This window comes from Bos indicus, chromosome 25 (assembly GCF_029378745.1).
Source record: "Bos indicus isolate NIAB-ARS_2022 breed Sahiwal x Tharparkar chromosome 25, NIAB-ARS_B.indTharparkar_mat_pri_1.0, whole genome shotgun sequence".
Taxonomy (NCBI): domain Eukaryota; kingdom Metazoa; phylum Chordata; class Mammalia; order Artiodactyla; family Bovidae; genus Bos; species Bos indicus.
In genome coordinates this window covers 37,399,464-37,457,399 of record NC_091784.1, presented here as the reverse complement: position 1 = coordinate 37,457,399, position 57,936 = coordinate 37,399,464, and the positions used below count along the sequence as shown (strand labels likewise).

Below are 57,936 nucleotides of genomic sequence, written 5' to 3'. Positions count from 1 at the left end.
AGGAGGCCAGTGCCTGCTCGGTTCCAAGAGAGCGCTTGAGGACCCCTGGTGGGCTGGGAAGGTCACTGTCCCCGGGACTGTGAGGCCGGCTTGGTTTGAAGATGCTTGTGAGCGTTGCCTTATATGTCACACAGACACACATTCATATGCACACATACACAGGACTCCTGGCCAAGCTTCCAGGTTTAGCAAATAAAAGCACATTTGGATTCCAGGTAAACAATATATTTGGAACATACTTATACTGAAAAAACTATTCAGTGTCTGAAATTAGGGTTAGAGTATCTGGGCATCTTATCTGGCAGTCCTACTCCCAGTGTGTGTGAGCAGCAAAGCCTCCACCTCTCTGTCCAACGTACTCCAGATACCAAGAGCATAAGGGAGCAGAGGAGAAAGAGAGAAACAGGACGTCATCAAAGTGCTTTAAAGGACGCTGTCAAGAAAGTGAAAGGACCACCCACAGAATGATAGAACATTTTTGCAAATCATGTATATGTGATAAGTCACTTTTATATTGAATATATTTACATCTGAGTAATGACAACCAATTGAAGACAGGCAAAGGAAAAAGATAAACCTGTGGACAATAAGTTTATGGAAAGGAAAGGTACTCAAGATAGCCATGAGAAAAAGGCAAATCAAAACCACAATGAAACCACATCATACCCACTAGGATGGCTGTAATAAAAAAAGAAAACATCAAGTGTTGAGGATGCAGAGAATTCAAAAGCTCATACTCTGGCAGTGAGAATGTAAAATGTGACAACCACTTTGGAAGCCAGTCTGGCATTTCCTCATTAAATACAGCATTTGACTGAAATTCCTACCCTAGATATGTACCCAAAAGAAATGAAAACATCCACACAAAAACTTGTACACAAATGTTCAAAGCAACATTATTCATAATAGCCAAAAAGAAGAAAAAGCCCAAATGTTTCCATCAGTGGATGAAAGAATAAACAAAATGGGGTCATCCATAGAATAGAATATTATTTAGCCGTGAAAAGGATGATGTATAGATTCCACGCTGCAACATACATAGGTGAAATGACAGCATTATACTAAGTGAAAGAAGCTTAGACAAGAAAAGCCACATATTGTATGACTATGATTCCAGTTAACATGAAACGTCTAGAACAGGCAAATGCATGGAGACAGAAAGTAGACTGGTAAGTTGTCTAGGGCTGGGGGAGTTGGGAGGTGAGGAATGACTGTTAAAGGGTGTGGGGTTTCTTTCTAGGATATGTCAAATTGTGATGACTGGTTAGACACTCTGGATACTAAAGACCACTGGATATGGTGATGAATTAGATCTCAATAAAGTTGTTTTTAAAACAACACACAAGCTCAAGCAAAGGCTTTGCCAAGTGGCCAGCCTTGGTGGAGCAATGGAGGATTCACGCCGTGGAGACCAGTGGATGCCCATGTAGGCTGTTGCTTAGTAGATGTACCGGGCCAGGGACTCAGATGTGAAAAGACAAGATTCACACTAGCAGTTAATCCTTGCATGTAATATCTGGGGAAATTTTCCATCCATTTCAACTGGAATCGAGGATCAAGAATTCTGTGTGAGAAAATCTCCTCCCATCTGAGAGTCGACTTTCAGAGCACAACCTTCCTAGATGGCAGCACCCCTCTCTAGACTGCGAATGTGGCAAACAGCCCTCTGCAAGAGCCCTTTGCAGCTGCTGTCCTTGGGCTTGGAGTGCTTTCCCCCAGTTGTGCACATACTGGGAATTCAGCAACCTGGAAAGAAGGGCAGGACGCTGCAAACGGAACGGTACCAGCAAAGACACTGTAGTGGAAGTAAGTGGCAAGCACATGAGGAAGGGGCTGGGGTCCTGGGGAGGCTGGTGAGCGGAGAGGCCTCTGTGGTGGGTTGTGGAGTCAGTGGTGAAATCTGACAGGACAGAGTGACAGTCCCCAGACAGGTGTGAGACGTAAAGAAAAGGGGGTGGGGTTACACCAGAGGATCATTCAGCTGGTGAAGTTCGGTGTTTCTATGGTGTAATTAGAGCAGATATGAATTACTCAGAACTTCTATGTTTAATTCAGGACACAAGACAGGTGACATAAGTAGCTTTATGAGCAATTTTTTTTGGTCACTTGCTACTCCATGAGTCTAATGATGCATCAGCCTCTTCCTGCAAAAGAGACCATCTGAACTTCCTTTTCATTGGAACTTTTCGTCTGGAGTCCACACTGTGGTAAGGCAGACCGGGAGGGAAGAGGGTTGCAGTGGTATTTCACAGTACTGGACAGTTTTGTCGTGATGATGTCTGCCTGCCCTCAGCCTGAGTGTTGTACCACACAGAACAACACACAGCACAGAAGGTCCTGCACGCGGGCATGATGGTGACGGTGACTGATGTCGACATGGTCTGGGGTGGTATCCAGGGAAACATGATGGAGTCTTGAGGGAAGGAGAAGTCACACCCTCGTAACTAAAAAAGGAACAGTTGCCTGTATTTACTGACCCCTGTTCTCAATTCAGCTTTAATGCTATTTGCTCACTGAAGCTTTTTTGTGCCGGCCACGTGCTCTGTCCACATGGAATACCAGCTGGCTTCCTGTGACTCCCCATTTAATTTGCAGAGTCAACACCGTGGTGTAAGTAAGAACCCAAGCTCCAGAGCCAGACTGCCTGGGTTTGAACCCCTGTTCCACTGCTTACTGTCTCTATCATGTATCGGGTTCTCATCCATAAAAAGAGGGGTGTTAATATGACTAACAGCACATATGATCGTATGAAGATAATGCTGACTTTCCTGTCCATGCTGGCGCATAGATGGTCAGTACAGATACCTTGTCATGATGGTTACCAACCTCTCCTGGGGTCTCACTCTGGCTCCCATTAGGCTGGCGTCCCCTTAGTGCAGGAGCTGTGGGTGGTTCATCTCTGTGTCCCCCACAGCACTCACTGAGCTGCTGGCAAAGAGCTTCAAGGATCAGTGGCAGGAGATCTGGGGAGACTGTGATGAGTGCCTCTGAGTCTCCCTGCACCGTCTATTGTGCCTGGAGAACTCCCCTCCCTCCTCTCCTTCGTTTTTTCTTTCCGGAAGAAAAGGGAATAAAAATGGGGCGATAATAGTACCCACCTCGCAGGCTGGCTACAAAGATTAAATGAGTTATCAGGTAAAGCGCTTAGAACAATGCCTGATACACAGCATGTGCTCCATGGCTGGTACTCCTTACTACCTTTATTTTCCCTTTTCCTTGGTGTATATTTTTTTCTGATTATGAATGCCATACTTATTTGTGGTAGAAATGTGTAAAAATGTAGGAAAAACCCCCACCAGAGTGAAGGAGACAGAGGTATGAACAAATAAGGAGAAGACAGAGGAGGAAGAAGATGAGCACAATCGAGCATGTGTACAAGGTGCAGAGGCAGCTGGAGGAAATGGTGGGCCTGGTGGGGCCGGAAGGTGGCGTCCCCCAGGCCCTGGGAAGGCTCCACAGACTAGGGGAAAGTTCCAAAGGAGGAGGTTTGCAGAGAAGAATAGGAGCTTGTTGGGTGGATGAGGGGGAAGGCCATTAGCATGTGCAAAGGCACAAGGCATTAAATGACATCCGGGCGCTGTCACTACCGTTCTGCATTGCCCCCCCCCCCCCCCCCGTGTGTTGGAGGGGAGGAGGGTCGGGAGAGTGGGTAGGGCCGGGAAGTGAGAAGCCCTGTGTCCACAGGAAGAATCTGGACTCTGACCTGGGGGATGAGAAGGGGCCCTTGGACGGCTTGGAGGTGCCATCATCCAATCAGCATTTAGGGGAGATGACTCCAGCACAGGCAGGACCAATGGGCTGGAGGAGACTTTGGGAGCAAAGAGACCTGCTGTTAAGGCTGGTGCCAAAGTCCGGAACAAGTTAGAGACGGCTTTGGCCGCTGCGGAAGCCCCCGGAATGGGCCGTACAGGATGGGCTGGAGACGTGGAGGGAGAGGATGTGGAGAGGAAAAGTAGCGAAGCCAGAACGACGCCCACGTCTGGAACTTGACGGGGAAGTTGCCGTCATCAGCCAAAGCAAGGGATACACGAGGGAAACCATGTTTGTGAAGGAAGGTGCTGAGAGTCTCTTGTCATTCCCAAGGAACCACGCTGGTGACCATATTTATCTGTGTGTAGATGATAGTCCATGAGAATTTTTATTCATTAAAAAAACCCTTCAGTTCTTCATTATTGATATACTTAATGCACCTGACTGCTTAAGTGGAAAAAAACTTAAACTATAAACCATTTGTTGTTCAGTCACTAAATAATGTCTGACTCTTTGCGACCCCGTGGACTGCAGCACACCAGGCTTCCCTGTCCTTCACTGTCACCCAGAGTGTGCTCAAATTCATGTCCATCCAGTCAGTGATACTATCTAACTATCTCATCCTTTGCTGCCTTCTGTCTCTTCTCTTGCTTTCAGTCTTCCCCAGCATCAGGGTCTTTTCCAATGAGTCAGTTCTTCACATCAGGTGGCCAAAGTATTGGAGCTTCAGCTTTGGCATCAGTCCTTGCAGTGCATATTCAGGATTGATTTCCTTTAGGATGGACTGGTTTGATTTCCTTGAAGAAAAAAAAAAAAATCTTTGGGGAGCTTTTAAAGACAATCTTTTAATCAGAAAGGAACAGTTTGCTAAGATGTTCTTTTCTATCACCACCCTGTGGTTCACACTGCTGGCAACTGCCATGTTCGGGTAAAACCAGGCTTTTCCCCTACTTGGAAACTGAACACAGAATATTCTCAGAGTTATTTCAGTTGGAGCTCAAAGGACAGGTATAACTTAGGGTGGGCAGGAGGCATCAGGGATAAAATTGCTTTGTTATTTTTGTTCTGACTGATAATGTCCCTGTGAATCACTCACAGGTGAGAAGGCAGAGCTAAGAGTGGAAGGCAGGAGCGCAGGAGGGGGCGGCACTCAGCACAACTTAACATCCAGCGATTTTGCCTGGGGCAACGACCAGCCTCCCATCCCTACACACAGCACCACGGAGACTGGAGAGCCATCTGCCAGGGGGTACTGAGCGGAGGTTGAATGCTTTCCAAGGCCCTTCTGGATTCTAATTCTCATTGGCTGGAGGTAGGTAGCTGGAGCACGATGCAGGGGAAGTGAACACAGGGTGTGTTTGGGGCTCATTACCATCCTGCTATTTGATGCGACAGACTTTTTGCTTAAGCAAACCTTAGACTTCCAAACCTTTTCTTAGGCCCCCTCTTCCTTGTAAAATCTAGTTTTAGTGAGTCCCCTGTCCTTCACATCTGAACCCCCTTAATATCTAGTCATCCCGCACCATCACCCCAGGGAGATGTCCAACTACCCTGCCCTTTCTCCAGCAAGAATCCTAAGTCAGTTTAGCCAAACCCCTCTGACCCCTAAAGCTTCCCCTTAGAAAGTTCCCATCCACTGACCCCCTCCCTGCTCCTTTGCTATAAATCCCCATGTGGCCATACAAAAACCACTTGGGAAAGGGTCAGGAAGAGTATGTGCCACGGGTTTGCTTCTATTATGACCTTCACTTGGAAATCCCCTCGCCTCCAAGACCTCAATTCTGAAACCTTGCCCTGTAACAGCAATCCATCTTTCCCGCTCAGGACTTGATGCTGGTCAGATGTAAGAGGATGAGAATAATTAATCTTTTTAAATTTTTATTTATTTTTTTGGCTGCACTGGGTCTCTGTTGCTGCTCTGAGGCTTTCATTGAGGTGAGCATGGGCTGCTCTCTAGCTTCCTGGCGCACAGGCTTCTCAGGGAAGTGGTTTCTCTTGTTGCAGAGCACAGGCTGTAGGGTGAGAGGGCTCAGTAGTTGGAGAGCACAGGCTGTTTCCCTGTGGCATGTGGTATCTTAGTTCCCAGGGATTGAACCCGTGTCCCTTGCATTGGCAGACGGATTCTTAACCACTGGACCACCACCTCAGGCGTTTTGACCTTGAGCAATTTATAGAAATTCTGAGAGGGGCCAGTTTATGGGGGAAAAATGTATCTGGTTTGAAACAATTTGAAACTTTCAAAAGGCCCAAATGTAAATGCCCCACAGTCTGATGAGACCAGAGACTGGAGGTTGGGAGAGATCAGGACCACGTGTGCAGATGTAAAAATTAATTGAAGTTAATAGTTGAGGTCATTGGAGTAAATGGGTTCCCAGGGTAACGGCATAGGCATAGAAAGAGACCACTGATACCGTGACTGAACGTGGAGGAATGCCCAGTTAGACAGAAAAGAGCAATCAGGTGGAAAGGGATGAATCATCTCGACACTCAGGTGAATCAGATGTTATAGCTATTTCAAAGGTTGTTTTTTTAATGTATTTTTCATGCAGTGGCCCTGCTGAATCTCAGGCAGAGAAGGGACTGAGCCCTCCCGTGCAGTGACAGGCCATCACCCAGCAGCTCCACGTGCTCAGGAGTCTTTCCCAGAGCTTCACAACTGCACCTGCACACGAGGAGCAGGCACCTCCTGCTGCACTTCCTCTCCTTCACCACGCAGAACCTAGTGAGGCCTTGCTCAGCGTTTAGCTCCTAGAAACGTTCTCCATTTCATGACCAGTTCTTCTCAGTGTAAATGTTTAGGCTCTACCCTCAGGAAGTATACTTCATGGGTCTGACTAGAACTCAGACACCCGTGTGACTCGCAAGCAGCCTAGTGACCCTGCTGTGATGGTTCATGGTCTGCACTTGGAGAAACAAAGTCAGTCTCAAGTCTGTGGTGGGCGTCAAAGAAGAGCCAAAATTATGAGTTTAAAAAAATTAAAACCATATTAGATGGCCAATCACAGTATATGATCCAGAATTTTTCAGAGGCTAGAGTTCCAGACATTTCCTCATCTTCTCCATCTCAGCTTTCTTCATGACCATAACCCCCCATCCCCTGCCAAGAGCCAAACCAAGAAATCTCAATGTTCCTGTTGTTCTGTTTTGGGCTGTGTGATATGGCTTGCAGGATCTTAGTTCCCCAACCAGGGATTGAACCTTGCACCCAGACAGTGAGAGAACCGAGTCCCAACCACTGGACCTCCAGGAACTTCCTCACTATGTCCACTGTGACCCAGCATCTAAGTAGGCTCCTGTCAAGGATCCCACATTCAGAAGCACCTTTCCAGTCCTGGTTGCTGGTGCGAAGTACTGCACCACACAGAAGGACATGCAGCACGTAAAACCCTAAAGGCAGGCGTGTGTAAGCGGCCATGAGAATGAGACAGCCCGTGTGTGGCATGCAGTGTGCCGTGTGCAGAGGACAGGCTGGGGTCAAGGGAGGGAGGTTCCAGGTTTGAGATTAGAGGAGAAATAAATGGTTGTTTGTAAAAAGTTTTAAAGATTAATTTTTTAAGATTCCATTCATAGTCACTAATGTTTGCTTAAACTGAAATAAATTTGGCCCCTGCACAAAGACACACTCAAGCCATCCTTCTGAAAAACTATTCTGTTTAATAGTGCATTTCATTTATGCTACAGATGAGCAGGATTGGGAAAACAGAATGAAAGGTCATCCCTTCTGCTGGGAAAACTTGGGGAGCTCCATCCTAACCCAGCAAGGAGCCCTCCGCTAGGCTCAGGCCCAAGCTTCCTCCTCAGGGCTTTGCTCTCTGCATTCACACTTGGCTGCTGAAGTCAGAGGTGGGGTCGGGAGAGGTCTAGTGGCTGGGGCCAGAGGTCATAGGTCATAGGTCTCAGAGGGCAGGGCAAGCTGGCTGAGCGAGCTCCTTAAAAGCATCCTTGGTAGCTAGGGGTTTAGCTTAAATCACTTTCCATCACAGGAGTGGCTGGAGGAAGAGAAGAGAAGGAAAACTGAGGCCAGCACTAAAGGCTTTGGATCCTTCCCCTCAGGTTATGCTCACGGAGGACCTGGGCTTTGCCATTAGTCCTGTCATAAAAGGGATGAGCGAGTTCTCCACCAAATGCGTGGAGGTTTGGTCTTGCTGCTCCAAGAGCCCGGGAGGATACATGGTCACTACAGAAAACCTCTCTCAGTGTTCCCCTACACCTGCCCAATGAAATAACAAGTCCCTCAGCACCAGATTTCCATGATTAATGAAGTCAGGAAACAAAATAGCACATTCCTTATCAAAAGAAGAAATCATCAAAATTTAAAGCTGGATTAGAAGCAGTGACTTTGAAATGCAGCCTCCATTTCCCCTTTCTAGCACGAAACACAACCCAGAACATTCTTTCCATTTTCTTCTGTGCTGACTGTGCCAACTCCAACTAGAGGAACCCCTGGAATTTTATTCCTACTGTGCTTCCATCCCCACTGTGGAAAGGCTCTTCTGGTGTGAGAAAAATGGTCTAGTGCAAACTCCCCTCCCAAATGGAAGGAGACTGATCCCAGAGTTTCCTCTGCTCCCAGCGCTCCATCTGTTGCTGGCAGCCTGATTCTTCAAGGCTGGAATCATTCCTGGGAAAAATGACTAGGTTAATAATCACGGGGCCAGGATGATTTGCCCAACAGGCCCCGTTCTCTAAGGTGAAAGGTTGGAGTCGGAAGGGACACGTCCTAAGTTCATACTCAGGTAGTAAGGCAGGAGCTCTGGAGACTCAGGAAGTGAGGAAAACCGGCGTGTGCCTCTCTTTCACGTAGACTCTCTGATATTTACTTCAGCAGTGACTTGGAGGGAACTTTTGCTCACTCCCATTACATTCAAAGGCTTCTCTCCAGTGTGAATTCTCTGGTGGCGAACCAGAGCAGAGCTGTACCTAAAGGCTTTCCCACACTCACTACATTCATAGGGATTCTCCCCAGTGTGGATTCTTTGATGCTGAATAAGGCCTGAGCTATAGGTAAACTTCCCTCCACATTCCATACATTCATAGGGCTTCTCTCCAGTGTGGATCCTCTGGTGCTGATAGAGGTGTGAGCTCTGGCTGAAGGCCTTCCCACACTCGTTACATTCATAGGGCTTCTCTCCAGTGTGGATCCTCTGGTGGTGAATGAGGGTGGAGCTCCTGCTGAAGGCTTTCCCACATTCGTTACAAGCGTATGGTTTCTCTCCAGTGTGGATCCTCTGGTGGTGAGTGAGGGTGGAGCTCCAGCTGAAGGTTTTCCCGCACTCGTTACATTCATAGGGCTTCTCTCCCGTGTGGATCCTCCGGTGGAGAATGAGAGCTGAGCTGCAGCTGAAGGTCTTCCCGCAGTCGTTGCACTCGTAAGGTTTCTCCCCAGTGTGGATCCTCTGATGCTGAATAAGGTGTGAGCTCTGGCTGAAGGCCTTCCCACACTCGCTACATTCATAGGGTTTCTCCCCAGTGTGGATTCTCTGATGCTGAATGAGGTCTGAAGTTCGATTAAAGCTCTTGCTACATTCATCACACTTATGGGGCCTGTCCCCCACAGGGAGTCTCTGATGGGAAATGAGGTTGGCGCTCACCGTGAAGCTGTCCCTCAGATCGCCGCACTTCTCACTTCTACCTCCTGTGGGGGCTCGCTGCTCCTCAGCTGCTACTTGACCAAACTCCTGCATCTTCCTATTCAGTCTCTCTCCAGAGGAGCTCCCCAGCTGCCTCTTCAGACTGACTTCTTGTTCATAGGCTTCTTCAAACTTAAGACCCTGAGAAATATCCTTCTGGAATCTTCCCAACAGCACCCCATGTGATCCTCTATCTTCAGAAATTTCAGAATCAGGCTCAGTTCTGGTCTCACCATCTGGCACAATATAGAACACAAATATCACTTATTCCTTATGGAAAAAAGGCTCAAAACCAGAGACAGGCTAATCACATCATATTCACAGGCTAAAAGCACATGCCACTTATCAATGTGCAAAAAGGCCTGCCCAGGCTGTATGCAGCTGATGCAGAATAAGAGAACTGGGCCAAAGAAACAGGGAAGGAGAAAAGAAGGAAAATCGAGAAATAAGCTGGAAGTGAAGAGAAAACTGGATCAGGCAGAGGCAGGACAAACTGTTTAATGAAGTGACAAAGTCCTAGAGGTCAGAGGCTCAAGATAAACTGGGAGATGGTGACAGCCGGGCCAGTGAGAGGATGAAAGGGAGTAGGTACAAGAAACGCAACACGGACCAGTCTGTCTCCCACAGGAAGACACAGCCGGGTGTGGAGAAGCAGCAGCAGATCAGGAAGCCACAACAAGGGTGCAGCCCTGCAGCCCCAGGGGAACAGGACACTCTGGTTTGCAGTCACGTCACCTTCACCAAGTCCATGGGAACAGGCAAGAGACAAAGGTCAGCCCACCTCCAGCCCTGGGCCTAGAACACTGTGCTAACTGAGCGGATTTGTAAACAGTTTCTGTGTTTGACTTTGCCACTCTCAGCGCTCTGGGGTTTCTAAGGGAACTTCAGGCATAGAGGACAAGTGGAAGGGGTCCAGATGGTTAGCATGTTTAGTCTGTCAGTAACTGAAGGAGTCAAGGCAGGGCAGTGAGCGTTAGGGACAGAAAGAGCTGTTCCTCCCTCACCCGAACAGGTGCCTCTCAGGACCTCTCTGCTCTCAGTTCCCTTCCAATCCAGGCCCCTCGGCAATTCCTCTCAATCCAGCCCAGAGATCACGTCAAAATTCAGAAAAGGGAATCCTGCTCATGGGGAAAGACAGGACAAGGTTTATCCTGTTCATACCAAATGGCCCAGAGCTCAATCCCAGACCCAGGACCTGCAGGGGACAGAGAAGACACAGAGAGGGAGGCCTCCCATGGGAGCGGGGAAGACCCTGGCCTTGCCCAGGAAAACGTCCTGACAGTGGGTGAGGGGGAAGGAAGGAACAGTCCACAGGCTTAAAGGTTAAGAAGCCAACTGCTCCCTGACACAAGGTGAAATTTCTACAAGGGCAGCAGTTACCCGAGGTCCATCCACAAAGCAACAGGTCCCTAGAGGAAGTCCAACAGAGAAGGGGAGGAGCCTGACAGAGTTCCAGAATCTTCATTTGGACACAGAGCAGTGCCTCACATGTTCAGGGATCCCAATGTGTGAATCTTTTGAGAAAATCTCTAGGTTATATGTTAATGTTAAGTCCTGAGAATAACATGAGAAAAAGTAACAGATTGAGAGTTTAAAGGCCAGGGCTCGGGTCTTCCCAGTCACTAGCAATATGACTGTATGCAAAGCATTTAAGACCTCTGAGCTCTCTTTCCTCACCTATAAAATGAGGATAATTCTGGCTGCCTCAACAGCTGCAACATTGTGAGGACTGAAGGAGAGACTATCTGTAAACACTCTTAAGGAACTACAAACTGCAAATGGGAGTCACTATTATTGTTGTCAGAACTTTCTGAGACGAAGTCAGTCCTTAGATAATGATTTTCAGTGACTCAACTGTTACTAGCAAAGGAGGAGGCAAAGGAAGGCCAAAAGGGAGTTTCACTGAGGAAGCATCGTTCCTACCCAGGGAGAACACGTTGCCGTAATTCTCCAGCATCACGTCCCTGTAGAGGTCCCTCTGGGCAGGCTCCAAACGCTTCCACTCCTTCCGGATGAAGTACACAGCCACATCCTCAAAGGTCACCAGTTCCTGAAACGACACGTTCTCGTGTGCAATTTCTGGCTCAGGGATGAGGCTGGTGGAGCCAAAAGCTAATTCGGGGTTGAGTAACACTTCCCAATATTTGGGAAGTGGGAATGGCAGTCAGGGTGGAGGAAGACAGGAGAGGCTGAGACTAAGTGGAGTCCATGATTCCGCGGGGGAGTCCCACGGTCCTGACGGGGGAAGCACAGAACAGGATGTTGTTGCACAAGAGATTTCCGCAAAGTGGGAAGGGAAAGAAGGGTAAAGCACGGCTCACCTGGGCCTTGGCCTTCAGGAGCGCAGCTGCCAGCATCTCATCCCCCAGACCGCCCTTGTCAGAAAACGTGGGGCCTTTTGAGGAAGGAAGAGCTGAGGACGAGAGGGTCCGTGAGAGTCGCTCTGCACTTGAGCCTCTCCACCCGTTACGGAAACTCCTGGGTCCAGGACAACCTAGTACCCCCACTCCTGCATCTCTAAGTTCACTCCCTCTGCCACTGGAAGAGGTGCTCACGGCCAGCGTGGGCCTCGTGGCCTGAGCAGAGACGCCCACAGCCCTGCTGACCCTGGCTCTCTGGTCTGTCCCAGGAGGCACCAGCTATCCTGTTCGTGTCTCTTCCATCGTTCTCCACATTCCAACTCAATCTCTTGGACTTCTTACCCAGAGGAAAGCTAGCTTCACTCCAACTCTGAAGCAAGTCATAATGCCCACGATTCTTCTCTTATTTTCTCGATCCCCAGATCAAATCTACACACTGTAAGTGTTTCCCGTTTCTGTGCTTGATTATGTATCTTTTCCTGTAATTCTTAAGTTAACATATTGGTCCCTGAGAGACTAAATCTCTGCAGATACTAGATTCTGTAGAAGCATGCAGATAAAAATGTTTTAAATGCGTTTTCTTGATAAGCACGGGAATAATACTTCCTTGGACACAAGCTGGCTCCAAAGTCAGTGGCAGTCTGTGAGAGCAAAATACAAATACTTTTCACGCCCTTCCTCTTCCTTCTACCCTTTTTGCCTGTGATCTCCAAAATAACTCCCCAGAGCTCCCCTAAGCACATGCTCCAGAAGAGCACAAACCAGGGCTATTACAAAGCACCTGGAAAATGGGAGTTTGGTGATTGTCACAGTTTTCTAAATGCTGCATGAGGAACCCACAGCCCTTAAAAATGCCTCAGCTATAAACCCTATCAAGCTGGACTTAATGAATGGCTTCAGTCAGCCTTCCCCACTAGGCTAGGAGTTAGTGAAAGGCAAAGACTATGTCCTCGCCAGTCAGGATTCCAGCAGTTAGCCCGGCACCTGGTGAATGAGCGATTTAAATGGGCATCTGCTGAGTAAGTGAATAAAAGGATAAATTCCTTACCGCTCTCAAGCAAGGCCTGAGGTTCCTGAGATACTCGATCAGCCTGAGTTTCCATGGGTCGTACTAGAAGCTCGGATCTCTGGTCTCCTATTTTCAGAGTCAGCAGGAAGCAGGGTTTGTATGAGAAGGTGGAAGCACTACAGAAGCAAAAGTTCAAGGTTCAAAGATAATTTTTAAAAACCCTCCTGCATACAGAAAGAAGGGAACTAGCATTCCAGTTAGTACCAAAACAGCAAGAGGAAATGCAGTAACTGGGACTAGTCTTTTGGGTCAAACGCCCAAGTTCCTGGACAACATCCCACTTTAGGCTCCCCAATTCACACTGGGTGGTAGTTCTAACAACAAAAATGGAGAACACAGGTGCCAAATGATGCTATTAACAAAGTTAAATACTAAGCAATTACTCAAATGAAGAACAGTGAAAAAGAGTGTTACAGCTGGCAAAATGTCTAAGTATCAAGTTTTAAGTATACTTGGAATAATGGACAAACAAACGTATACAGATTTTTTTTTAATCCTCATAAACATTTTTCTTCTACTAAAAAGAAAAAAAAAATTTTTACTGTGGTATGTTTCTAGCTGTTATAGTAAATGTAGATGCTCTCTTTAGAGGAAAAGGGGCCAAGAAACAGCCCCCAAATAACAGATAGTACAGAATACTTCCAGAACCTCCAGAAGTTCTCTGTCTCATTTTAAAAACCCTGTCTCACAGAACTAGGACAGACAGTGCAGATCTATTAAGATAAATTCGGGCATTTCCCGGTGGTCCAGTGGTTAGGATTCAGTGCTTTCACTGACGTGGCCCAGGTTCAATTCCTGGTCGGGGAACAGAGATCCTGTAAACCATGCAGCATGGCCAGAAAAAAAGATAGATTCTTCCTCCCTTTCTCCCTGAGACAGTTTTCTGTTCTCAGTCTCAGTCAACGGTGGGATGTTATTGACAGATTTGGGCCCTTTCTGTGGTCCTTCTATAGTCTCATCACAGGGTGTGGGTGGACATATTCGCCAGATTCTGGGAGAATAGTCCCAGTTGCTGTGTCTCCTCGCCCTAAGAAGAAGCAGCCACCTTGCTTTTTTATCTCCTTTCTCTCATAACAGATTTCCTTGGATCAGAATGTAAGTCCCTGAAGCAAGAACCAATGCTTTTTAAAAAGCCTACTATCATTTATTACTCCATTTTTATCCCTACTAAGGTCCCTGCTCCCTGGTTGCCACGGCAATCAAGAGGTCTGTTCTCTGTTGCTCCAGTGAATAACAGTGAGTGTCAAGTTAGTACCTAGACTAAGATTTGAATCTCAAGTACAAGTCTGTCCTCAAGAATCAACAGGTTGAGAAGAGTGCAGCAGTCCTCAGAGCAGCCTGACACTTAGGCAAGAACCTAGGTGAAAACCCCTGGATTTTGTCCGCCTCCCTCTCTTTATTCATCTGCTCATATAACAAACATCTGTTGAGTGCCAACTACATTGCAGGGTACTCCTGAAAGGAGTAAAACAATCAAGAGTGACCGTTGCATTCACCTAAGATATAAAAGGAGAAGGCCCCCTAGAGTCACTCAGAGTTCAGAGAACTCTAGTCTTTGGGCAGCAAGGGGCTGTAGAAGGCCCATCACAACGCCATTATATAGTGAAAAGCAAGGAGTCAGGCATGAGCCAGGCCCACTGACAATCCAGGTGACACACCCTCTTGCTATCATCACCCTCCTAGCTGGGGCCCTTCAGCTTTTTCTCAGAGTCAGCCATCTTCTTCTTCCTATTGCCCAACTTGACAATCTCCAGGACTGGTCATAAGCAGACACTCCCAATAAATCCGCTCTCAGTCTAAACTCTCCTTAGAAAGGAAAGTCAGAGGCTCAGACTCCAGAGAAAGAAGTAGCACTCCCTCCTCGCAGCTGGGTTAACCAAAGCTGGAGCTCAAAGGCATACTGTTGAGAACAAGTCCCCAGTGTCTGGATCACTGAACAACGTTTCTCACAGAAAGAAAAACCCCCATTGTGCCCGTAGAGCTTCAGGTCCAGGCAGGGCCCTTCCCCTGCTCCACTGCCCATGCGACCCCCTGCAGTGCTCCTAGATGCAGTGTTCCGGGAAGGATGACCGGGCAGTGAGAAGTCGTGGAAGCTTTACCTGCTGGACTCTTTCCTTCCTTCTCTGGAGTTAGTCTCTAGAAGGCCAGAGTAGCAATTATTGTGAACTTGGCAGCCTCTGTTCAAATCCCTGGGAGTTCAGACTTATTTGCTATCAGTGCTGTAGGACTAAGGAAAAGAAAAAGAAAAAGGAATTTCAAATGTTTATGTAAACTTCACTTCTAATCTAGATATTTGGAGTTAAGAGGAAAAGACAAAGAACCTATGCTAATAAATACTGATTAAGACCACAGCTGGTATTTATGTTGCACCTTTAGAACTGGAATGGAAATCACAGTTCTCCAGGTCAACCTCCCACCCAAGACAAGAAACACCTTCTCCAGTTCTTAAGGTTCTGGCAGCTAACTTGCTACTAGACACTCTCGGCTACTTCAGGGAGTCTGTCCCATTGCTGTACAGGTAAGCCATTAGAAAGGGCTTTGGATGCTTAACTGAAAAAAAGTCTACCCCTTGGACTTTCACCTCAGAGTCCTAGTGTCCTGTGTGATAGAACCTTCTCCTTCCGCAGGACTCTCCACCAAACAGGTGAAACCAGATGATGCCCACTCTCCACAACTTCTCTTCTTGGAGATAATAAATAGGTTTAGTTCCTCTAAGTGCCCCACAGATTTCAAGTTCAGGATCCTGCTTCTCTCCATGAGTTTCAGAAAGGAAACACCGGGTCGGTCTGTGTTCAATCCCAGTTGAAAAGCTAATCAAATCAATTAGGGACCTAATACAGCTGAAATGGGACCCAGTTGTACACCTCTCCGAAAAACACTCGATTTACTGGGCGCCAGGGGGATTCTTCTGTCATCTGAATGGTTCTAACTGCGCTTCCTAGAACCCCTCATTCTCTGGTCCGTTCCCAGCTGATTAAACCCTCCCTCCCACCGGGAGCGCGGATAACTGTTAACATCATATGAAAACGTTTCCGGGAAGGACCAAGTTAGGGTCGCTGTCATCGGCCGTTTAAAGAGAGGGATGCCTCTCCAGCCATACTGGAACTTTGAAGGGCTGGAGCCAGGCGCTGTCGCAGAACCAGAACCGCAGCCCCTTTCCTCCCCCGACGCAGGGCCGGCTGTGAGGGGCCGGGTGCTGGGGTGCCGGGGAAAGCAGAGTTGGCACCGGCGCCCCCCCGCCGCCCGGCACCCTGCTCCAGGTGGTCCTGGGGACCCCGCGGGCCGCGGCGGAAGGGACACCACCCCTTCTCCGGCGATCACTGCCTCCGTCCCACCTCGAGCCCTGGGGGCGGCCGGACTCACCCTGGGGGCAGGGACGGTAGATATAGGGAACCGGACACCAAACAGGCCCCGTTGGACACTGTCACGGACCCACACACCGGGGACAGAACAAAGAACGGAAGTCCCCTCCGTTTCGCTTCCGGGTCGGTCTTAGTCACCCCCTCCACCATCCTGGATGTCCCCCTCCACGTCCACTTGTTCCCTCTAGGAAAATGGGAGGTCTTCGCCTCTCGGTGGTTTGCTGACTGGGCGCGGGGCCCCAGCGCCGAAGCGACAAGGAGGGCCTGCCGTCCCCGCCCCTCGCGCCCCCTGCTGGCCAGGCAGGGAGGGCGCCGCCGCGCACCTGGTCTGCGGCGCGCCTACCCGGCTGGGGAGCGGAAGGCGGGGCGCAGCGTGCCCAGCGGGTGCCGGCTGTGTGCCCGTGTGGTCTCCCGTGGGGCTGCCGAGGGCCAAGCCAAACGCCCTGGTTCCAAGCGATCCGAGTCCCCAGCTGACCCGCGGCCAACAGGAGGACGCCTGAAGGATTCGATATAGAAAACTCACCCATATTTGAAGTTTCCAAATCAAGCTTATGCTTCCAAACAGACCAAGTTCATGTAAAAGTGCCTCCTTTAAATGACTAAAATCTGAAGAAAACCTTCTGGCCCATCAGAGTTCACGTGAGGACAAAAACCTGTACAAGTGATGCGGGCAGAAAAGGCTTGAGTAAGTTGCCGATCCAGATCCACTCAGATCCGAAGAAAACTGGTGAAGCCCCATCCATGTGAAGAAAGTGTGAAATAAGTGAAACGCTTGAGGGAATGAGGGGCGACGCTTCGTGGTCCACTCACGTTTATTCCCTTCCAGGAGGAGTCCTGGAAGTGTCGAATCAAATCCTTCAGATTATAAACAAAATGAAATCTTGTGATCTTCTTGATTCCCCTATGGCCCTGCCTCGCATTTGATCTCAATTTTCACTGCCTTCAATATTTGTAGCGCAGCCATTCAGCTCTGCAGTACAACCGAACTTACTCTCTGGCTGCTGCTGCTGCTGCTAAATCGCTTCAGTCGTGTCCGACTCCGTGCGACCCCATAGACGGCAGCCCACCAGGCTCCCCCGTCCCTAGGATTCTCCAGGCAAGAACACTGGAGTGGGTTGCCATTTCTTTCTCCAATGCATGAAAGTGAAAAGTGAAAGTGAAGTCGCTCAGTCGTGTCCGACTCTCAGCGACCCCATGGACTGCAGCCTACCAGGCTCCTCCGTCCATGGGATTTTCCAGGCAAGAGTACTGGAGTGGGTTGTCATTGCCTTCTCTCTGGCAACTTCAGTCTAAGGACAGTAATCTAACCAATTCCAGTAAAATATGGTGGTGGTGCTCAGTAGCTAAGTCACATCTGACTCTTTGCAATTGTAGCTCACCAGGCTCCTCTATCCATGTGATTCTCCATGCAAGAATACTGAAGTAGGTTGGATCTTCCCAGCCCAGGGATTGAACCAGCGTCTCTTATGTCTCCCACATCGACAGGCAGGTTCTTTACCACTAGGGCCCCCTGGGAAGCCCTCACCTACTGACAGTCCTCAGGAAATAGCTCTTAGATTCCCAGTACTGTCAACACTATTACTGTACAACACTATTACAACAATCAACCCTATTACTGTGGAGCCTAGAAGTCAATTTGTAGTTCACTTTTTTGGTGTTTGCCCCAGAATCCAGCCATCTGGTTAACTCCCAGCAAGTTCTCAAAAGACCTACTATTAATTTTTCTTGAGTCTGTGGACTCTGAAATGCCTTGAATCACAGAGAGGATTCCCAAGGCAGTCCATCAAGGTGGAAAAGAAAACATTTAAACTTCCATATAGCTTTTATCTAAAAGAAAATAAAGAAAATAGAGTAAAAAGATGTAAGCCTTGGTAAGCCAGAGGCTCTTTCTTTCTTTCGCCTGCCTTGGCTCTGGCTCTGAGTAGGGGGTTCCTGATCTGGCTGGAGCTCAGGCCCCTCTCCTCTCCCCAGCCCTCCCCTGTCCCCTCCGGGGCCAAGGGAATGACCATTAAGAAGTGGATGCCAGATGCAAACGTGATGAAACAGTCAATTTGTCCTAAAGATGTAGCTGTGGCTTTTCAAACAGATTAGAGCAGAATTGTATCTATTTGGTTCTCTATCTCAGAAGACACTTTGATAAGAATTCATCTTTGAAGTCATCTGAGCCTAGAATTTCTTTATGGAAGGACTTTTAAAATTATTGATTGAATTTTTTAAGGTTGTGAGACTATTCTTTTTTTTTTTTCTTCTTCTTTTTCTTTCTTTCTTTTTTGGCCACAACAGGCGGCATGTAGGATCTTAGTTCCTCAACCAATGATCGAACTGGTGCCCCCTGCCGTAGAAGCTCAGAGTCCTAACCACTGGACTGCCAGGGAAGTCCCTATAAGACTATTTATATTTTTATTTCTTCTTGAATCATATTGGGTTTGTTAAGTTCTTTCTATGAATTTATCTGTTTCACCTAAAATCTCTAATCTTCTTGTGTGATGTTGGTACTATTATCTTATTATTGAAATAGCTGATTTTGAGCGGTTTTCAAACAATATTCTGTGAACCTGTGTGGGTCCCTGAGACCAGGTGGTCTGGGAGGTCAAAACTGTTTTCATAAGACAGATTGTTTTTGTTTTGTTTTTTCCATGGTATTGACATTTGAAATGGTGCTATGAAAGTGTGAAACTGCTAACGCCTTAGCATAAATTCATGTAGTGGCCCAAAACTGAACTGTTATAGTCTTCATTGCTATATAATCATAGCTTTTTAAAAAATCCAGTTTCAAAAAAAATCTGGTTTCATTTTAAAATGTCCTTGATGAAGCAGTAAAAATATTAATTTCATTTAAAAAATAGTAAGCCTTATCAGAGGTCAATAGAAGGAAGGGTACTGGTGGCCTTATGGGGTCTCACGTCAGACAATAGCCGTCTTCAGAGAAGGATGTCAGGACTTGGTTTAGGGTGGAAGGGTGGGGGTGGGCGGTAAAAACAGAAATCTTCCCAAAGAGTGTGTAAAGAGAGCCAGTTCTCTCTCTTTTTTTTTTAATATTTTATTTGTATTTATTTACTTATTTGGCTGTGCCAGGTCTTAGCTGGGGCATATGGGATCTTTAGTTGCGGCATGTGGAATCTAGTTTCTTTACCAGGGGTTGAACCTGGGCCCCCTGTGTTGGGAGTGTTCAGTCTTAGCCACTGGACCACTAGGAAGTCCCCCCTAAGGAACAATTAACAAGGAAGCTGCCCCATCTTTACTGCTCCAGGGCAGCTTGTCTCCCAGAATGCAGAAAAAATTCTCAGCTTATTTGTCTGGGAGCTGCCTTTAGGGAGTGACACTGTGGAAAGAGCTGGCCTGCAAAAGCTGCTGCCCTGAGGGCAAGACCTTTCGCCAGCCCCAAGGCCAGCCCAGGAGTAGGACCACCACTCCACCCTGGCTCTGGGTGACCATCGCCACCAGGCCAGTTTCTTCCCATCACTTGGCCCCTCTTGCCCAACATCTCAGTATAGGACCCCAGAGGACTGAGACAGGCCTCTAAGTACTTGGGCATTCTGGGCAGCGGGAGGAGGCAGGCTTGGAGCTGTGCAGAGGGACAGACAGGACATCTGGATGTCCTTCTATTCCAGCTCTCTGGGTGTGAGCATTCTTAGGGGATCTACCTGAACCCCAGGCTGAATTCGAAGGGCACCCCAGTTAGTTTTTAGCAGTTATTAGAAATTGATGTGTATTTCTGTGGTTCTTTATTCACCTTTCTACCCAATGCCCTAAGATTTTTGCAGGGTGATTGCATTCTCTGCACCCCTGAAATCAGAGAGTCCCCTTACTCCTTGTCTTTTGGTCGATGATACCTCAGTGCTGATCCCTCTGGGTCACCCCTTTACACCACACAGCCCATGGCAGCAGTGGCTCTGGGGCATCCCAGCTGTGAGCACCTCCTGCTCAGTGACTGGAAGTTCCTGGCCTTAGGGAGTTGTTAGTGCTAAGATCCAGTTCATCACACATGTAATAGCCTCTTCAGACTCACTTGCAGGTGGCTCAGTGGGAAAGAATCCACCTGCGATGCAGGAGACACAGAAGATGAGGGTTCGATTGCTGGGTTGGGTAGATCCCCTGGAGGAGGGTATGGCAACCCACTCCGGTATTCTTGCCTTGGGAAATCCCACGGATAGAGGAGCTTGGTAAGTTAGCCATCCTATGGGGTTGCAAAAGAGTCAGACACGACTGAGCACTCATGCTCGCTCAGACTAACTCGTGTGAAGTAGGGGAAGGAGAGTGATGAAGGGCCCCTGACCGTGTGCAGACTCTGAAGGTGGGATCCAGCTCAGAGCTGGGACTGTGAGGGAAGCAGCCACTCCCTGCAACAGCGCCACCTGCTGAAACCCCCATGCTGGGGTGACGCAACTGGAGCCTGAGTTAACCTGACAGGAAGAGCCTAAATGGCCTCACTAGTCAAATAAATGATATATTTAAAAGTGTAGTCAGCCTGGCCCAAGAAGGGTTTTACATGAAAAAGTGGCAGCTACCGCCTTGGGGGAAACCACCTGAAGCAAAGTCATGGATTGATGGGGCCCTCAGGGTCAGAGTGCACCCTAAATGCCTGGCTTTGGTTCACCTCCTGCTGGTCCACACACCTTAGCTTAGTAAGGCAGCCTGGCCACTGACTGTGGCCATAGCCCCTTGGTCAGCCTTCTCTTGGGTAATGATCAGGATGAAAGGGATGGAGAGCTCTCTAGACTTATTTTGAAAAATTAAAGTTTCTGCCCTGACCATTTGTTGGCCTGACGCTTCTTTTCTTTCCCTTAATCACTACCCCAGGCCAGCCTGGCCAGTAGACTCTTTAAGTGCAGCCCAGTCAAAAGGAAGCCTAGGGAATTCCAGCTTCATTCTGGCCCAGCCTTCAGGATCTCTTGTTGGGTTGATGTGGTTCCAGGTCACTTGATTGAGGACGCTGCTCTCTCCAGCTCCCCTCCAGTGGCTCATACATGCTGCGGCAGGCTGAACAGTGGCCCCCAAGATTTCTGGGTCCTTATGCTTAGCACCTGTGAATATGGCAAAAAGGATTTTGCAGATATGATTAAGAATCTTCAGATGGGGAGATTATCCCAGTGGGCCCTGAAGGTCATCCCAAGTGTCCTTATAAGAAGGAGGTAGAGAGAGTACTGTAGACGGCAAAGTGGTAATGAGACAAAGAGAGACGTTTGAAGATACTGCTAACATACTGGATTTGAAGCTGAGGAAGAGCCCATGAAACGAGAAATGCAAGGAATGCAGTTCTAGAACCTGGAAAAGACATCAAAAGGGATTCTCCCCTAGAAGGAATGTAGCCCTACAGACACTTTGGTTTCAGATCAGTGGAAACTATTTCAGACTTCTGACCGCCAGAATAAGTGTGTGATGTTTTAAGTCAAAGTCTGTGGTCATTTATTACAGCAAGAATAGGGAACAAAGACATGTGCCAAGGTGGAGGGAGTTATGGGTCTTTGTAAGTTTTTAAAAATGCCTCGTTGCTCACACCTGACTCTTTTGAACAAAAGGTCTGGAAATAAGGGATAATTGAAGGAAAGGAGTAGTCACAGTTATTGAAGTATGACATCCATCACCATCTGTAGTTACTTTTTCTTGGGATGAGAACTTTTAAGATGTACTCTCTTAGCAGCTTTCATATATGCAATTCAATATTAACTGTGGTCTCCAAGCTGTCCCTCAGAATCTCTTCTTTGCAGGCTCTCTGAGCAGACCCTCTGCTGTCTTTCCAGCCAGCCCAGTCACCTCCAATCTGTGGAAGGAAAAGTTAACAAAACAACTAAGTAATACATTATGTTTAGTTTTGTTGGGAGAAAAAGAACCACGGGATGGTTGCTTTACCCTGAGGTTTTGAGGTGTTTTAATTTTTTTCCTCTAATTCAATGCACTTAAAAAAAAAATTTTTTTTAACAAAGATTTATTTAATTTTTTGGTCGTGGTGGATATTTGTTGCTGCGCTTGGGCTTTCTCTAGTGATTGCAGCCATGAAATTAAAAGACGCTTACTCCTTGGAAGGAAAGTTATGACCAACCTAGTTAGCATATTAAAAATCAGAGACATTACTTTGCCAATAAAGGTCCGTCTAGTCAAGGCTATGGTTTTCCCTGTGGTCACGTATGGATTTGAGAGTTCGACTGTGAAGAAAGCTGAGTGCCAAAGAATTGATGCTTTTGAACTGTGGTGTTGGAGAAGACTCCTGAGAGTCCCTTGGACTGCAAGGAGATCCAACCAGTCCATCCTAAAGGAGATCAGTCTTGGGTGTTCTTTGGAACGACTGATGCTAAAGCTGAAACTCCAGTACTTTGGCCACCTCATGCGAAAAGTTGACTCATTGGAAAAGACTCTGATGCTGGGAGGGATTGGGGGCCGGAGGAGAAGGGGACGACAGAGGATGAGATGGCTGGATGGCGTCACCAACTCAATGGACATGAGTCTGAGTGAACTCCAGGAGTTGGTGATGGACAGGGAGGCCTGGCGTGCTGCGATCCATGGGGTCGCAAAGAGTCGGACACGACTGAGCGACTGAACTGAACTGAGTTGCTGCCAGTAGGGGCTACTCTTCACCGCAGCGCGCAGGCTTCTCACTGCGGTGGGTTCTCTTCCACAGGCTGTAGGTGCACGAGTGGCGGTAGTTGCAGCACCTGACTCAGTGGTTGTGGTGCACGGGCTTAGTTGCTCCGCAGCATGTGAGGTCTTCCTGGATCAGGGACAGAACCAATGTCCCTTGCATTGCAAGGCAGATTCTTAACCACTGGACCATCAGGGAGGCCCTTTTTAGAAAAAAAAAAAACAAGCTTGTGATAAGCCGCTCTCTTGGGGAGGGTGCTTGCCTCTTTTTGTTTATTTTGCTGCTGTGAGTCTTAGTTGTGCATGCGGGATCTAGTTCCCTGACCAGGGATCAAACCCAGGCCCCCTGCATTGGGAGTTCAGAGATACAACCACTGGATCACAAGGGGAGGCCCTACTCCTCACCCTACTTCTTTAGCATACACTTTTCCAAAGCATGTATAAGCAACTGATTCAATTTCAAAGTCATCTTTAAGTTTCACAATAACTACTGTTTTTAGTTTTCTAGTTATCTGAACAATGTTTCAAAAGCATTTGAAACAACAAAAAGACAGGAATTCTGTAAAGATTGAAATAGCAATGCGAACTAGCAACTTTAACATCAGTATAATCTTTTTTTTTTCAGCCTTCAGTCCATCTGAGAAGGCTTATACTCCTGAGTAGCTGCCTACTATTTAAAAGAGATACATATTTCTGACCTCATTTTTCCTAAATGAGGCATGTGTAGAGAAGTGAAGTTCTTCCATAACCCTCTCACTTGACTGGGAGATTTGTCACTTACTGGGGATCAGAATGAGAGAGACTCTTTCTTATCTTCCCTTTGGCCAGAAGACCTCTCTCCCTGTAGGATTTCTCAAGTCCCTTCCTCTGAGGGCTGCTAGCCTTTTAACTTCTCTTCATCCAGGCCCCATTTAGGAGTGATTGCTTAATTCACAGAAGTCACCCTTATCACAAAAAATCTCCTGGGATCTGCTGGTTCTGGGCACCAGTAGGCTCCACAGGGTCAAGATCCAGGTCTCTACCTGTTCTCTGGGCTTTCCTTGTGGCTCAGATGGTAAAAAATCTGCCTGCAATGCGGGAGACCTAGGTTCGACCCCTGGGTTGGGATTATCCCTTGGAGAAAGAAATGTCAATCCACTCCAGTATTCTTGCCTAAAGAATTACATGAACAGAGGAGCCGAGCCTGGCAGGCTACAGTCCATGGGCTCTCAAAGAGTTGGACACGATTGATTGACTCTTAGGAAAAATGAGGTCAGAAATATATACCTCTTTTAAATAGTAGGCAGTTGCTCTGGAGTATAAGGCTTCTTAGCTGGACTGAAGGCTGGGGGGGAAAAACGGTTATTCTGCTGTTAAATTTGCTAGTTTGCATTGCTATTTCAATCTTTACAGAATTCCTGTCTTTTTGTTGTTTCAAATGCTTTCAAAACATTGTTTAGATAACTATAAAACTAAAAACAGTGGTTAGGAGTGCTTTAGGAGGGATTGCTTAATTCACAGAAATCACCCTTATCATCACAAAACATCTCCTGGGATCTGCTGGTTCCGGGCACCCAGAGGTCTCTGCCTGTTCTCTGGGCTTCACTTGTGCTTCAGATGGTAAAGAATCTGCCTGCAATGCAGAAGACCCAGGTTCAATCCCTGGGTCGGGAAGATGGCTCGGAGAAGGAAATGGCAACCCACTCCAGTATTCTTGCCTAGGAAATCCCATGGACAGAGAAGCCTGGTTGGCTATAATCCATGGGGTCACAAAGAGTCGGACACAACTGAAGCGAATTCACACCTGCTCTGTGTGAGGTCACACTTTGGGTGCAGTGCTGACACACACTGAAAGAGCCAGCTAGGTTGTAGGGGCAATGAGATGGGAGATGGGGTAAAGGCAGTGTACCCAACCTGCTTGGGTTCAGGGGTGGGGAGAGGGCTGGAGGTGGCCAGTTTGCCAAAGTTAAATTTGGTAAGACTGATGGAAGGTAGAGGGAAGTTGGGAGAGGTTAGAAAACGCTGGGGGTGTTAACAGAAAGAGGAAAGATAAGCCGTATAGACAGAGTCACTCAAGACCAGGCTCCACTGCAAAGCATTCATTCAAATATCATTTAGGTGCCCCTGTGTCAGGTACGGATTTGGTCACCGGTGTTACAGTGATGAAGGTGACAGAGGGCCCTTAGGTGGGCCTGAGTGAGGCGTGTGAAAGGAACAGACGTGAGGGCATGTGGCTGAAGCACGGGAACCAAGGAGCAGGAAAGTAGAGGCCATGGCCAGCTGGTCGGCAGGGCCCGAATCTTGCAGGGCCCTGCAGGCCGTGATAAGGGATTTGGGTTTTATTCTGAGCGCAGCAAAATGACGTTTCATTCATTCTGCAAAAGCCTTAGGAACTAGGCGGCCTTATCCCAGTTTTACTGACGAGGACGATCAGGGTCGGGTTAGGTAATTTGTTCACGGTCAGTTGCAGGCGAAAAGGGGTTACAAACACCTGCCGGATCTCCCTGCCCCGGGCCCGCCCGAGCCTTCCCCCGTAAGGCCAAGTAGGAGCGGCCCGGCGTGGCCCAGGGTCCAGGCAGGCGCGCGCCTCGGCGACAACGCGCATGCGCCGCTGCCTACGGAAGCCGGGAGGGAGGGGGCGGGGCCGACGCTGGCGGGCGCGGGGGAAATGGCGGCGACGGCGGCAGCGGCGAACGGGACTGGAGGGAGCAGCGGGATGGAGGTGGATGCTGCAGGTAACGGGCCGTGCGGGGGCGGCTTCTGGAGACTTCTTGGCAGGCCTGTCGAGGCCTTCCTAGAGTCCCGGGAGCAGTCGGGATGGCGAGTCGGCAGCGAGCTCCCTGGGTTAACTTGCGGGAGGGATGGATGGCCCGACTCTGCCGTCTCCCGTTCCCGGCTCCCGGGAGGACCGTGGGGCCTGGACTCTCACCCCCTCTTCCCCCTCCTTAGTCGTCCCCAGCGTGATGGCCTCCGGAGTGACTGGCAGCGTTTCAGTCGCTCTTCATCCCCTCGTCATTCTCAACATCTCAGACCATTGGATTCGCATGCGCTCGCAGGAGGGGCGGCCTATGCAGGGTGAGTGTTCGGCGTCGTTCTCCAGCCTCCTCCCCCCAAATAGTGGTCCTTTCTCCTTCCTTTGCTGAAGCCAATTCCTCCTCCGCAAATCATTCTCTAGAACTTGGTTCACGTGACCTCAGACCCTCAGGCTACTATTAGAGAAGTTTGAGGATTCCTTTAGTGTTAGTCGCTCAGTCTTGCCCGACTCTTTGTGACTCCATGGACTGTAGCCCGCCAGGCTCCTCTGTCCTTGGAATTCTCCAGGCAAGAATGCTGGAGTGGGTTGCCATTCCCTTCTCCAGGGGAATCTTCCTTACCCAGGGATTGAACCCAGGTCTCTACCATCTGAGCCACCAGGGAAGTCCTGGAGGATTCCTCACCCTCATCTCTTATGTGTCCTTTTCTACTCCAGTGATTGGGGCTCTGATCGGGAAGCAGGAGGGCCGAAATATTGAGGTGATGAACTCCTTCGAACTGCTGTCCCACACCGTGGAAGAGAAGATTATCATTGACAAGGAATATTATTACACCAAGGAGGAGCAGTGTGAGAGGGGAGGAGACGTGGGGGAGAAGAGTGGGAGTGGGGGGAAAAGAATGGGGAAGATGGAGAGGGTTGGGGAAAAAATAAACAGAGAAATAGGACCAGAGTAGAGGAATAATGAAGAGAGGGTAGCTGAAGAGACCTTAGAAAAAGAACACATATGGGTTATTCCCCGCAGAGAGAGCAAGGAGTGAGAAAAGACACAAGAGATTAGTTGTTCTACGTGGAGCCAGGATGGGAAGGGGAGAAGCTGGTAAAAACACACCAGGAGTTTCAAATTAAAGAAGGATGATTTAAAGATACACTGTCCTGGCCCCTTTCTCTCCAGTTAAACAGGTATTCAAGGAGCTGGAGTTTCTGGGTTGGTATACCACAGGGGGGCCGCCTGACCCCTCCGACATCCACGTCCATAAGCAGGTATACACGTTCACACAGGTACATATTGGGGTGGAGACGAGAGGAATGAGGGGAAGGAAGAGGGGCCCTGACACGCGTGTGCATCCTCCCTTCTTCCAGGTGTGCGAGATAATTGAGAGCCCTCTGTTTCTTAAGTTGAACCCTATGACCAAGCACACAGATGTGAGTACAGTGACCCTGTGCCCACTTTGTCCTGCCTGTCGCTCTGCCCCTGCTTTTACTGTATGACATCTCTGTTGAATCTCCTTCTTGTGGTTTACTATCTGTGAGACTAGTCATTTAACCTTTAAACTGCATTTTCTCCACATGTGAAAATGGGAATGAGTTCCACTTCAGCAGGTCCTGGGAAGATTAGCTGAGGAAACGCAACGTGAAGGGCCAAGTCCAGTTTCGGTGCTTAGTATAGGTTCAGGCCTCTGATGTTTAGTTAAGAGCTGTTCTCTCTTCTTCACAGCTTCCTGTCAGCGTCTTTGAGTCCGTCATAGATATAATCAATGGAGAGGTAGGTAATGCCCTACCCTTCAACCCACACAGCCTGCCCCTGGGGTTTCCTGCTTTTGACTCTCTGTGCCCCATAGGCCACCATGCTGTTTGCTGAGCTGACCTACACTCTGGCCACAGAGGAAGCGGAACGCATTGGGGTGGACCACGTAGCCCGAATGACAGCAACAGGCAGTGGAGAGAACTCCACTGGTAAGGGTGGCTGCAGGGGCTTCCCTGGAAGTGGGGGGAGGTGTGCCCACACACCTCCTCACCCTCGGCCTACCACCCCCCAGTGGCTGAACACCTCATCGCACAGCACAGCGCCATCAAGATGCTGCACAGCCGCGTCAAGCTCATCTTGGAGTACGTCAAGGCCTCTGAGGCAGGTAGGACAGGTATCTCCCTGGTTCCTGAAGCACTTTGCCTCCCTTCTGGGGAAGCGACAGCATCCACATTGATGCCGTTTCTTGTGCCTTCAGGAGAGGTCCCCTTTAACCACGAGATCCTGCGGGAGGCCTACGCTCTGTGTCACTGCCTCCCAGTGCTTAGCACAGACAAGTTCAAGACAGACTTCTACGATGTGAGTGCAAGGCCCAGGACGGGGAGGTGGGGCTCCCGTGTTCTGCATGCAGGACATGACCGGCTTCTGTCCCTTCACAGCAATGCAATGATGTGGGGCTCATGGCCTACCTTGGCACCATCACCAAGACGTGCAACACCATGAACCAGTTCGTGAACAAGTTCAATGTCCTCTATGACCGACAAGGCATCGGCAGGCGGATGCGGGGGCTCTTTTTCTGACAACAGGGTACTTGACGTACAGGGGTCAGACAGCTGTCAAGGGGAGGGGTGCTACACTCCCTTGAGAGAAACCTGTCACTAATAAAAGGGGAGCAGCCCCCCAGCACCCCTTCTAGTGGCTCTGTTCTCTCCTGTGGGCACTGTGGATGGCTGAGGGAGAGGGGTTTGTTACTGCAGCATCCAGCGCTCACGAAGATGAAACACCTGCCTGAAGCTCAGGAGGCAGAAGTACTGGTGTCCATACTTTGAGACTAACTGGAGGGGGGTGGGAGAGGAGACCAGTGCAGTCCGGTATCGGTGCCTTGCAGGCAGAGCAGGAAGTCCCCTCAAATTTAATGAATGGCTGGAATAAGGTAAGCATAAAGGGAAGACAAGAATCCAGAAAACTCAAAACCCTGTTTTAACAGAAGCAGCAAATGGACACACGCTTTATTAGGAAAAAAGAATAAGTAAAACAAGTGCAGCTTGGGCAAATAAGGGGACCTTCCTTTGCCCTCAAAAGCATTGGCAAACCATCAAAGGAAGCGGAGTAGGGCAATATGCAGAGCAGATCCAGTGTCCAAGCAACTGGACTCACACAAAAGTGATCCGTGTCCGGGCAGTGTTGACCTGCCAGACGTTGAGCTCCTCATACTCGTCCAGGGCCGCCTGGAACTGGGCAGGTGTGAAGCCACGGGAGATGCAGCGCTGCTCCGCCTCGGAAAACCGGACACTTTGGCCCTCTGAGACCAACTCACGGACGGTCGCAAATATCACATCTGCTGGTCTCTGGGTCCTGGATGGACGAGCGTGGTGTGTGGTCAGGGTTAGAACTTCGAGGCCAGCACCACAGACCCAGGGGTGCAGAAGCCGCAGGATGAGTTTCCTGCTCAAGACAGTCAAGGTGCCCCCTGCCACCCTCTTCTAAGCCGCTCACCTAGCTGTCTGCCCCTTGTCACCCAGCAGTGAGTCCTTGGACATCTCCATCAGCCGTATGGCTTCATTCACATCTTCCTTCTCCACGGTGTCCACCATTCGTAGACGTGCCTAAGGGGAAGGTAGGGAGAGATGGGCACAGAAGGAGGGGGTGGAACAAAGTCAGGGAGGCCCCCCACCCTGCTCCAGCTTTAAGGCTGGGCACCTGAGTGCTGCTACTCACAAAGGAGTAGCGGCCCCCTCCCCGCCCACCAGGCATCCGCAGTGTGGGGCCGGCACTGTCAGACCGAGACAAGTGCAATGCCCGGGGCAGCGTCCAGCAATTGCCCAAGTCTCCGCCTCTCAACACTGGCCAGTCCCGGTGTGCAGCTGTCCTGTGAGGGAGACCAGACCCTTCTGAATTCCACTGGGCTCCCCACCACGAGATGGAGCTTGGGGCGCTCGGCCGAGAAGGCAACTGGCAGGGGTAGTGTCCCCGGGGCTCGGGAAGTGCTGGCTCAGCAGTAGGTCAGGTGATCACACTACCTGCACGAACAGCACTTTGGAGCCCCCAGGACGATGGTCCACGGCGTGAGGACAGAAATGAAGCTTCCCGACCCCAGAGCGAGGTTACCCCACCGGCCCCTCAGCAAGATCTGAGAAACGGAGAAGCCTCTCTCCTGGGACGCTGGGCGTGCCCTGCCGGAGCAGCAAGTACCCACAGTGCGGTAGCACACAGGACCACTATCTGCACTGTCAGCACTTTAGCCCCGGCAGGGCCAGAGCAGGAGGGAGGCGGCAGCGCACGGGCAGGCTGCCAGCAGAGCCCAAGCGGACCATCCTCCAGCGCACAGACTGGCACTCACCAGAGCAGTGGACAGTCGCAGGATAGCCAGCAGAGTCCGGGCCGAAGTATAGGTGGCGTCCTTACTGGCCCAAGCCTCGCGCCTCATCTCCACGTAGGCTGCTGTGATGTAGTCGGCCAGAGACTCTGGCACCGCAGGCTGCTTCTCCCGGCACATAGCTATGTACCGCCTGTGGGAAAGCAGGAGAGCTGGAGAGCGTATTTGTTCTGCATTAAGAGTTGGAAAACTGGGAGTAAAGAAACCGGAGGGGAGGGCACTCTGAAGTAGGAGACAGCAATTGGTGGATGATTAGGCTTAAATAAGCTACATTTGGAAAATCTATCAACATTTCAAGTTATCCGCAACTTTTTTTTTAAATGAAAATGGCCTTTGCACGATTGAGACAAATCCACCTGTCTTTAAGAGATGGTTCTGTTAATTCATGAGAACAGCTAAAAGGGAAAAACAACATTAGGAATCCCTGGGAGTCCCTGGACTGACTCCTTGGACAGAGCAGTGCTGTCAGGCACCCACGCAGCAAAAGCCAGCTTTGCCAATATCCGTACCTGAGTTAGTAACCCTGAGACTGCGGGTGGAGGTATGTGAAGGCAGGTTCTCCGCCATGGTCTCCTATGGCCAGCCCAGGGGAACCAAGACTCACTGTTCTCAGACCCAGGACGCCAGGAGGGGGAGGGGTGAGCGCTTTTCAAGAGAAGCACACAGAGGCCAAGCCGCCCGGGGGAGTGTCCGCCCTGTCCAGCTCTCCTACCTCATCAGTTTCATGTCCAAAGGCTCAAACTGGGCGGGGGGCTGCCGGCTGTGCTGGTGCACGTAGGTGATGTGCTGGGCCAACCTGGGAGGAGGGGAGGCAACAGGAGCGCTGCATCTTGGTGCCCCCTCAGCGCTCCACCCCACAGCCTGGTCGGTCAAGGACTGGCGGCACTTCAACCCTGACCCCCTCTGAGAACTGTGGAGCAACCCCTGCTGTTTTAAGGGGAAGGCTCTGGTGTTTCCCTAAGACGACAATAACGGGTTTTCCAGTTTCTCCTCCCTGCACATAGATGGCTACAGGGGGTGTCTCCCCGAGCGCAGAGCTGCAGTCACCTCAGGTCATTGTCTCGGTCGGGCCGGTCCTGGATCAGCCAGAGGAGGTCAAATCGGGAAAGCAATGCCGCAGGAAGCTGTATATTTTGTTCCAGGCTGCGGCGAGGGTTGTAGCGTCCATAGGCAGGGTTGGCGGCAGCCAGGATGGAGCAGCGGGCATTGAGCGTTGTGAGAATGCCTGCCTTGGCAATGGAGATGGTTTGCTGCTCCATGACCTCGTGGATGGCCGTGCGGTCGGCCTCCGCCATCTTGTCAAACTCGTCAATGCAGCACACTCCCTGGTCGGCCAGCACCAGGGCCCCGCCCTCCAAGGTCAGCTCGCCACTCACAGAGTCTCTCAGCACAGCTGCCGTGAGGCCCACGCCGGAGGAGCCGCGGCCCGTCGTGTACTGGCCTGCACAGAAGGGTCAGGAAGACAGACACGCACAGGCCTGTTTAGGACGACAGCAGGGCAGAGGGAACGGGGCCATGAGGCGAGGTCTGTGCTGAACTGCTCTACTGACCCAGTTGGGCTGTCCTGAGGCAGCGGCAGGTCTGGGGGCAATGACACCAACACCCATCTCCACCCCCTGGCCCTCCCACAGCGGAAGCCTGCTGGTCCTCCTAAGTTTGCCTCTCCCAGGATCTGATACTCACTGCGGGGGGCCAGGCGGTCAATGTAAGACAGGAGCTGAGACTTAGCCACACCAGGGTCCCCCATCAGGCAGATGTTGATGTTGCCTGGAGGAAGGGAAGGAAGCCCCTGAGTGACTGTTCCCTCGATGCAGGTTGTCTGCACACAGAGAAAAGGACTATTGAGGTCTGCCTGCCCTGTTTCTAATCCCACCCTGTGCCCATGAAATAGAGATGCTGGCTTTTATTCTGTGACCGATGCAACCCTGGTCCGGCATCCTTTCTTCCCCAATGCCTCCACTCACCCCTGATTTTCATGCCTCGAGGAGACTGGTCTACCCCTCCCACCAGCAGGAGCAGCAGCGCCTTCTTCACGTCTTCGTGCCCATATATCTCTGGGGCGATGGAGGCTGCCAGCTTCTCATAGAAATCCTCCTCTGTGGGAAAGCAAAGACTCAAGAGTGTTTTTCCAGGGGAAAGAAGTGCTTGGGATAAATTTGCATTTATCTTCCCGCTGACCCCTCACCTGTGATTTGCCTCAGCTCCTCCCTGGTCAGCTCTCCGGCCCCAGACTCATCCTCCTCACTCTTACTCATCTTCACAATCCGATGAGCTTCCAGATAAGTTTCCGAGAGTAAACCCTTGGGCAGGAAAACGCTAGGGCATGAATGAAGTTCTCTACTTGCCCACGCAACACGATGCCCTCTGGAGTTCCTGACAAACCCTTTAGTTCTGTTCTGCCTGGTGTTCTGCTATTGAAACTTCTTTCTATGGGGCTGGTAAAACGGAGGGAATAAACTTCCCTTCTCACCTGGACCATCTGTCGGAACCCAGTGCGCAGGATTGGCAGGAAGATGCCGGTAACACTGACGTGGTCCCCAGGCTGGGCGATCCTTGTGTTCTCTCCTTCCACCAGCACTGTGATGCTGCGAGGGATGTTTCCCACGGGCACTTGGTCGCTCTGGGGGAGAAGGGCACTTGAGGCCAGACGACTAACCTCCCCTTCTGCGCCCACCACTCGGCTACTCCCTGGCCCCACACAAACCAACCGAGGGAAGCTGAGCTCTCCTTTACCACATCCCAGCTCAGTCAGAAAGTTCCAGAGAAGCCTGCCTCCTACTCTCTGCAACTTCTCTGCCTCAGCTCCTCTCTGTTCTACTTTCTTCCCTCTACTTCACGAGTGACTACCGGAGTTGAGTGAACTCCCAACCTCAAACTTCCCTGGGCCCTGGACCTCATATCCCAAACTCACATGTTCCTGCATCTTCATCTCCTGGAATTTGATGAATTTGGAGCCACGAGTCTGGAGGTACAGTCGGCCTCCTGAGCGGTTGGTCTGGCACTCCTGGCTCGGGCACATAATCAGAGGCATGAAAGTAGGAGATTGGATCTAGAGTGAAAAAGGAAGCACCAAAGGAACTCATGAGGAAAGGAGCACCTCAGTCCCCGGAATCATGTCCCTCCTTCGGCAGAGATGATGAAACTTTTGAGAATGTCTTAAGCCGTGCTACGTACACATTGACAGACACAAAGAGAACAGACTGGATGGAAGGACCACGCCATAGTAGAAAGAAACTGCAAAGTGACCACACAGGCGTGTTTTACAGTAAACAGAAAAAACACCAGGTAAACATCAGTAGACAAAATTCACTCTCGCAGCATTAAGCGTGCTCCGTCCTCTGCTCCATACGTACCGGCTGGTAGGTCTCCGCCCCGCACTGGTCGCAGGTGTAAGTGGCCACCACCATTCTTGGTTTGACCTCAGAGACGCGAGTGACAATTCCACGCACTGTTACTAGCTTCCCCACAGAGTCAGCCCGTACTTCCCGGATCACACGAGGCTTGTTACTGCTGGGGCCTTGAAAATACAGCTCACTAAGGGAGAAAGTGGTCATTCGCAAATGTCTGGGGACCTGAACCCCGCGCCTGTCCCCACCGTGGCCACTCACAATCTGCGCATGAGCTCGGGAGGGTACTGGTTTTGAGGGCTTCGGGCTGCCCCCGGGTCGCGGCTCCGCTGCTCCATCATCAGCCGGTGCTCAATGTAAACGTCCAGGACGTCTTTATTTACTACCTAAACGAAGGGAAAGGAAAACAAGGAAAGTGAGCGGCAGGACGGTGAGAGGAAAGAACGTAAGAGTGCCAGGCAGAACCACTGACCCCTTTGGGTCAGCTCGGACAGCATCAGTACCCAGGAAGATTTCCGACACAAACCTAAGTGTGCCCTGCATTTTTCTCACCTCCCTCTCCTTGTATTGAGGCAGCAGCTCTTGAACAGCATCAGCAAAGAGCCTGGCATAGCGCTTGGTGTTCTCACAAATTGAGTCCACCAGCTCAGGGTCATCCTCAGCAATGTCGTCTAGGTCTACGTACATGGCCACTTGCTCCCGATGAGCCAGTTGAACCTGGTGTGGGGAAGAGAAAGCGACGGAGCCAAGTTTATCTTACTAGTGTTCACAAGCAAAAATTGGTCACTACGAGCTCAGCACACAGGATCCAGGCTCCATGAGGGAGAAAGGTGTGTATCACTACGTTTGCAATAATTAAGGTGTTTTCAGGGATTGAGGGAGCTGAAACTGAGTGCTGTTGAGTCTCACATCGCTTTCTCCCAGGTGGCACAGTGGCAAAGAATTCGCCCGCCAGTGCAGGAGACACAAGAGATATGGGTTTAATCCCTGGGTCGGGAAGAGTCCCTGGGGAAGGATATGGCAACCCGCTCCAATATTCTTGCCTGGAAAATTCCCTGGACAGAAGAGCCTGGTAGGCTATAGTCACAGGGTCGCAAAGAATTAGACTGAGCACAGACGCAGCATACACTGAGTGATACACAAGTTATCAGGTATGGTGCTAAACTCACCACTTCCAGAAAAACATACCTGCTAAAATAAGCCAGGCCTTATAGCTCAAGTCACCACCCCTTCCCTCTACCTAACCTTAGACTCACCAACTGGTTCCCATACTTGAACTGCTTCTTGCCAGATTCGTCATCCTGGTAGAACTCTTGTAGGAACTTCTTCACTTTGTCTGTAAGCAAGAATAAAGCGGTAAGGACGGACTTTTCTTCATATACCTTACTGCAAACCCTTGAGAGAGATCTAAAAAACTTCTTTTACTTAAAGTTAAATCTCTAAACAAATTAAATGAACATTCACATATGCGTACGTAATTCTCCCCAACAGAGCAAAACTCCTTTTCGCAAGTCTGTTTTGACCTAAGAAAAAATAAGTGGCCCCTAGCAGTTTAGAGTATTACCCAATACTCTCCCCCCCAGGGGAATTCCACTCTCTGCCTTAATTAGAAATCTCAGTACCCTTTTCTAAGGGCCTTCCACACCCGGCAACACACTCAAGTCTCACGGTTCTCAGCTTTCCTTCTACGTGCTTTATTCCCTCTTTCTTTCGGTCCCTTAAATTGTTGCTCTCCCGGGGATCTCCGCCACCAGGCCCGTCCTCCGCCCCACCCCCTCTCCCGCCACTGCTTCCGCTCTTAGTAAACAAAGAAGCACATGGGCCCAGATGCCGCCGCCTCACAGCCCGGGATTCCTCCGCCCAAGGCGGGAGCCCGTCCGGCGATTGGCCGCCTTGTCGAGGGCCACCCTGCCCCACCCCACCACTTTATCCCTCGGCCTCCGCAGAAACCCCTCCAATTCCAGGCACGCCCCCACCCTCGGTCGCTCTCTCCGAGGCCACCGCGCGGAAGGACACTGTTTACACACGACACTCCCTCCAGTAGCGTCGCGCAACTTCCGCCCGCCTCCACTTCCGCTAGGAGGTGGACCTAATGCGGCCCAATCCCCGCGCGCAGCGGCCCGGGGCCGCCCGCCCCACCCCACCCCGGGCTTCGGCACGTCGGGGGTCGCTGGGAGTGCCTAAGCGCGCGGAGAAAAGCGGGACTGGGGGGTCGCTGGTTAGATAAGTCCCTGAGGGCCTGCTCTCTCCTAGACGCGACCCTTCCCTCTGGAGCTTCTAGTTCTGATGTCCGCAGCGCGCCCCGCCCGCCCCCCCCCTCACCCCACGACTCTCACTCTTTTCCTGGACACGATCACTAGCTCTCCCCCGGCCTCGGCGGCCCGTGCACCCCAGGCACCGTGCGCCTCTACTCCGCCACCTCCCTACCCTGCCTCCGGCCTCGTGCGCCGAGAGCCCGGGACTCCAGCCCACACCAACAGGTGTCGCCCAGGAAGCTTCCCGCGCAGAACGCCCCTCCTACACTCGCAGACCCTCACCTTTCTCGAGCACGTAGTCCTTAAGTGCCATTGCTGCCGAGGACCGTACGGCAGCAATTGGCGGGCTCTGAGCTCTCACTCCCCGTACAGCAAAAAAACGTCCGCGCGGCGGACTGCGGCCGACCAACCGAAATTGGCGCGAAACGTCGCCCCCCACGTGACCAGCGGCGCCGCTTGCGGGCCAATCGGAGAGGATTACCCTTCGTCCCTCCCGCTTGTCGCGGGCCCCAGCCTCGGCCAATCAACGGGCGAACCTGGGCTGAGTGACGGGGAAGAGGCGCGGGTGTTTGGAGGGAAGGGCTGGGCGAGGCGGGGCGCGCGCCGGGTTTCCCGCGGTCGGAGGAGAATCGCTCTTAAAGGGCCAGTCTACTCGCGTCCTTTTGTTCCGGGGCCGCAGGGCGGGGCAGGCCCAACGTTTGCTGTCTCCTAGTCTATTCTCCAGAACGGCCATGATTTCCCAGTTCTTCATTCTGTCTTCCAAGGGGGACCCGCTCATCTACAAGGACTGTATCCTTGGCCAGCGGGGCGGGGGGAGAAGGGCTGAGTGGGACTAGGGCCCCAGTGCCAGCGAGTGTCGCCAGCTCCTTAGCTTCCCTTCCACTCGGTCAGTCCGCGGAGACAGCGGCGGCCGGGATGTGGCCGAGCTCTTCTACCGGAAGCTGACGGGACTGCCTGGAGACGAGTCTCCGGTTGTCATGGTAACTACTGGCGGGAGTGGGGGTGGGGTGGTGGGTCTGCGGTTGGTGGTCTGGGGTTGGGAGGCACCTCCTCCCGGGACGTTCTCTAAGAGCTCACACGGGGGGTGGAAGGGGGTACATTCCTCTAAATAATATTAATGGCGGTTTACTGATCGCTAACCGCACCAGGCACAGCTCTTCACACGTCTCAATCCTCAGCCACTTTGGAGTAGGTACTATTACTAACTTCATTTACACATTAGGAAGCTGGGCCCCTTGGGGAGGTTTCATATGTGGCCTAAAGTCACGCTGCTAGTAAGTAAGGAAATCAGGATACTAGCCTCAGTCTCATGGCCAGGAATCACTGCAGCTCTCTTCCTAACGTTTTTCTCCTTGCCTCTGCCTCAGCACCACGATGATCGTCACTTTATTCACATCAGACACAGCGGTCTCTACTTGGTGGCCACTACTTCAGAAAACATTTCTCCCTTCAGTCTCCTGGAGCTGCTCTCCCGGTGAGGAGGGCAGGGCTGGGCACCCGGGTGCAGGGGTCAGGGAGTCAGAGAGGAGGAGTTGTGCACTCTCTGTCCGGGTTTTCGCAGGTTGGCCACTCTTCTGGGTGATTACTGTGGCTCCCTAGGGGAGGCGACCATCTCTCGCAACGTGGCTCTGGTCTATGAACTCCTGGATGAAGTGCTGGTGAGGTGCCTCCCTGTCCCTGGTTCCCTGAAGATACAGCATTCATTTTCACCCCTTCCCCCACCGAGTACCCAAAAAGCGTCTTTCCTCTGTCCCTAGGACTATGGCTACGTACAGACCACATCCACGGAGGTGCTGAGGAACTTCATTCAGACAGAGGCTGTGGTCAGCAAACCCTTCAGCCTCTTTGATCTCAGCAGCGTTGGCTTGGTCAGTCCGGGGACAGAGGAGGCCAGGATTGAGGAGGGTTAGTGGGAAGCATCAGCCATGAGGATTGATTGATTTGGGTGCTTTCAGTTTGGGGCCGAGACACAACAGAGCAAAGTGGCCCCCAGCAGTGCAGCCAGCCGGCCCGTCCTGTCCAGCCGCTCTGACCAGGTGAGGGAGGGGCTATTGGGTTCACATCGTCTGGTTTTTGAGTCCCCAGAGTGCAAGATCCTGGCATATCTTTCTCCCTTCTCTAGACATGGAGGATCCCTTTTCTTAGCCCTGTGCCCCCATCCTGGGGCCCCAGCCTCCACTGTTCTGTCCTTTCTGCCTGTCCACATTAGAAGACAGACCAACCAACCTCCAACCACCAGACCCCCTCTCTTTCCTTAGAGCCAAAAGAACGAAGTGTTTCTGGACGTGGTCGAGAGATTATCCGTACTGATAGCCTCTAACGTAAGTTTGGGCCCCCAGCCCTGCGGCTGAGGATGGTGGCACCTGGAAATTGCTGGGCATTGACCTCCTGCTGCTCTCAGGGCTCGCTGCTCAAGGTGGACGTGCAGGGAGAGATCCGGCTCAAGAGCTTTCTGCCTAGCGGCTCAGGTGAGCAGCGTGCGGGCTGGACCGGGTTGGGGTGTGGGAATGGCTCCTTGGTGGCGGGTATGGTAGTATGGTGGCTTCTTCTGATACTCTTTTGTCTGACAGAGATGCGCATCGGCTTGACTGAGGAGTTTTGTGTGGGGAAGTCCGAACTGAGAGGTGAGGAGAAAGTGGGTCTTTTTCTTCTAGGTAGAGGTCACTGTCCTAGGTTTCATCTGGGTTAGTTAGATGGATCCCCACCATGGCTCCCCACCCCCTCCCAAAACACAGATCAGCAGAGGGGGTCTTTCTCTCTTTCCAGGCTATGGGCCGGGAATTCGGGTGGATGAGGTCTCCTTTCACAGTTCAGTGTACCTGGATGAGTTTGAATCTCATCGGATCCTCCGTCTGCAGCCCCCTCAGGGTGAGGTCAGGACCGGGCTGGCCTAGCACATTCCATCTACTGAGGGGGAGGGAGGCCATTCAGGTGTAAGGAGACCAAACTCACCTCCATTCCTCTCTGGTCTCAGCTGACTGTGATGAGGTACCAACTCTCAGATGACCTCCCTTCCCCGCTCCCCTTCCGGCTCTTTCCCTCTGTGCAGTGGGACCGAGGCTCAGGCAGGTGAGACCATTTCCCCTCTCTAGAACTTCTCTGGACCCCAAGCTGATGTATGTATGTACGTGTGTGTACATATGTATTTGTATGTATGTATGTAATTCCCAGGTTGATTTTGGAGTGTGGTGGTGGTGGTGACATTGGCTCCAAGTTAGAATAGGCACCCTCCCCCACAAGTGGACCCAGCTCCGTGTGTGTAATGGCTCATAGAGTTGGGTGGATCTCAGTTCTTCTCTTTCCTTCCTGGGGCAAAAGCCACAGCCACACATGGGGGCCCTGCCTGGGGATAGGGCCTGAGTAACAGTATTTGTACCCCCTCACACAGGCTCCAGGTTTATCTGAAGTTACGTTGTGACCTGCCCCCAAAGAGGTGAGTGGGGGGAGCCCAGCCTAGTCCAGCTATGGAGGGTAGGAGACAAGGCCGAGATAGCTGCTCTTTCCACCCCCAGGTGCGGCCGGCAGCCTCAGAATCCAGGGGAGAGCCTGGAGTTTGGGAAGGGGGTGGGGGGCGCTTGTGCGCAAGTCCAGTGGTGACATTAATGAAGATGGGATGCGGCTTTCCTGGGACTGACTGCTCCCTTCTCCCTTGCAGCCAGGCTCTGAACGTCAGGCTGCATCTTCCCCTGCCTCGAGGGGTGGTCAGGTAAGCATGTGTGCACTACGGGCCTGTGGGCAGTCGCACTAGCTTCTCAGGAAAACGGATAGCGCTGGGGTGGGAGCTGTGGGGCAGGGGCTGAGCCCAACCCTTTCCTCTCCCAACTCTAGCCTATCTCAGGAGCTGAGCAGCCCAGAGCAGAAGGCAGAACTGGGGGAGGGAGCCCTTCGCTGGGACCTGCCTCGAGTGCAAGGAGGCTCTCAGCTTTCAGGCCTTTTCCAGGTACCAGCTGCTGATTCTCGAAGGCCCTGCCCCCGCCTCCACCTCCAGCCCTGACCCATGCCTCCTCACGCAGGCGGTCAGTGTGGTCAGCTTCCTGGCCCCTTGGCTCTCTTGCCTGCCCTCCTCTCGGGGCCTTCAGCACCGTTCTCTGCCTCTCCCCCTCACAGATGGACGTCCCAGGCCTCCCTGGGCCTCCTGGCCAAGGCCCTTCCACCTCAGCTCCTCTGGGGCTGGGCCCCGCCAGCCTCTCCTTCGAACTTCCCCGGCACACGTGCTCCGGCCTCCAGGTCCGCTTCCTCAGGCTGGCATTCAGACCCTGTGGCAATGCCAACCCCCACAAGTGGGTGCGACACCTCAGCCACAGCGACGCCTACGTCATTCGGATCTGAGGCTCCCAAACGACACAGAGGCAGAGGTGGCGGTCAGGGCATCGGAGAAGGACGAAGTTTTCTCTCCTAGTGTCCTGACCTGGGGCTGGGGCTGGAAGAGTCCTGAGTCCTTGAGACCAGGGAGCTCGACGAGATAGACTCTCCTGTGGGACCTGACCCAGGGAGGACTGAAGTGGATCACAACTTAAAAATCAAACTTTTATTCTGAGCAACTGGCTGTACAATATCTAAAGAGAAAGTCACATAGGGGGAAGCTGGCTACTACCTTCTTCCACCCAGCATGTGTGTGTCTGTGTGTGTGGGAGAGAGAGAGAGAATCCAGGGAGAAGGTCAGCATCAGGGTGCGGGAGGAGGGGAGCCGGTCCCGGGGGGCTGCGAGCCATTAGCCTTTGGAGTCCCTGGAGCAGGAGGGGGGCTCTCCCCAGCTTCCGGTTTCCCCCCACAGAGGGCGCTGCCCCCAAGTGGAGAGGGGGCTGAGGTTGGGGTAGGGACAGGAGAAGGATGGGAGGCGGGGCCTCCTTTGCCCTCCCCCGTGGGCGGCAGAGACACCACAATGTACTTCTGGACACTGCCAGGACCAGCGGGGGCGGTGCTGGGGGGCGCGGTGGTGGCGGTGGAGACCAGCTTGACGATGGGCTGCACGCTGGGGACGGTGGTGGTGACGGGAGAGGTTGTGGTGGAACCAGAGCCCGGGGCTGAGGTGCTGAGGGACAGGACCTGGGCCGGAAGGAAGGCAGTGCCGCTGGCCTGCACCCGCCCCACACCCCAGGCTGGGGGATGCCTCCCGTGCTCCAACCTGGGCCCCAGTATCCCCAGTCCCACGCGGGGTACCTGCTGGGTGGATGAGGCGCTGGAGGACGAGGACATGACAATGAACTTGGTTGGCGGCGGGGACGGCTGTGGGGGGGCAGCAGCTCGCGTAGACACAAGCGTCTGGACAGGCAATGCAATGGAGCCGGGGACCTTCAGCAGGCCGGGGGTCCGAGGGCCAGGCTGGGGGGCCTGTGACAGGGTCAGTGTGGGCCGGGGCTGTAGAAAGCAGCAGCAGGAAGAAAACATCACCATCTGTGTTCACCAGCTCCCCCAAGATGGCTGACTTAGGGGGCCCCATGTTTCACAGAAATCAGGGTGCGCCCCCCAGCATGTGGTGTCTGTGAGCCCCACTGGGATGGGAACCACCCCCCGAGTTTTCCTTCCTTTCACCCTCCCCTCCCTCTCCACTTGCTCCCCCTTCCTCCCCGAGCCTGCACTGACCTGAGTGATGGTCAGGGTGGTCCTGTTGACCTGCTGAGCCTGCAGTGCAGCCTGAGCCCGGGCCTTGACCACATGCGAGCAGAGGAGGGGCCCAAGGGACCCAAATTCTGCCCGATAGGCGTCCTGATTGTCGGGCGGCGGGCGCAGCTTTGCCAGGACAGGGGCACAGTGTTTCTGTAGAGAGAAGGCAAAGATCCACCAGGTGGAGGGAGGGCCGGGACGCTGAGAATCCGGACAGGGAAGGGGTGACAAAGGAGGTCATCCATTGTTTCAGTGCATGCCTGCTGGAGGCCAGGCTGTGCTCGCTGGCTTATCGGTGTGTAAGGAATGCGGAGGTTTTTCCTCGTAGAGAACACAGGCACCAGCTGGCTGAGTGGACAGCTCGCTGAGTGATTACAGTGGTCACATCTAAGGGCCAGCCAGTCCACAGGGCGTGTGCCTTGCAGAAGCATCAGGGGCAGGTCAGGCTGGAAAGTCACAGGCTGAGTTCAAACTCCTTATTTCTTACTCAGGTCTTACACAGTGCCAGCTATTAACAGTACTGGACTCAGGTGTGCTCTGCACATGAGGCGAAGAGGGGATAAGTGAATGGAAGACGCTCTATGCTTGCTAAAGACTGTCCTGTGTGTGTGGCGGGGGAAGAGGGGGCATCAGTGGGAAGAAGGGGGAGGGTGGGGCTCTGTCACCAGGAGGAGGCTCTGCACGTGGTCAGCCCCGATGCGGTCAATGTTGCTCAGCACTGGGCCATCCAGAACCCCACGGATCCGCTCCCCTTCCTGCTGCAGCCGCGGCAGAATCAGTGTCTTAATCACCTGTTAGTAAAGGAAGGGAGAAGCCGGGGTCTGGGGGTCACCACAGGGTCTCCCAGGTCGGGAGGCTGTTGCCCACTCTGACCTCCCGATCCCTCCCCTCCCCAGGGCTCCCCTGCCAGGGCCTAACATCGTGTCCCAGCTCTGCCAGGCCTGCGATGGAGCCGTAGCGCGTTGTCCACGGGGTCTTCTCGTCCACCCAACTCTGTAAGGGGATGGAAAATAAACCCAAATGAAGGGGTGTGAAAAGCTAACTGGTAAGGACTTGAGTCTCATATACTCACTTCCTTATAAGTCATTTAAGACACAACAGCTCTTTGCCGACCACTCCCTCCTCCCCAAAGTAGCTGCTATTCTGACCTCAGAGATTAGTTTGCTTTAATTCTCTGGCAGCACTGTGCAGCATGTGGGCTCTTAGTTCCCTGCCCAGGGATCGAACCCTCGCCCTCTGCATTGGAAGCATGGAGTCTTAACCACTGGGCCACCAGGGAAGTCCCACAGCAATTAGTTTTTGTTTTTGAACTTTAAAGTGGGATCCCACAACTAGAAAAAAAGACACTGCGGATCTGGTCCAAGTCCAGTCCGCACCTCTCTGCCGCTGGCTTTCAGTGTCCCTTCCTGAAGCCACACTGGCGTGGGCGTGGTGCTCACTGTTCCCATAACAACCCAGCCAGTGATGGAAAGGGCTCACCTTGGTGAAGGTCTTGGTGATGCGGGACTGAATGTTGTTCGTGGTTGTGCTGAAGTGCTTGCAGATCTGGGCCACCAGGCGGGCGGCGAAGTCCCGAAGCGCCCAGTGATTGTCCACATCTGGCCGCAGGCACAGCTGCCTGCTCACGATGCAGGTCATCACAGCCGGGATCAACTCGTGCACCTGGGGGAGAAGCCCCGCGTCAGCCAGCTGTGACAGATGGTCCCCGAGCCCGGACAAGAGGCGGGCCAGCAGGTCCACTCACATATTTCTCTAGGTACAGGGTAGGGTTGTCCATCAGCGCCTTCACCATGCGCATCAGGTAGATGAGCAGGGCCAGGTTGTTCTGCACCACATTCACACGCACCTGGGGTGGGGAGGGAGCAGGGATGGGCCAGCAGGGACCCTCCATGAGCCTCCTCTGCTGCCCGCCCACCCCTGGAACCCCACTGCGTCCTCCCGTGGCCTCTCACCCCCTCTGAGATGAAGGTGCTGAAGCGTGGCAGCATTTGGTAGAGACCGGGGTCCGTGGCAATGCTCTGCAGAGCCTCCTGTGGGGGGAGGGGAACGAGTGAAGCGGGGTGAACCCCGGGGCCAAGGAGGGGCGAAGGCAGGACACGTAGTGGGGCCTCACCGCTCTCTTGGCCTCGCAGGAGCCCACACAGGCCTCAGTGATCTCCTTGTAGTATAGCTGCTGCTCCACTGACAACTCGTGGATGCTTCGGGGCTTCAGTCGCAGAGGCGCCCCCTCCAGCAGGGGTGGCGCCTTCTTCTCTTTCCCTGTGTGAATCAGGAAGCCAGGTTTAGGCAGGAAAGCTCCTGAGGAGGCCTGGGCACTAGGCAAACCTCTAGCCTCACCTCCCCCACCTACGGAGACCGGCTTCTTAGCTGTTTCTGGGGCTCACTGGCCAGAGCTCACAACCTCTGCCCTGACCTCACCCACCTCACACACATGACCATCTGGCTTTGGGCAAGAGGCCTGGCCCAGCTGTACTGACCTTTGCCGTCAGCTGGAGCAGCCCCCTGACCTTTGCCTTTCAAGGGGCCGTCTTCCTCCTGGCCTGGCTTGGCTGACTTCAGGGGTTCTGTGGCCTCAGCCTTCTGCTGCTCCTTGGGAGCTGGCGAGAAAGGAAAGCAGTCTGGAGAAGTGGAGGGGGGAGGGAAAGGGGTGGATGTTGGGCGTGGAGGTTACCTGGGGGTGGGTTCTCTGGAATTGCAGGCTGGCAGCCTTCGATGCTTAACCAGTGAGCTGCGAGGAACAAAGGTGTCCAGGTGAACCACCGGGCGGGGACATTAGGAAGTCACTCCACTCGAACGGATGTTTTCCTTCATGTTCCCCATTAGGGGTCTCACACGGAGGGCTCCTTCACCAGTGCCCTTCCTCACACCCACACACGGCCCTTTCCCTCCTCCCTGCCCCTTGTTCTCCCCTCCCCCAACCTTTGAGGCAGACGTCCAGGGGCACCCGGGGCAGAGGGGTGTTGATGATATCGCTCAGGTCAACCTCCTTCTCCTCGTAGAAGTAAAGCTCCCGGCCGCCACCAGAGGCAAAACGGAAAGGAATGAATTCCTGAGCGTGGAAGCCATACAGTGGCTACAACAGGAGGAGAGAGACCCTGGATGAGAAGGGAGCCTGAGCTGGCTGGGCTGAGGTCAATGCAGCGCCTGGGAGGTCTCGACACCCTGCCCCTCCACCCTGTGCGTCCCCATCACCTCGACGTTCTTTAGCTTCAGTGCGTAGTCAATGTCACTGGTGGTGAGTTTCTGCCGCTTCCCCATGTGCATGAACTTCAAGGCATCCTGGGTGGGGGGTGGGAGGACAGACGTCAGCCGGAGACCCTGGGGAAGAAGGCGGCCTGGGCAGCAGTCTCTGTGCAGTGCAGGAAGACCAGGGTACCTGCGCGATCTCCTTGATGCGGTAGCTGACCTCATCCGTCAGCAGCTGGCAGGTCTCCTCCTGAATCTGAGCGATGCCCATGGACTCGGCCACCACCTTCATGGACTCCGAGGGCAGCACGGTGTTGCTCAGCTTCAGCTTCTTCTCCTCAGCCATTCTGGAGCCCCTCCTCCCCTCCCCGGAAGGATGATGCCCCAGGGCAGAGAGATGGAGACCCTGGCAGGGGGTGAGAAGAAACCCGAGAGTGAGGCCTAAAGAACAGGGGCTGTCAGTCAGGAGGCCGCTCGAGGGGAGAACAGTGGAGCGTGAGGGGGATGGAGCTGGGGGACGTCTTCTGTCCATCCTCACACGAGCAGCACTCGCTGAACAGCAGGTAGGACTTGGACCCAACTGGACGCAATTTATTGAGCTCTGGTTCTGTGCCAGGCACAGTACAAGTCAGGTACAGCAGAACGATCTCAGTTCTCAGTTTAAATCCCAGCCCCAGGACTACCTAGCAGTGTTGTCTAGGCAAGCTACTTAAATGCTCCCGGCTTTGGGTTTCTTCTCTGTAAGATGTGCAAAGTGTCTTTTTTCCCTCAGGTGGTTGACATGCCTACCTTTATGTCTCTTGTCCCTTCTTGCATCATTATTCATGCTTGACAAATATAAAATATTGGTTAAATACAACTTGCCCTGTCTAAGCCTATGTGCCCCTACCATTGAATGTGATGAGAAAATACACAGCCATGTTGACCAATTTGCGCTTTAAATTCCTGGCCACAAACTTCAGATGGGTTCTTGATGCTGCTCTGATGGTCACAGAGCTCAGTGGACTCAGGTTCCATCTCACCTGTCATCTCTTCTCCTCCCTGACTTTTGGCCATCAGAAGAGACTTCCCCAGGCTCCCATTGCTATGTCCACCCGCTGAGCATCACTGGCACCCACGTGCTCTGTCTTCTTCCCTGTTACTATAGAGGTTCTCGTCACGCCCCTCCCCAACTCCTCTCCTTCTCTTGAACCTACCCCAGTTAGGATTTTGACTCCTGCTCTTGGTTTTCCTCCTACTTCACTGGCCCCTCTTTACATTGCCTTTGCTGGTTCTTCCTCTCCTCATCTGCCTGATGCTGGAATGCCCTCATTTGGTCCTCGTATAGCTATGAGGTATACATATTCCCTTGATGACCTCAACCATTCTCACAGCTTTCAGTATTGCATACAGACTAAGGATGGTAAATTTATATCCCCCACCCAGAGCTTTCTTCCCAACTCCAGAGTTGTATATTTAACTGGCTACTTAAAATTTCTTCTGAACTCAACTCCTGACATCCCTCTCCCCACCTGCTCCAGCCTCAGCTTTCCTCATCTTCATAGCAACGCCATTAATCCAGATGCTCATTCATCATGTGAGCCCTCACCGCAAACCCATCAGGTGATCCGACTTGATCCCTCTGCTCCCACTGCGTGGCCAGCTCACTATTTTCCATCCCCCGGGAACCTTAAGAGCCTCCTGACAGGGTCTTCCTGCTTCCATCCTTGCTCCCTACGTCTATTCCCAACATAGCAGCCAGAATGATTCTGTCAAAATATAAATCAGATTGGGTCATTTCTCTGCTCAAAACCCTGTATTGGCTCGCAGTGTGCCACAGCATAAATACAAAATCCTTATTTTGGTCTACGGGGTCCTTTATGATTTGCTCTCTCCCCACCAAGTCTCTGACCTTTCCTTTCTTCTTCCACTATGATCCAGCCCCATGGTCCTCCTTGCTGTTCCAAGATGCCAAGCATGTTCTTGCTTTGTGGTCTTGCTCTGTTCCCTCTGCCTGGAATGCCCTTCCCTAGATGTCCCCAGGCTGCCTATTCCCATCACCCTGTTTAATACTGCACCCCACCCCCCTCTTTTTTTAATCCCCATGGACTTTAACATCTGCTGATACATACTGTATTACTTCTTATGCTTCTCACCACATCGCCCCTTCCCTTCTCTGTGTGGACAGAGAGCTTTGTTATGTTGACTGATGTATGCAGAGTCCCCAGACAGACACTCAACAAATACCTGCTGAATATATGAGTGAGTTGTAAGGCTTAGAGATTAGGAACTCACTGAGGACTCGGTACCATTATTATCGAACAAGACATAGGCCCAAGCTTGGAATCTACTTTGTGGCCAAAAGGAAAGTGGCTCACTTGAACCTGGCATTAGGAAGTCTAATGTCAAAAGTGTTCAGGACCGACTGCAAGGTGGTGAGGGGCAGGTGTGGGCCTGATGGAGGGGCGAGAAGAGGGAAGGGAAAAACAATTTCGTTCTTCCCAACCTATCCCAGGTCTCCTCCCCCACTTTTATAAATCTTATCTGCAGAGGACACATTTATTCAACACATACTCTGGACCTGGAGCCGAGTAAAGAGGAGGCGGTCGTGTCCCAGTTCCCTGGCGAGCTCCTACTAATTTTTCGATAGCCCGCGCGGTACCCTCTGCCAGTGTAAAGGCTCACAAAACACGCCACGGCCTCAGGAAACCTCAGGTCAGTGGAAGGGGCAAGGAGGCGTCACAGGAGACTAACTTGATCTAGATCCGTGTAGCATTCCCCAGCAGAGAAGCGGGTCGAAGGTTCTCCAGGCAATGGGTACAGCGCGAAAGAAAGCGTAGAGAGCCCACCTCATCCCCCAACATCCCTCCAGTGCAAACACACAGAGGCCCCACGCACACGGACACTCAACCAACCGTCCTCCTCTGGGTCCCCACAAGGGCCCTTCAAAGGGTCTAGTCCCGGGTACCACTCAGACCCGCCCCCGCCAGCCGAACGCCCAGCGCTGGAAAAGCCTCTCACCGCCGCCAAAGCGCCGCTCACCCGGCGCTCGGCGCCATATTGGCCCCGCCCCCTCCGGGAGCAGGTCCTGGCAGAGACCGAGAGCGGGTCCCTTGCCCCTTCCCTGAGCCAGAATGAGCTCCCTAGTCTCAGAGTCTGAAATGATATAAAAATGGTGTCTCTATGCCTGCGTGTAAGGAGCACACTCTCTCGCTGTAATTACTTCAGTTTATTCTTTCACTATCCGGCGGCCAGGACCTTCGGGAGGCGCCACAAAACCAGGTGGGGAAGCCCAGAGCGCAGCGAGGCCCCGCCCTCTTTCGAGGCGGCACTGCGCGTGCGCCTCCCATGCCAGGCTGGATTAAAGTTGCCGCCGACCGCCTGGCGATTTAAAGGGCCCGCTGCCTGCTCGAAGTTGGTTTGAAAGCGAGGGGTGGTTAGCTGTGGACGGCACTTGGTCATGGGACCTGTGCGGTTGGGAACGTTGCTTTTCATTTTGACTGTGTACGGTGCTTGGGCTGGGACGCCGAAGGAGGAGGAGGATGACACAGAACGCTTGCCCAGCAAATGCGAAGGTATCTAAAGGGAGTAGCCCCTATGGAGTAGCCCCTATTCGCAGCCTTCTGCCCTACCTCCTTCGTCTGGGCCAGACCAAATGGAACGTGATGGGTGGGTCACTCGACCTCCTTGAGGACCTGAGGGAGGTTCTGATGGAGCCTGATGGAATTCGAATGGGGCCAACAGAGGGAACGTATTAGCGCTACCCGCAAACTATGGCACTCCAATTCCCATGAGACATCCAGAATGGGAGCCTGCTTTTTCTTGCTGGTTTGGGCCCCAGTGGCTTGTGGGAGTTGTAGTTCAGAGACTATCGGCCCGATCGCCCACTCCAATCAGCATCTTCTCTGTGTGTGTGCGTGTGTTTCCCCCAAAGGACCAGAGCTAAATCTGAAGAGCCTGTAGGAGTGGGCTGTCAGGCTCATTACCTCGTAGATATCCTCTGCTCCACCCCAGCAGAGACGCTCCCAAATTATAGGCCCTACGCCCTCCTGCGGGAATTTGAGAGTGAATAAATCAGGCTTTGAAGCTCATAAAAGAGAGAGGTGGCCAAACAACTGGGAGAGGTTCCCATAACTGTGAGGCTTTGCAGAGGGTGTGTACTGTGTGGGTTTTTCATCGAGCAGCATCTTCTGTAGCTGCATCTGTGGGACCAGCTGGGAGGGGGCACCTCAGAGCTGAGCCATCGAACGCCCTGGTTCCCTAGTTTGTTGCCTTCCTGGCTTTAATTTCTTCCTGGATTCTATTCCCCTTTGCCTTACTCCACCCTGCATTTCAGTATCAGTGTTCTTCATGACATGGTCCTAACCGCTCCTTTCCTTTGTGTTCTCACTCTTAACCCGCTACACCTGTCAGTCTTTCTAAACACAGGCTCAGTAGAGTCCCTCCTTGCTTTAACACCTCTTCAGGCCTCTTACTGTGATTAGACTCAACGTTTTTGGCACATCATTCAAGTCTCTTTCTTTGTTACAAGCCTTCATCTTTCTTACATTTCCATACCCTACCTCCCATCCCCAAAGTGCCCATGCTTCAGCCACACTGAACTTGTCAGTGGTCACTGAAACTGCCTGGTCCTCTTGCTCCTCTGTGCCATTGCACTTTGTTTTTGTCCTTTGCCTGGAATGATCCTCACTCTTCTGTACTTGGTTCTTCAACATCCAGTTTAAATGTCACCACCTTTGGAAGCCTCCTTCCTTATCTGTCACCTCTCACTGCATTGGAGGGAAGGAGAGTACCTATGTCTCCCTGGTCCTAGCATAGTGCCATAGGCATATGTGAGATACTTTTGTTACTTGCCCCTGTGGTGAGTTTGCTTGGCACTTCTGTATAGGCCACTCCTTTTCTTGGGACCCACCGGTACTGGAAAGACAGTGGTGGAAGAGACACAATAGTCATCCTTGAGGAAATCACAGGCTAGTAGGAAGTCAATGAATGACCGTTGAAGGAATTTTGCATTTCCCAGTGAGATTAAGTCTCTTGGTTTTATCTCCATCCCCTCCCCGCCCCAGTGTAGGGTCCATTACAAAATACTGTCATCGTCTTTTTATCTGCCCCCAGTGACACTGGCAGTGTCCTGTGGATAGGGATCACGGGTCTATTGCTCTCTTTATTGCTATTGTGTATCCAGAAGGAGCTCAATAAATAACGGCAGGAAACAGCAAACACTTATGCAGTGTTCACCACCTTCCAGGCACTATTCTAGGGGCTTTACATAGATTGATTTAATCCTCACCACAGCCCTGTGATGGAGGCACTTCGTTTTAGAGGTGAAGAAACAAAGACCCAGCAGGATTGTCACCCAGCTACTATGTGGCTGAGTCAGGATTCCAGCCTTGCCAGTCTGGCCCCAGGGCCTGCACCCATAACCACTGTGGCTCTGCTGCCATCTACAGAATGAGGTGCTGGTATGTTTGTTTATTTTTCACATCCCCTTGGACATCTAGTATGTAAACTCCTGAGCCTGGAGCTACAGGAAGAGCTGAGTCGTACTGGCCGATCTCGAGAGGTGCTGGAGCTGGGGCAGGTGCTGGACACAGGCAAGAGGAAGAGACACATCCCTTACAGCGTTTCGTGAGTCCTTCTCAATGTTCCTCCACCTTCCAGTCCTCTGAAGAGCCCTGGGAGCACCCACAGCATCCAGGGAGTCTTTGTTTCCCCTCTTCCCACAGAGAGACAAGGCTGGAAGAGGCCTTGGAGAATTTGTGTGAGCGGATCCTGGATTACAGTGTTCACGCTGAGCGCAAGGGCTCATTGAGATACGCCAAGGTCAGATTCTACTCTAGGGCAGGATCCCACCTTTCAGAAACTACAACCTGTCTCCCCTGAGGTCCTCACGAAGTCTGCCCATCTTCTTCCAGCTCTGGAGTGTCCCCTCCCCATGGTAGACTCGCCTCATCCCTGTGGCACTCACTAGAGTCTCCAGTAGATGACAAAGTGGATCTGGCAAAAAGGGGAGGAGGTGGAGCAGGGGACTGGACTGAGCTCAAATTCCCATCTTTCAGGGGCAGAGTCAGACCATGGCGACACTGAAAGGCCTGGTGCAGAAGGGGGTGAAGGTGGATCTGGGGATCCCTCTGGAGCTGTGGGACGAGCCCAGCGTGGAGGTCACATTCCTCAAGAAGCAGGTAGGCTGGATGCTACATTGCCCAGGGAGGTGAGAAGGGAACCTGAGAGGGGAACTCAATCCTAGGGAGGTCCATCTTTGAGCAAAGCAGGGACTCTGCCATTGACTAACGTGGGCCCAGGAGCATATCAAGAAGTAATAATGAAAAAAAAAAAAAAAAGAAGTAATAATGGAGGCTAAGAATATATACTGCCATTTATTGAGTACCTACTGTGTGCCTGGTTTGGGGCCACATACTTTCCAGCTGCTGCCTCATTTTACTCTCACAACAACCTGATGTGGTAGATACTATTACCACTTCCCATTTTACAGGCAAGGAACTGAGACTCGGAGCTTAATAACTTACTTGGCAGGGTAGGTGCCAATAAATGTCTGTTGGATGAAAAAGGACCACAAATCTAATAACCCAAGTTTAACTGCCTGGCTCCCTGCCTCTCCAAAGTGGAGACCGGGAATGAAGAGCAGGGAGGAGGGTGTGCACAGAACAGCAGAGTAGAAACCCTTCTGACCCTTCCACTTGACCAGTGTGAGACCATGCTGGAGCAGTTTGAAGACGTCGTGGGAGATTGGTACTTCCACCATCAGGAACAGCCCCTACAGCATTTTCTCTGTGAAGGTCATGTGCTTCCAGCTTCTGAAACTGGTAAGCGTGGGAGCTGGCCCCTTTCTTGCCAGGCTACAACCTCTCTGCCCCCCAGGACTAATATCTAAATTATTTTCTATTACCCAACCTAGCGTGTCTACAGGAAACTTGGACTGGAAAGGAGAAGATCACAGATGGGCAAGAGAAGACTGAAGAGGAGGAGCAAGATCAGGAGGAGGAGGAGATGACTAACACACCGGTCCACTCCCAGCATGACCCAGAGGATCTTTGACCCTTGCCTTTGAGCCCCCAGGAGGGACAGGGGTCATGGAGAGTCTGAGCTCTCCTTGCCCCACAGCTTTAAGAGTGTGTGTATGTGTGAGTGACCCCACCCTACAGCTTGTAGCTCTTCTCTCCCATCTGGTCTCAGGCAGGATCCTGGTGGTGTAGCATGGCCTGGCTAGGGAGAGAAAGGTGGAAGCAGTAGATAGAAGCCCGGCCTCAGCAGATGAGTCCTCTAAATGCCATTCAGCCCCTTCTCAGGTGTGTGTGGTGACAGTATTGAGTTATTTGAATATCTCCACTATTCCTCCACAGGACCCAGAGGTCAGCTGGGCATAGGAGCAGTGGACCTTGGCAAAATCACTTTGCCCCTCGAAGGTCTGTTTTTAGATTCTTAAAAGAGAAGCCAGAATGGACGTTCTGAACAACCTGTACACACTGCTGGCATCTAGGAGGCTACATGCCAACAATCTGTGAACGGGAAGGGGACACTGGATGGGGACAGGGCGATACTGACAAGTTAGATGAGGTCAGATGGGGTAGACACTTTGGTTTACTTCGTAGTAATTTCACCGATAGACGACCATGTAACATCAAAGGTGCCAAATTTTCTATAACGCTAGTAAACTTTTTTTTTTTTAATATCAGTTGGATCCCAAATTCCAAACAACTGCCGCGCACGCATCATAGCTGCCCGATAAACAGCAGCGTCCGGTGAGGAGGGCCATCTGCCGCCGGCCTGTCAGAAGTTAATGGTGCTTTGTAATTTTGCAGCCTAGGAGGTTGGCAGGGATCGGCGGGCTGAGACCGGTTTCAGGCTGGCGTCTGTGTAGCCCCGGTCTGCGCATGCCCGAAAGCGCGCCGGATAAAATTCCGTGCGCGGCACCGCCCGGGCCGCCATATTTGGGTTACGGGAGCTCGCAAAAGACAAACTCCCTCTCGCTTTTCCACTGTCACTTCTTTCCTCGAAGTGAGGCAAATCCTGAGAGAGGCGCTAAAGCTAGGTCCAAGGTGGAGAGCGGCTCAGGTTAGAGAAAAGGAAATAACTACGACATCCCCGGGGTTGCGGTTGAGAACCTCACACGCGAGCGGGGCGGTGGCCGAAGTCGCTGAGGGACTGGCGGATTCGCGCCGAAGTTCAATTGGGCGATGCCAATTTAAGCGTGTGAGGAGGGTAGGAACTGAGATTTGGAAGGTACCATTCGGCGGAGGCCGGGCGAGTGTGGGAACTTGAAGGGAGCGGACAGTCACCCACAGCCCCCTTCTCAGCTGATCCCTCTCAGGCCATGAGCGGTCTAGTGCGCACCGAGCCGCTGCCCGGGGAGACCCCTCTGCTGGTGCCCGGCGACCCCTACTCTGTGGTGGTTCTGCTGCAAGGCTACGCGGAGCCCGAGGGGGTCGGCGACGCTGTGCGAGCCGACGGCTCCGTGACCCTTGTCCTGCCCCAGGCCTGGGGCCCGGCCTCCAGCCACCGAGAGCCCCAGCCTTACGAGGCGAAGACCGCCCTAGAGGAGGCGGCCCGGGGCCCCATCCTCGTGGACACCGCGGGCCCCTGGGCTCGCGAGGCGCTCCTGGGGGCCCTGGCGGGGCAGGGCGTGGCTCCCGGAGACGTGACTCTGGTGGTGGGGACCCACGGACATTCGGACCACATCGGGAACCTGGGGCTGTTTCCCGGGGCGGCCCTGCTGGTCTCGCACGACTTTTGCCTCCCTGGGGGCCGTTACCTCCCCCACGGACTGGGTGAGGAGCGGCCTTTGCGGTTGGGGCCGGGACTCGAGGTGTGGGCCACACCCGGCCACGGTGGCCAGCGGGACGTGAGCGTGCTGGTGGCTGGCACGGCCCTGGGAACCGTCATGGTAGTGGGCGATGTGTTTGAACGTGATGGGGACGAGGGCTCGTGGCAGGCGCTGAGCGAAGACCCAGTGGCCCAGAAGCACAGCCGAAAGCGGATCCTGGGCACTGCCGACGTGGTCGTGCCTGGTCACGGAGCCCCCTTTAGGGTGATAAGGGAAGCCTCGGCGCCAGAGACAGAGCCAGCCAGATCTCGTGACGGAGAGGAGCCCACGGTGCACGGATAAAACCCAGTCTTGACTGGATCCTTTGCAGTGATCCCATCTCCCACCCCCCAACGGAGGAACTGAACGTCCAAGAGACAAGATGACGTGTCATAGTAGTCATGGGTAGTCTCTTCCAGGAGGCCAGTTTTCCAGTGAGGACAGAGTGCTTTTGCCACAGCTGTCACCAGTATCATTGTGTCTCTGACCAAACTAGGACCAAGGACTCAGCTCTGTGTCATCTCTCAGCCGTCATTAGTGAAATAGAATGTTTCTGGGGGTCTTCCAAAATAAAGGTAGAAACTGCATTGAAAACCATGCTGCCCTTCAAATATATTCCAATTAAAAGTTTTTTTTAAAGGAAAGAAAATCATACTGCCCTAGTGTAAATGTGAGTGCCTCAGGTGGCGCAGTGGTAAAGAATCTGCCTGCCAGTGCAGGGGATGCAGGAGACTTGGATTGGATTCCTGGGTCAGAAAGATGCCCTGGAGTAGGAAATGGCAGCCCACTCCAGTATTCTTGCCTGGAAAATTCCGTGGACAGCAGACTGGCAGGCTACAGTCCATGGGGCTCAACAAGTTGGACACAACTGAGCATGCACACATAACGTAAAAGTGAAGCATCCATAGTGATTATTATGCAGATACAATCCAACAACTGCAACAAGGGGACACTTTTGCAATACATTGCCTGTTTCTCAGAGGAGGCAGTTTGCTGTGAGAAGGTGCAGGGCAGAGAGGGATCATTGGAGTCCTGTGACTTTAAGTTGTCATTCATTTGTTCAACGAATGCTTGTTAACATACCTGCAGTATCTCAAGCATGGCTCAAGCTCTCGGGGGTACAGCAGTGAGCAATTAGACAAACTCAAGGAGACAGGTAAACAACAATAGTAGTAAGCTAAATAATTCCAGGTTCTGGTTAGTGATATGAGCAAATGGCGGGGTGAGAAGGGGATAGAATGCTGGGGTGGGAGAATGGTCAGGAAAAGCCTCTGGGAGGTGGTGCCTGATGAGAGAACTGAATGAGAAAAAGCTGGCCATGTGGGAGAGGGGCATTCCAGGCACAGATATAAAGGCCCCAGGCAAGCTTGACTTACTTGAGCAGTAAGAAGACCTTGATGTTGGGTTACAGAGCATGGGGGAAGAGCAGTAAAAAAAAGGCTGCAGAGTTCGGCAGCACCGTCTTGCAGGGCTTTGGTGACCATGGTGAGAGGTTTTGATTTTGTACCGAGATTGAAAGCTTTGGCTTTATACTGACACACAAGACCAGGTTGTTGACCTGGTCATTTATGTTTTAAAATAATCACTCTTGTTCTGAGTGGAGAAGGGGGTTGGAGTGAGGCAACAACTAGGTTGAAAGCCATTGTGGTTGAACTTGATGGCACCTGCCTTTATTCCAGAAGTCCTGTTGTGGCTGTGGTCCTCCTCATAACTGTGTCCCAGTACCAGGGCCCTTTGTCCACACAGCCCAACATGGACAGAAGTGTTTAGATTGGGGAGAGGAAGGAAAGGACAAAGTCCACTTCACTGTGGAGGATGAGCCTCCCTGGGTGGATGCTGTTGGGGAAGACTGGGCTGGAGGTCATTTCTCAGTGTCCACAAAGGCCACATGGTCCGCAAAGGCAGCTCAGGAGAACCAGTTCACCTGGAGGGCGTTCCAGTCGCTGCCGTACACCGACTTGTATTCTGTGTTGGCCAGTTTGATGACCACCAGAGTGCAGGGCTCCTGGGCCAGCAGTGCAGCCACAGCAGCCCGAATCCCCAATTTCATGGGCCACCAGTTGTCATGAGGCTGCTGGTATGTGGAGGGAACACAGGGGCCAGCTGTGTGCACACCAGTGCAGCACTATGCCCTGAGTGGTGTCCATGGCCATCGGAGGACCCATCTGATGCACGGTATGTAATTCCACTAGCTTCAGGGCTGCATGGGAGGATGAGAAAGGAGGGGACGGGTTTCTTTTTAGAACTGTGTGCTCAAGTTTTACAGGTAGAAGTTCCAGTCTTGAATTATTTACTGGAGCATAGGTATCCTGCCCTTGATTCAGGGCTGGTCACCCAGAGCAACACATCCCTTTGGCCACGTCGATTGTCTCCAGGATGGAAGGGTCACCTACTAAATCTTAGTAATCTTAGTGGTTTTGCTGGATCTAGGAGTGAAAAGTCCCGTTCTTTCCTGCAAGACTGACATGGGAGGATGAGTCGTCTTGCCTCCTTGTTGGAGGAGCCCACTGCTGCTGGGGCCACCAAAGAGGGATTGAAAATGAAGCTGAACGGTAGGGGGCAGAAGTGGGCAGTGAAGAGAAACAGACTAGATGACCAGTGAGAGCAGTGGAAGCCAGATCTGCTGCTTAACTCATCAGTCACCTGGGCTAATCAACTCCTTTCCTAAGCTGTCCTGTGTTTTCAGTTGTTTACAAGATGAGTCTTGAATGGATACAAACACTGAACCCTTAGAGACAGGCAGTGAGGACGGTGTGGGGAGGGGGCTGATGGTGAGGGAAAAAGTGCTAAAGATATTAGGGGGTTGGGCCCAGAGTGACTGTTCTTTTCAAACTTTTTTTGTGAAAACAGGAAAACTTGACCTATATGATTAACTGCCTCTGCTCACAAATCAGTGGCAGACATTGGCTGCAGAATAATCCAAACTTTCTTGCCTGGTTCTCTCCAAGAATAACTCTCCGCTCCAGTTTGGCTGAGGGCCTGCTGCCTTCCAGACACCCACATCCACCTCTCCTACAGGCCTTTGATTCTCTTCCCACCCACCGCCCCCACCCTCCAGTCCTCTTGCTCTTCTGCGCCAATCTCAAACACCCACCAATCCCAAACACCCAGGCTCAGCTTTCTCATCTCCTACAGAAAACCTCCCCTGAATTTGCCAACCTTATTTTATTTTATTTTTTTATTTATTTATTTTTTGTACTGCCCTCCCCTCAACCTTATTTTAAACTCTAGCAGTGCTTTCTCTGTATTGTTCACTTAGCATTAGGTAATACCTGGTGTTGGTCATTATTTCTGGAAATGTCCTCTCCTTGTTGTGTCCCTTGGGAGCAGAAGCTGCAAGGCCACATGAGGTCTAGGCTGAGAAATTGTACATCACTTACATCACATTCTTTTGACCAAAGCATGTCATAAGGCCAGCCCAGATTCAGGCATGAGGAAATAGCCTCTCCATCTTGATAGAAGCAGCTGTAAGGAATTTGTGGCCATTTTTTCTGTTGCAGCGTATCACAATAGGTTAGTTGGTGATAGCAAGTTCCCCTTCTTTTGAGGGTGTGTGTGTGTGGTTATTCTAGTTCTATTTGTATTTTTTAAGTTTTAAAATTGAATTCTAGTTAATTTATAATATACTAGTTTCAGGTATAGAACATAATGATTCAGTATTTTTCTAAGTTGTACTCCATTTAAGGTTATTAAAATGGCTGTATTCATCTGTGCTGTGCAGTATATCCTTGTTGCTTACTTATTTTGTATTTAGTAGTTTGGTTCTCTTAATCCCATACCCCTATTTTTCCCTTCCCCCTTCACCTCCCTCACTGATAACCACTACTTTGGTCTCTATATCTGTGAGTCTGTTTCTGTTTGTTCCCCCACCCCCCACCTTTGTGTCATATGGCTTGTGTGATCTTAATTCCCCAACCAGGGATCAAACCTGGGCTCCAACAATGAAATTGCCATCTTAATCACTGGATCACCAGAGAATCCCTGTGTTTTGTTATATACATTCTTATTATTAATAAAGGCAGTCCTTTATGCCTTCTCCCAGGACTGATGCTGCAGCTGAAACTCCAATACTTTGGCCACATGATGTGAGGAACTGACTCATTTGAAAAGACCCTGATGCTGGGAAAGATTGAAGGTGGGAGGAGAAGGGGACGACAGAGGATGAGATGGTTGGATGGCATCACCGACTCAATGGACGTGAGTTTGAGTGAACTCCAGGAGTTGGTGATGGACAGGAAGGCCTGGTGTGCTGCGATTCATGGGGTCGCAAAGAGTCGGACACGACTGAGCGACTAAACTGAACTAAACTGAAAAATCCTCTGTGCTCTGTCTATTCATCTCTGCCCACCACCACCCCTGCCCCCAGCAGCCTGTGATCTTTTTATTATCTCCATAGTTTTTGCCCTTTCCAGAATGTCATAAAGTTGTAATCAATAATATACAGCTGCCTCAGACTGGCTTCCTTCACTTTGCAATATACCTTTAAGGTTCTCTCACGTGTTTTCATGGCCTGATAACTTCTTTAGGCTGTGGAATAATATTCCTTGGTCTGGATGTACCACAGCTTATTTACCCACTTACTTTCTGAAAGACTTCTGTTTACTTCCCAAGTTTGGGCAGTTATGAATAAAGCTACTATAAATATCAGTGTGCAGGTTTTTGTGTCATCTTAAGTTTTCAACTCCTTTGAATAAATACCAAGGAGTGCAATAATTGGATCTTATGATAAGAGTATATTTAGATTTGTAAGACCCACCAAACTATCTTCCCAAATGACTGTATATTTTTATTCCCACCAGCAACGTGAGAAAAAGTTCCTGTTGCTTCACATCCTTGCAGCATTTGGTATTGTCAGTGTTTGGAATTTTGGCCATTCTAATAGATGTGTAGTGGTGTCAAGTGTTGTTTGAATTTGCATTTCCC

General features: G+C 51.7%; 7 protein-coding genes across 15 annotated transcripts; 4 read left to right on the top strand and 3 right to left on the bottom strand.

Annotated features, from left to right (window-relative positions):
* Positions 1-7,384: 7,384 nt before the first annotated feature.
* On the bottom strand, positions 7,385-16,331 carry ZNF3 (zinc finger protein 3). Of its 3 annotated transcripts, none has more exons than XM_019987091.2 (6): positions 16,173-16,331; positions 14,909-15,036; positions 12,789-12,925; positions 11,702-11,793; positions 11,304-11,430; positions 7,385-9,616 (listed from the first exon to the last, which is right to left on the bottom strand). In XM_019987091.2, exons 3-6 carry the CDS (start codon positions 12,841-12,843, stop codon positions 8,547-8,549), a joined length of 1,344 nt encoding a protein of 447 aa, XP_019842650.2. In that variant the 5' UTR covers positions 12,844-12,925; positions 14,909-15,036; positions 16,173-16,331; the 3' UTR covers positions 7,385-8,546. The 3 variants fall into 3 exon arrangements, with proteins under 3 accessions (XP_019842650.2, XP_070635327.1, XP_070635328.1); XM_070779226.1 differs by having other exon boundaries at positions 12,789-12,875; XM_070779227.1 differs by lacking the exons at positions 11,702-11,793; positions 14,909-15,036; positions 16,173-16,331.
* A 9,035-nt stretch (positions 16,332-25,366) lies between these two features.
* COPS6 (COP9 signalosome subunit 6) lies at positions 25,367-28,131 on the top strand. The gene is made up of 10 exons (XM_019987478.2): positions 25,367-25,461; positions 25,676-25,801; positions 26,196-26,327; positions 26,653-26,741; positions 26,841-26,903; positions 27,196-27,243; positions 27,320-27,434; positions 27,518-27,610; positions 27,704-27,804; positions 27,885-28,131. The coding sequence occupies exons 1-10, from the start codon at positions 25,395-25,397 to the stop codon at positions 28,023-28,025; spliced, it is 975 nt and encodes a 324-aa protein (XP_019843037.2). The 5' UTR covers positions 25,367-25,394; the 3' UTR covers positions 28,026-28,131.
* A 292-nt stretch (positions 28,132-28,423) lies between these two features.
* MCM7 (minichromosome maintenance complex component 7) lies at positions 28,424-35,862 on the bottom strand. Of its 3 annotated transcripts, none has more exons than XM_019987472.2 (15): positions 35,706-35,862; positions 34,425-34,504; positions 33,721-33,885; positions 33,430-33,554; positions 33,175-33,355; positions 32,733-32,870; positions 32,292-32,441; positions 32,007-32,121; positions 31,786-31,917; positions 31,505-31,588; positions 30,869-31,262; positions 30,534-30,617; positions 29,786-29,954; positions 28,942-29,051; positions 28,424-28,800 (listed from the first exon to the last, which is right to left on the bottom strand). In XM_019987472.2, the coding sequence occupies exons 1-15, from the start codon at positions 35,734-35,736 to the stop codon at positions 28,599-28,601; spliced, it is 2,160 nt and encodes a 719-aa protein (XP_019843031.2). In that variant the 5' UTR covers positions 35,737-35,862; the 3' UTR covers positions 28,424-28,598. The 3 variants fall into 3 exon arrangements, with proteins under 3 accessions (XP_019843031.2, XP_019843034.2, XP_019843032.2); XM_019987475.2 differs by lacking the exon at positions 35,706-35,862 and adding an exon at positions 35,145-35,217; XM_019987473.2 differs by lacking the exon at positions 35,706-35,862 and adding an exon at positions 34,791-34,942.
* Positions 35,863-36,032: 170 nt separating this feature from the next.
* Positions 36,033-39,960, top strand: AP4M1 (adaptor related protein complex 4 subunit mu 1). Its single transcript, XM_019987477.2, has 15 exons — positions 36,033-36,212; positions 36,315-36,403; positions 36,791-36,897; positions 36,985-37,081; positions 37,181-37,291; positions 37,379-37,459; positions 37,682-37,744; positions 37,825-37,891; positions 37,994-38,047; positions 38,190-38,296; positions 38,398-38,492; positions 38,812-38,856; positions 39,079-39,129; positions 39,252-39,363; positions 39,531-39,960. Exons 1-15 carry the CDS (start codon positions 36,155-36,157, stop codon positions 39,750-39,752), a joined length of 1,359 nt encoding a protein of 452 aa, XP_019843036.2. The 5' UTR covers positions 36,033-36,154; the 3' UTR covers positions 39,753-39,960.
* Positions 39,937-47,291, bottom strand: TAF6 (TATA-box binding protein associated factor 6). 5 transcript variants are annotated; one of them, XM_019987476.2, is made up of 15 exons: positions 47,214-47,291; positions 44,404-44,619; positions 44,220-44,306; positions 43,947-44,100; positions 43,699-43,755; positions 43,505-43,624; positions 43,141-43,286; positions 42,980-43,057; positions 42,772-42,873; positions 42,507-42,689; positions 41,946-42,020; positions 41,693-41,818; positions 41,007-41,180; positions 40,584-40,781; positions 39,937-40,469 (listed from the first exon to the last, which is right to left on the bottom strand). In XM_019987476.2, the coding sequence occupies exons 2-15, from the start codon at positions 44,557-44,559 to the stop codon at positions 40,089-40,091; spliced, it is 2,037 nt and encodes a 678-aa protein (XP_019843035.2). In that variant the 5' UTR covers positions 44,560-44,619; positions 47,214-47,291; the 3' UTR covers positions 39,937-40,088. The 5 variants fall into 5 exon arrangements, with proteins under 5 accessions (XP_019843035.2, XP_070636274.1, XP_070636273.1 ...); XM_070780173.1 differs by having other exon boundaries at positions 47,235-47,249; XM_070780172.1 differs by having other exon boundaries at positions 47,108-47,221.
* Positions 47,292-47,518: 227 nt separating this feature from the next.
* CNPY4 (canopy FGF signaling regulator 4) lies at positions 47,519-51,885 on the top strand. Its single transcript, XM_019987480.2, has 6 exons — positions 47,519-47,767; positions 49,694-49,820; positions 49,919-50,015; positions 50,252-50,374; positions 50,899-51,016; positions 51,109-51,885. Exons 1-6 carry the CDS (start codon positions 47,653-47,655, stop codon positions 51,246-51,248), a joined length of 720 nt encoding a protein of 239 aa, XP_019843039.1. The 5' UTR covers positions 47,519-47,652; the 3' UTR covers positions 51,249-51,885.
* Positions 51,886-52,017: 132 nt separating this feature from the next.
* On the top strand, positions 52,018-53,607 carry MBLAC1 (metallo-beta-lactamase domain containing 1). Its single transcript, XM_019987479.2, has one exon. It carries the CDS (start codon positions 52,525-52,527, stop codon positions 53,314-53,316), a length of 792 nt encoding a protein of 263 aa, XP_019843038.2. The 5' UTR covers positions 52,018-52,524; the 3' UTR covers positions 53,317-53,607.
* Positions 53,608-57,936: the final 4,329 nt, after the last annotated feature.

Bases quoted from the DNA above. Each gene is read 5' to 3' on its own strand.
- AP4M1 (XM_019987477.2), top strand. From the start codon at position 36,155: ATGATTTCCCAGTTCTTCATTCTGTCTTCCAAGGGGGACCCGCTCATC. The intron at 38,297-38,397 runs GTCAGGACCGGG...CTCTGGTCTCAG, and splicing joins TGCAGCCCCCTCAGGGTGAG to CTGACTGTGATGAGGTACCA. The intron at 38,857-39,078 runs GTGAGTGGGGGG...TCTCCCTTGCAG, and splicing joins TGTGACCTGCCCCCAAAGAG to CCAGGCTCTGAACGTCAGGC.
- COPS6 (XM_019987478.2), top strand. From the start codon at position 25,395: ATGGCGGCGACGGCGGCAGCGGCGAACGGGACTGGAGGGAGCAGCGGG. The intron at 27,435-27,517 runs GTAAGGGTGGCT...ACCACCCCCCAG, and splicing joins CAGTGGAGAGAACTCCACTG to TGGCTGAACACCTCATCGCA. The intron at 27,805-27,884 runs GTGAGTGCAAGG...GTCCCTTCACAG, and splicing joins TCAAGACAGACTTCTACGAT to CAATGCAATGATGTGGGGCT.
- MCM7 (XM_019987472.2), bottom strand. From the start codon at position 35,736: ATGGCACTTAAGGACTACGTGCTCGAGAAAG. The intron at 34,505-35,705 runs GTGAGGGTCTGC...TCTTGCTTACAG, and splicing joins GGACTACGTGCTCGAGAAAG to ACAAAGTGAAGAAGTTCCTA. The intron at 32,122-32,291 runs GTGAGAAGGGAA...TTCCTGCCCAAG, and splicing joins GGTTCCGACAGATGGTCCAG to GGTTTACTCTCGGAAACTTA.
- MBLAC1 (XM_019987479.2), top strand. From the start codon at position 52,525: ATGAGCGGTCTAGTGCGCACCGAGCCGCTGCCCGGGGAGACCCCTCTG.
- ZNF3 (XM_019987091.2), bottom strand. From the start codon at position 12,843: ATGGAAACTCAGGCTGATCGAGTATCTCAGGAACCTCAGGCCTTGCTT. The intron at 11,431-11,701 runs GTGAGCCGTGCT...GTGTCGTTTCAG, and splicing joins TCCTGAAGGCCAAGGCCCAG to GAACTGGTGACCTTTGAGGA. The intron at 9,617-11,303 runs GTAGGAACGATG...ATATTGTGCCAG, and splicing joins CGGCAACGTGTTCTCCCTGG to ATGGTGAGACCAGAACTGAG.
- TAF6 (XM_070780170.1), bottom strand. From the start codon at position 44,745: ATGGACAGAAGACGTCCCCCAGCTCCATCCCCCTCACGCTCCACTGTT. The intron at 43,625-43,698 runs GTAACCTCCACG...CTTTCTCGCCAG, and splicing joins TCCAGAGAACCCACCCCCAG to CTCCCAAGGAGCAGCAGAAG. The intron at 40,470-40,583 runs GTACCCCGCGTG...CTTCCGGCCCAG, and splicing joins GCGCCTCATCCACCCAGCAG to GTCCTGTCCCTCAGCACCTC.
- CNPY4 (XM_019987480.2), top strand. From the start codon at position 47,653: ATGGGACCTGTGCGGTTGGGAACGTTGCTTTTCATTTTGACTGTGTAC. The intron at 50,375-50,898 runs GTAGGCTGGATG...CCACTTGACCAG, and splicing joins TCACATTCCTCAAGAAGCAG to TGTGAGACCATGCTGGAGCA. The intron at 51,017-51,108 runs GTAAGCGTGGGA...TACCCAACCTAG, and splicing joins GCTTCCAGCTTCTGAAACTG to CGTGTCTACAGGAAACTTGG.